The sequence below is a fragment of the Callospermophilus lateralis genome, chromosome 7, assembly GCF_048772815.1.
Source record: "Callospermophilus lateralis isolate mCalLat2 chromosome 7, mCalLat2.hap1, whole genome shotgun sequence".
NCBI lineage: Eukaryota > Metazoa > Chordata > Mammalia > Rodentia > Sciuridae > Callospermophilus > Callospermophilus lateralis.
In genome coordinates, this window is record NC_135311.1 from 5231306 (window position 1) to 5299697 (window position 68392).

Below are 68392 nucleotides of genomic sequence, written 5' to 3' on the forward strand. Positions count from 1 at the left end.
TGAGACTCTGTCTTAAAATAAAAGATACAAAGGTCTTGCATGAGCTCAGCAGCAGCGTGTCAATGGGTTCAAGTCTCAGTGCTGCAAAGGAAGGGGAAAGGAAGGAAGGAACCCTGTTGGCTTGACGTGACCTTCCTGTTGCCTTGGCACATGGCCTCCTAGTCGAGGATGCCACCAAAGGGGACTGAGAACATGAGACCAAGTTTTCTGCCAAGCACCAATAGCTCCCCGTTCACCCCAGTAACCCCCAGGCCTCCCACACTCCCACCGCCCTCTAGACCACCTTCCTCCAGGAGACATGGAGCTCCATTCAAAGTAAATAACAATCAGAAAGGAAACAACTCAGGAGCTTTGCTTTTAAATGCTCTTTTTTTAAAGTGAGAGAAATGGAGGAAAAAAAAATGGAACAAGGACTTGGACTCTCGACTTTTGCCTGCTCTTGTTCCATGGGTGGCTAACGCATCTCTGCCTTCCCTCCACACCCCTTCCCTTTGCTCTGGTCACCTTGGGTTCCAAGGTGACAGGTCAGCTCCGTACACATCCGTACACATCTATTATTTTGAGACAGGGTCTTGAAAGTGAGTCCACTTTCTCACCCCAGACAAGGCTCCACTTGACAATGCCGAGATGATGATGGTCAGACCTCACGTGATCAAGATGCCCAGCTTTGGCAGCTTGCAAAGTCTCCAGCTGTGCAAACCCCCAACCCCTGCCCTCATTCCCCTTCTATAAAAGCTCCAAGTCATTGTTGGCCCCTCAAAGAATGTAGGTCCCCTTGTCTTTCCAGTGTGGTTAACAATGATTAAAGTTCCTTTCAGGCTTTCCACCATTACCTTTCCTGTTTGTTTGTGGGGGGTTAGTGGCCCTGAGATAGGGATGTAGGATAAGAGAGAGAAATATGGAATCTTAAGGTAAACACCCTCAAGCCCCTGAGATGCAGAAAACACAGTTGTAAATCCTGGCCCATGCCCTTGTAAAATGAGGGAAATACGCAAGCCCAGGAAAACTGGTGCAAAACTGGTGCAGTTCCACCCTGGATTATGCACATCCAGTCTGGCCCCTGATATGACCTCTCCATAAATATTGGCCCCCAACCCAAGTCAGGGCTGCTTTCCCCTCCCTAGACAGCCCGCATTCTTGAATGGGTAGCTTCCTTCCCAAATAAACCTCTATGCCTTTGTCTGGCTTGTGCTGAAATTCTTTTCCATCCCATATGCCAAGAACCCTGCTGGACCAGGTGAGATGGTGCACACCTGTAATCCCAGCAGCTCGGGAGGCCGAGACTGGAGGATTGTGAGTTCAAAGCCAGCCTCAGCAATAGTGAGTCCCTAAGCAACTCAGTGAGACTCTGTCTCTAAATAAAATACAAAATAGGGGCTGGGGATGTGGCTCAGTTGGCTGAGTGCCCCTGGGTTCAACCCCTGGTACCCCACCCCCCCAAAAAAAATGGAAGAAAGAAAGTGAAGGGAAAGCGAGGAACAAGAGACAGGAAAGAGAGAAATGAAAGACAGAGACCAGGCAGAGAGTTTATTGTCAGAGCTGAAAAATTAAGGCCATCTCTCTATAACAGAGAGGCGAAACAGGCTTGGGTTCTGGGGTTTTTCAGGCTCAATCATCAGAGCTGGGCAGGTCTTAATACAGGTGGTTAAGGGTGGGGTTGGTGTGAGGGAGTGGGTGAGCCTTTCTCAGATAGGCCCTTGGGCTGGAGAGGGAAACTTTTTCCTTAAAATGGCGGCTGTCACTTAAGATGGCCGTCCAGATGCTAAGCAGCAATGCTATAGAGAGAAAAGTGAAAAAAATCATATAACATGGCCTTCCCCTTACCCCCAGTCTCCTCACTATGTTGCCCAGGCTGGCCTCAAACTCCCGGGCTCAGGTGAGCTGGGCACACCACCACAACAATGTCATGGTCTATTTTTCTTGAAATAAATTTTTATTTGGGGAGGAGGGTGCCAGAGATTAAACCTACGGGCCCTTAACTACTGAACCATACAACCAGACTTTTTTATTGTTATTATTTTGAGACAGGGTCTTGCTAAGTTGCTGAGGTTGACTTTGAACTTGCAATCCTCCAGCCTCAGCCTCCAAAGCTGCTGGGATTACAGGTGTGTGTCCCTACACAAAATAATTTTTTTTTTAAAGTTGAAAAAAAAAAAAAAAGAATGCAGAGTTTAGCTGGGCGTTGTCATGCCCACTGTAATGCCAGCTACTTGGGAAGCTGGGGCTGTTGTAGGGACAAAGGAGGCAAGGCACCGAAGATATTTTTATTTGGCTGCAGCCAGGTTCAGAGGGCACAGCTTCTGCTGTAATCAATCAATCCCCTGAACCCCGAGTTCAGGGTGTTTCAGAGTTTTATACCCAGCATGTAAGGGGAGGGGCTCAGAAGTTCACAGTCTGCAGAAGTTCACATAAAAGCAGCTTTTTCTTTCACTGTTCTGGGCAAGTTAACCCTTCAAGGACAACACCTGAGAAGGGGAGAGCTTCTTCTCCCCTTTCTTTCCTCCCTTGCCAGATGTTACCATGGAGCCCAGTTGTAACTTATCTTAAAAATATAGACATCTCTGTGAAGCCCAGCTCAAGGCCAGAGGCCTTGTTTGCACATTTTTCAAAGTACTATACTGGATACGTTTGTGAAAAACTAGTAAGGGGTGTCCAGCACCTGGAGAGCTGGTATCTTCTCAGCCAGTGGTCAAGTAAAACAGGACGACTCAAAAATAGGAAGTTTATCTACAATGGACTTTTTCTCAGAGACTCTTTGGCTGACAGTCCTAAAATCAGCCGTGGTGAAGAGGGATTTTCTGTGGAGAAAGGGGGTGCTACTTCAGAGGCAGGAGGATCACAAGTTGAAGACCAGCCTGGGACACTTAGGAAGACCTATCTCAAAATAAAATATACAAAGATCTGGGAATGCAGCTCACTGGTAGAGCACCCATGGGTTCAATCCCAGTACCACCGAGAGAGAAAGAGTGGTAAAGTTTCAAAGAAAAAATATCTAGCGAAAAATGTGAAAAAAAAGAACAGATTTTCAGAAAAGAAATAAAAAGTAAATTAAAACATGACAAAACCGAATGTCATATTCTAAAATGGAATAAAAAGAATAATAGCAGATAAACTTTAAAAAAAAAAAAAACATAAAAATGAAATTTAAAAAAAAAATGTGCTGGAGACACAGCTCAGGGGCAGTACTTGCCCTCCATGTGCAGAGCCCTGGGTTGGAAAGCACATGGCCCACAAGTGACAGAGGCAGGAAGCAAACCTCGGCTCAGCAAGAAATCCTTCATTCTGCAGCAAAGTCCATCCATCAAGCACTGGAGGGCTCATTTTCGGGGTATAGGAAATGGCCCCTGAGTTACGGAAGGAGTCTGGCTTTTCTAGTTTACAATGAGGGTGAGTTGACCACTGGAGGCTGCGGACGTGCCGTTTGGACAGTCAGGGACCTGGTTATGCAGGTTGAAATTTCAACTCAGGAAGGCAGTTGTAAAAAGTTTGAAACTCTTGTCCCTGGGAGAAGCCCACAACTTATCTTCCTTCCTCCGGGACCCATTGTTACCCAGAGCTCCACCGTTTGCTTTTGTCCTCCCAGGACTCATCTGCAATGGGAAAAGGGAGACGTCCATTGGCCCCTTCCTTCAGGACCCATTGTGGTCGGGAAGGGGTGAGTGTTTGCTTTTGGTGGAGATGCTGGGGATGAACCGGGAAGGGATGAAAGTTGGCTTTTCCCTCGGGGCCCATTACCACTGGGAAAGGATGTATTGATGTCTGACTAATTTCCCTCCACTGTCCCTCTCTCCTTCTTGGGGAACTGTCTTGTAGGAATATTATCTTCCATAACCCTTCCCTGGGTTTGCTCCCGAAGTAAACACATAAATGGAAAAGAAAAAGAAGCACAACAATAAAAATATTATGAAAAGAATAAGAAATGTGGAAAACAGAACAAAAAAAAATTCAAATATATAATTGGTAGACCTAAAGAAGAGAACAAGAGGCTGGGGCTGGGGCTCAGGGGTAGAGCGCTCACCTAGCCTGGGCAAGGCCCTGGGTTCGATCCTCAGCACCACATAAAGATAAATAAATAAAATAAAGCTATTATATCCAACTACAACTAAAAAATAAATAGTTTTTTTTAAAAAAAGAAGAGAATAAAGCATTAAAATAATAAAATAATCTAAAATAAATACTTCATTCTTCAAGAGAAATAGAAAGTTTGGTGGTCCATTTTCAAAATATAGTAATTTGCCTTAATCAGGATGTAAGATCCAATTATAGCCTTTTCCTTTGCCCACCCTAGTCTTAAAATCAGCCAGTTTTGTAGATCTTAATCTGAGCTTCTCCCATCACAGCAAGGGGCAGCGCTACCCTGGGGATAAAAGCAGACAGACTGCCAGGATCTTCTTTGGTAGCCCCCATTTTGTAGAAGTAAAAGGTTTCCCTGGTCAAGTTTCTTTTTTTGCACGTGTTGATTTCTGGCAGCACCCCTATATTTCTAACAAAGTCTAATGGCCACATCATATTCCAAGAGAAGAACTTTAATACAACCCAGGCATATCCCGAGAAAGTTATTGTGTTAAGGAAAAGGAATTAAACTTCCATTCCCATCTGGTTAAAACATGACAGTGGTACTTCTTAAAATAAACTGCGAAGCTCACATGAAAGTAAAGGAAATTTTCAAAAGCCCAAGCAAAGTAGGAATTAAAAACCCCATGAGCATGAGTTGACACTGCAGCTCTCCTGGGGAAGGACCGGCTCCTGGCGTCAGGAAACAAAGAGCTTCCAGTTTCAAGGACCGTTTGAGTAGAGATGAGTCCTTACATCAGCAAGTAGTTGGAAACTGGAAAGTCCCTACATGAGGCAAGAATCCTGCAAGAACTACTCCCCAGAGAAAGAACGTCCAAGGAAAAGTCTCCACCAGCAAAAGAGAGAGCGCGAGGAGCTTGTTCTGTAAGGGCCTGGGCTCCAGTTAGGGAAGAGTGGTTTCCCCAGAGAAATTGTCCACATGGGCTGCCTTCATGCGGATCTGAGATTTTGGTTTCCATAACTGGTGTGATTCAGAAAGGCCAAACCAGCCAGTGCGGTGGCACAGCCTGTGATCCCAGGGATTCTGGAGGTGGAGGCCAGAGGATCACAAGTTCAAAGCCAGCCTCAGCAACTTAGTAAGACCTTGTCTCAAAATAAAAAGGGCTGGGGATGGGGATGGGGGGAGAAGGACAGGGCTGGGAGGAGGAGAAGGAGGAGTGGGGAGGAGGAGAAAGGGAAGGAGTTAACAAATTGGTAATGGCCTTGGGGCACTTGGGAAAAAAAAAAAGAAAGAAGAAGAAAAAATTGCTTTGAAGACCCATACTCTTAAACCCGAATAACCAGGTTACCCCTAAATAAATTTGGATTTTTTTATTATTTTTTATTTTATTTTATTTTTTGAACCAGGGATTGAACCCAGGAGCACTTTACCATATCTCTCAGCCATTTGGGGTCTCACTAAATTGTTTAGGGGCCTTGCTAAATTGCTGAGACTGGCTTTGAATTTGCGATCCTCCTGCCTCAGCCCCCCAAGCTGCTGGGATTACAGGCGTGAGCCACCACATGTGGCCCCTTTTAATTTTGAGACAAGGTCTTGCTAAACTGCTGAGGCTGGACTTGAACTTTCAATTCTCCTGCTTCAGCGTAGAAACTCTGGGATTATAGGCATATACCACTGCACCCAGCAAGATTGAAAAATTTTTAGCTGCACAATATAGGCATCTTTTCAGGGGAACCATACACACACACACATGCACATACTGACCACACTGTGTAAGAAAGAAAATCTGAAGATCTATAACCATCAAAGAAATTGATTAGGGGGTTGGGTTGTGACTTGGTGGTAGAGCACTTGCCTAGCACATATGAGGCACTAGGTTCTATCCTCAGCAACACATAAAAATAAATAAATAAAATAAAGTTATGGTGTGCATATATAACTCAAAAATTTTAAAAAAGAGGAAATGCTGTCCATCTTACTTTATGTGGCAAGCAGAAAATAACCTTTGTGGTAGAGACAGCTAATGCCCCATTACCTCTTCTCACCTTCTTTCTCACAACTAAAAAATTCGTAAGCAGCAGAATACAGGATTTGAAGACAAGTGAGTCACTTGGACACATAAACTATGGGTGGTTGAGAAGAACCACCAACCAGCCCTAACCACCAACTTCCAGATAGTTCAGGAGACAGAAGCAAAATTCTCCCTCGTTGAAGTCACTGTTATTTTTGGTAACTGTTACAGCCTTTTGTATTTTGTATTTGGTAACTGTGTTACCAAATAGCCCACCACAGTACCAACACCAAAAATGAACCATATGATAAAGGAGAATTTGGGAAGTCAATCTGTTATGATTGTAAATGCAAAATTCTAAATTAACCATTAGCAAATGGCAAATGGAATCTAGTATTATACTTGAATGCTGGGATACAGCTCAGTGGTAGAAAACTTGCTTAGCATGCACGAGGCTCTGGGTTTGACACGGGCACCTTAAACAAAACATACAGTTTTAGTGTGTGATATAGATAGATAGATAAACAGACAGACAGACAGACAAAGGGTTTATACCATGAATGCAGAGATGGTTTTAATATTAGAAAGTGTATTAATATATATCACCACACTGACAGACTAAATTTTCAAACCATATGATGATCTTAGTGGGTGGAAGAATTAATTCAGTACCCATTTGTAATAACCCTTAGTAAGCTAAAACTAGGAAGATATATCTTGACCAATGAAGGACATCTAGCAAAAATCTATGGAAAATTTTTTTTATATTCTTTTTTATTTATTTTTTGGCACCAGGGATTGAACTCAAGGGCTCTTAACCACTGAGCCACATTCCCAGTCCTTTGTTGTTTCTTTATTTTGAGACAGGGTCTCGCTAAGTTGCTTAGGGCCACACTAGGTTGCTGAGGCTTGAAATCTTCCTGCCTCAGCCCCCCGAGGAGCTGGGATTACAGGCTGCGCCACCCCATCTGGCATGGGAAATAATTTTAACATTTGACAAAAGAGAGTACAAGATAAGAAATATAAGTGACAAACAGGAACATGATACAAGAAAATATAAACACCATGAACATAAAAGAACCTACTAATATAACTTCAAAACAGACAAGACAGCAACTGACAAAGCTTCTTGGAGAAATAGTTGATCACTTAGGGTTAGAAAATTAACACAGCCTTTTCAGAAACTAATTAGTAAAGGAGAAAAAAATAAGCAAAGGTATAATGAAGGTGTACAGCTCCCACTCTCCTTTATGGAAGCACCCAGGATCTTTGCAAAATTCCACTCTTCTGGGCACAGTCACAGGGCACGTCCCATGCTGTGCAGGTAGAAACTGAAGGGGCGCTCTTTGCACGGCCGCTCCTGCCAGCAGGGCCCCTGGGAGGACAGCTGAACCCAAGGCAGCACCAGCAGCTCTGCCGCCAGCAACAGCCCCCCCCATCTGGGCTGCGCTCACCTGCTGCTGCTCCCTGGCAGCGGCACCTGCAGCTGGCGCAGCTGTGGGCTCTCTGTCACACTGGCCATGCTGCAGCTGGGAGCTTTGGTGAGAGGAAGGAATGCTCTGCCCCCAAGGTCTGACGTCACTCACCAGAAGCCTCAGGGAACCCAGCCAGTAAGGCAGCAGCCGCAGGTTGGTGACTTGTGCCTCCATGAGATGAATCAATTTTTAAAATGTGCCCAGAACCAAGATGCCATTGGGCTCTGTGAGGGTTTCAATGAGGAGCTGAGACAGTGCAAGCTCACTAATAGATTCCTCTAATCATGAAATTCAAGTTGAAGAAGGAGAAAATGGGCTGGCATCACGAAATTATCTTAGCATAAAAATGTAATTGGTAGTGAAAGCATGAAGTGTGAAACCTTCAGCAAACCCTCCCTCTCCTCGTGATGCGTAGCATCCTGGGTTTGTTTGGGTTTTTGTTTTGTTTTGTTTTGTGCCAGGGATTGAACCCAAGGGTGCTTAACCCTTGAGCCACCTCCCCAACCCTTTTTTTATATTTTATTTAGAGATGGCATCTCGCCATCTTGCTGAGTTGCCTAGGGACCTGCTGAATTGCAGGCTTTGAAATCACAATCCTCCTGCCTCAGCCTCCCAAGCCACCATACCCAGTGCATCCTGGCTTATGACTGGCAAGAGAAGAGGATGTTCTCACGGTTCATTGAGATGGCATAGAAATGGTGACTGGGCAAATATATCTGTGGCCTCCTTGGACCAGCTGTTGCGCTGTTATTGTTTGTGAGTTATTTAAAATAAAACGATTTTCTTTTTCTTTCATTATTTGTGGTACTGACATTAAATCTACGTGCTCTACCACTGGGCCACATCCCCAGCCTTTCTCATTCTTAAGTCTCCCTAAGTTACTTAGGGCCCCCATAAGTTGCTGAGGCAGGACTCAGATTTGTGATCTCCTGTCTCAACTTACCAAGTTCCTGAGATTACAATCTCATTTTAAATGAGAGAGGTTGCATAAGAACCTATATATTAAGATACGATTTATGTAAAGTTTAAAAGGCAGTGCTAAATAATATGTTGCTTAGGAATATGTGATTAAAAAAATGTTTCATGTGTGTGCACTGGAAATTGAACTCAGGGACATCTACCACTGAGCTACATCCCTTGCCCTTTTCATTTTTATTTTGAAATAGGATCTCACTAAGTTCCCAGGCTGGCCTTGAATTTACTTGCAATCCCCCTGCCTCAGCTTCCAGAGTTCCTGGGATTACAGGCATGTGCCACTGCACTGGGCCAAAAAAGAAATTTTTATTCTAGGGACTCATAAACACGTAATTCAGGATAATAGCTACAGCTGTGCAAAGGGTGCGTGCAAGGTGGGATTGCACACAGAGGCTTTTAACTGGATCCATTATTTTTGTTTATTTTGAAGGAATTTGAAACAAATGTAGAAAAATGTTCAAATTCAAAAAAGCTTGTGCCTGGATATTGTTTTCTGTACACTGGAAATATTTCATCATTAAAACAGTGGGGGAAGAAAAAGATTTAAGAAAAAAACAAGAGCATCCACAAAGAAAAAGGAATTGCACATGAGATTTTGCAGGAAGATCTGGTTAGCCTGAGAAAATCAGTGGCCCTTCCAGTTAGCACAGGAAAGGGGAGCCAACAGTGGAGCGGTGTCTCCAGGGCTTGGAGAGAAAAAATGAGTGACCCAAGAATTTCATCCCCTGCCAAGCACCCACAGGCTCCAGCTGAAAGAACTCAGGAGCTACACTGAGCCAAAAGCCCTTTGAAATCCAACCAACTAAATAATGAATCAAATAAAGGATGCAAGAATGAAGAAGTCAAGCTAAAAGGTCTGTTATTGAACGCGGAATTCAGAGAGTAAAAGGCTCCCCACCCATGGAGGTCATGGTTGCAAAACAGAATGTAAATAGCACATACATCAGCACCTGAAAAGGAATTCACATAACTATCAACAATGGATAGACTGGGGCAGGGAAAATGATTGTAATTATAAGCATACTATTTTCTTTAACCTTAGATAACTACCTAAGATGAATGCATGCGGTTAAGAGTTGTTTTTCATCTGTAGGATTCTGTAGGAATTACTGTTTTCTTTTCGGTGGGGCTGGGTACTGCACCCAAGGCCTTGCACAGATAAAGTGTAGCTCTACCCCTGAGCCACATCCCCAACCCCAGGAATTAATATTTCCCATAATGAAAAAAACAGCTGGAATTCAGTAATTTGTTCATTTGTCCTTTGGATAAATACAAGTCAAATTTAAATAGTGCTTAAAAATGAATGATAGTTATCATGATCCCACTGCGACAACTTGCTTTCCTGTAGATCCATCTCTGGGTTTTTCTTTGTAGATAGCCATCCTCTTAGTCCTCAGGGGAGTGGGCCCAGGATTCTTCAAGGAAACCAAAATCCATGGATGCTCAAGTCTTTACAGAAATGGCCTAATGTTTGCATATGACCTATGTCTATCTTCCTGGTTTTTTGTTTTGTTTTGTTTTGATCTAGGGATTGAACCCATGGGTGCTTTGCCACTGAATTACATCCCCAGCATTTTTTATTTATTTATTTATTTTATTTTTTTGGTACCAGGGAATTAACCCAGGGGCTCTTAACCACTGGGCTACATGAGACAGGTTCTCACTAAGTTGCTGAGGCTGGCCTCAAACTTACAATCCTCCTGCCTCAGCCTCTCCAGTCACTAGGATTACAGGAGTGCACTACCATGCCTGATCGTCATTGCAGGTGGCCTATGCATATCTTCCTGGTTTTTTGTTCTGTTTTGTTTTGTCCGTCACCTTTTTACAACTCCAACCAGCCCAATCCCACAAAGACAGTCCCATGTGAAGGCTAAGTCAGGTTTACATTGTTAAAAATTTCTGAGTATGATTCTTCAAAAGTTATCTCAAGCTGGGAGCAGAGGTGCACACCTGTAATCCCAGCAACTCAGGAGGCTGAGGCAGGAGGATCAAAAGTTCAAGGACAGTCTCAGCAACTCAGCAAGACTCTGTCTCAAAATAAAACATAAAAAGGTCTGGGATTGTAACTCAGTGGTAGAGTGCTCCTGGGTTCAATTCCTAGCACCAAAAAAAAAAAAAAATCATCTCAGTTGATAACGATTCACTTATTTATGCGATGGTGTGGCTATTTGTAAGCTTCAGAACACCAGGAAACACCTCGTCTCACTCTTTTCGTTACAGCCTTTGACACACACATACATTACCTTGTAACCCAGATGCTCTATACTAAGCTCCATCCTCAGCCCATTTTATTGTATTTTGAGACCAGGTCTCTCTCAGTTTCCCAGGCTGGCCTTGAACTTGTGATCCTCCTGTCTCAGCCTCCCGAGTAGCTGGGATTACAGGAGTGTGCCACAGCGCCTGGTTCAAGGTACTTTATTCTTTTTTGTTTATTTGTAGCTTGTCTTATTGTATTTCATTGTCATTGTGGTTTTTATTGGTGCATTATAGCTGTACATAATCATAATAATGGGTTCATCTTGACATGATCATACATGCGAGGGATATCATTTGCTCCCTTACACTCCCTAGTATTCTATTTCCTCCTCTTTCTCCCTCCTCCTCCTCCTCCTTCCCTTCCTCTATTCTACTGGTCTTCCTTCCATTCATTTTTTTTTTATTGTTGCTTTATAGATATACACAAAGGTGAAGTTCACCGTGGTATATTTATATTCGTACATGGCATATTTTGGTCGATTTCAAATTACTACATCCTGAATGAATAAGAATGCCTGAGAAGCCACACAGCCACCATACAGGGCCTGTAGGGGACACTCTTGGCCCTCCACTGTGTTGAGGCCAAGACATGGGCAGATGTCCCTGCCCTCATGGGTGGCAGTCCACACAGTTGGTGAAACAAGGGAGCTGCATCTTGCCTCCTCCTGGCCACAGGCAGTGTGTCCTTAGGTAAGTCACACCAGGTCTCTGAGCCTCAATATCTTCCTCTGTGAGATGTGGACACTGATTCCTGTCCCACAGGGTCATCAATAAGCCTTGGATACAGAAGTATTTTTTTTTCACAAGTATTTTTTAAGACTTTTGACATGGGCAGGTGAGGTGGCGCACATCTGTGATCCCAGCAGCTCAGGAGGCTGAGGCAGGAGGATCGAGAGTTCAAAGCCAGCCTCAGCAACAGCAAGGCACTAAGCAACTCAGTAAGACCCTGTCTATAAATAAAATACAAAATAGGGCTGGGGATGTGGCTCAGTTGGCTGAGTGCCCCTGAGTTGGATCCCTGGTACCAAAAAAAAAAAAAAAAAAATCAAAAAAACTTTTAACATGAGACAATAGAAAGAATTGTTTTGTTTCTTGAAATAAACCTTATTAGGAATTTAAATGGAAAACAAAGCCAAATGTATAGAAAGTGCAAAATCTAGCACAGGTGGTTTATGTTCTTTAGCTTCATGGGACACAGCAAATCAGGTTGTCACCCTGTAGAATAACAAGTTCAGCAGCATGTGGTGCTGCACACCTGTAATCTCAGCTGCTTGGGAGGCTGAGGCTGGAGGATCACAAGTTCGAGGTCAGCTTCAGCAATTTAGCAAGACCCTATTTCAAAGTAAAAAATTAAAAGGGCTGAGGTGTGGCTCAGTGGTAGAGGATCTCTGGTTAATCCCCAGTACTTTAAAAAAGAATGACAAGTCTAGCTACAGATAGATTTGACAGGCACAACTTGCTGGGCACCCACCACGAGGGTCCTAAGGGGTGAGACAGAGGAGGCTGAGAAGACCACGCACAGAGACTATTTCTCGCCCTCTATCCCCTGCTCCGCTCAACCAGTCGTCCCGCCCTCTCTCACCCAGCCCTCCCCACGGAGACCTCGGGTTGAGCGGCTTGGCCCTGCAGGGGCTGCCTCTGCCCCTCTGGGACCCCTCTGGGACCCCTCTGGCTCCAGGCCTGAAACCAAAGCTCTGACGGCCGTTCAGGTTCTCTGACCTCCCCTGAAGTCCAGCTTCCTCCACAGAGTTCTGGGCTAAAGCCTAGCCCTCTGTTATGGTTTGAATCTGGAACGTACCCCCCAGAAGCTCATGTTTTAGGGGGTACAACTTCTGGTAGGTCATGAGGACTATAGGCACATCAGTGGATTAATCCACTTGATGGATTAATAACTGGAACGGACTACCGGGTGGCGACCATAGGCAGGTGGGGCATGGCTGCAGGAACTAGGTTCCCGGAGGTGTGGTCGGGCTGCATCTCTCTGGGGCCCTTTGTGTGTATATGTGGTTGTGTGTATATGTGGTTGTGGGTCTGCTCCCCGGCTGCTGTGAGCTACTCATCTGTCTGCCATCTTTTCTGCCTCATCTCAGGCCCAGAGCAATGGAGTTGGCTAAACACAGACTGAGACCTCTGAAACCATCAGCCCCAAAAGAAACTTTTCCTCTACTAAATTGTTTTTTGTTGTTGTTGTTGTTGTTGTTTTGGTTCTGGGGATTGAACCCAGGGGTGCCTAACCACTGAGCCATATCCCCAACCTTTTTATTTATTTATTTATTTATTTTTATTTATTGTTTAGTTTTAGGTGGACACAATATCTTTATTTTACATTTATGTGGGGCTGAGGATTGAACCTAGTGCCTCATGCACGCTAGGGGAGCACTCTACCACTGAGCCACAACCCCAGCACCCCCCAACCCTTTTTATATTTTGTCTAGAGACAGGCTGTCACTAAATTGCTTAAGGTTGGCTTTGAAATAGCGATCCTCCTGCCTCAGCCTCCCAAGCTGTTGGGATTACAGGTGTGAACCACCACGCCCAGCTCACTAAATTGTATTTATCAGATATTTTAATCACACTGACAGAAAGCTAACACAACACCCTAGCAACAGGCTTCTAACTGGGTTCTCTTTGTCTCTGTCTCTCTGTCTCTGCCTCTCTCTCTCTCTCTCTCTCTCTGTCTCTGTCTCTCTCTGTCTCTCTCTGCCTCTCTCTCTGTCTCTGTCTCTGTCTCTCTCTGCCTCTCTCTCTCTCTTTGTCTCTCTGTTTCTCTGAGTCTGTCTCTGTCTCTCTCTCTCTCTCTCTCTCTCTGTCTCTCTCTCTCTCTCTCACACACACACACACACACACACACACACTCATTTCCTGCCAGCTGTTCTAAAATCTTGGTGAGGTACCGGGGGCAGTGAGGCACAGCAGACGCCCTCTCACGGAGGCAGGAGAGGCTCTGGGGAAAAGCACGGGGTCTCTCCGGCCCCCTGACCCTCTCCCCTGCCTCCTAAGAGAACCTCCGTCTCTAATGCAGGGGTGACATTTCTTCCTCTTCAGTCTCCCTCTTCCTCTGAAAGGAAAGAGGGAGTGCTGGGTGGGGTGCTGGGGGCTAGGCAACGAGTGAGGCGCGGTCATGCACGGGAGGGACAGAAGGGCCACTCCATTCCGAGCTGCCTCTGGGATCTCCCAGGAGATCTCCCCAACCTTGGGTTTGAGTGTTGCCACAGTTTGACTCTGAAATGCTCCCCAGAAGCCCATGTTCCCCGTGTGGGGCCAGCAGTGGAGACTTTAGAACTTAGGGCCTAGTAGGAGGTCTCAGGCCACTGAGGCTCCCACAAAAGGAGGGTGGGACACCGTCCCTTTCCTCTTTCTCCCTTCTGCATTTCAGTCATGAATTGAACAGCTCTGCTCGTCCATGTGCTCCCTCCCTACCCACGACACACTGTCTCACACAGGCCCAAAAGCAACTGGGGGGCCAACCAACCATGAACTGAAGCCTCCACAACTTGTGAGGTTCATTTTGTTAAACCTTTCCTCTTTGCAAGTTGATGATCTCAGGTGTTTTATTACAGTAATAGAAAGCTAACAAAAACAAGGAGCCACCTCCTCTCCTCCCCAGAGCCCTGGTACCAACTGTCACCCTTGCTAGATCCTCCAAGAAGCTCTTTGCTCCGTTTCCTCCCTTTTGTGCTCACCAGACCTCCTCTTCCCTGATTTTTGTTCCATCTCAGCCCATCCTTCCCCCGGGCATAACACCCACCATACGTTTCACAGGGTTCACTTCTGCACTCCCTACAAGAATTTTTTTTTAACTATGTGCGGACTTGCACACATTTTTTCATCATGCTTAAATCATTGTTAAAAGTGTACATTCTGAAGTATTTTTAGATAACTGGAGCATTTTTAAATAAAACTATTTAGACACTGTTTTAAATGTGTGTTTGAGGAAATCTAAACATTTGAAATATGTAGGTCTGAGAAAACAACCAGACAGAAGGTCAATAAGTAAATGGAGGACTTAAAGAACACCATTCATCTTTGAGTCTGGGGATGTGGATCAGCAGGAGAGCCCTTGCCTACCCTGTGCAAGGCCCTGGGTTCAATCCCCAGTACCAGAAGGAAAAAAAAAAAAATGTGACTGTAATGAAATGCCTACAGCAGCTAGCTTTATAAAGAGGAAAAGTTTATTCAGCTCACAGTTTGGGTGGTCCAAAGTCCAGGATGGGGCAGGGAGGCTCCATCTGTGTGACATCAGATGAGAGCAGCAGATGGTAGTGCCTAACGGCAAGAGCTCATACAGCAGCAAGCAGTCATATCCCAACAAGAATGAAGAGAAAAAAGAGTGTGGGCAGAAGCAGGCTTGCTCCTTTATAACAATCCTCTCCTCTCCCACGGGGAGACCCACAGGACCACAACAGCCAGGCAGAGTGATGCACGCCTATAACTCCAACTACTTAGGAAGCTAAAGTAGATCATAAGTTCAAAGTCAGCCTCATCAATTTACGGAGACCCTATCTCAACCCAAAGCTAAAGAAGACTGGGAGTGTAGCTCAGTGATAGAGCACTCCTGGGTTCAATCCCAGGACCATAAATCAATAAATAAACCAATTGAATAACCACAAGAAATTTGATAAGTTACTATAAGCATACAATCAGCCAAGACTGAATCATGAAGAAATAGAAAATCTGAAAAGAATTATTACTAGTAAGGAGACTGAATCTAATAAAAAAAAAAAAAAAAAACCTCCCAACACAGGAAAACCCAGGATCAAATGGCATCACTGGACAATTCTACCTGATACTTAAAGAAGAATCAATACTAATTCTTCTCAAACTCTTCCAAAAAATTAAAGAAAATGGAACACTTCTGAATTCATTTTATGAGTTCAGCATTATTCTGCCACCAAAGCCAGACAAAGATCCTACGGACTAAAATATCTGATGAATAGTAATGCAAAAATCATCCAAAAAATACTAGCAAATTAAGTTCAACAGCACAGCAAGAGCATTATCAATCATCATCAAGTAGGATTTACCCCTGGAATGCAAGGATGGTTTCACAGATGGAAATGAATAAATGTAATGTAATGTGCCACATTAACAAAATAAAGGACAAAAATCACATGATCATCTTAAATGATGCAGAAAAAGCATTTGATAAGATTCACCACTCTTTCATTATTTAAAAAAAAATGCAAAAACCTAGGAATAGCAGAAAATTACTTCCAGGCACAGCGTCACATGCCTGAAATCCCAGCTACTCAGGAGGCTGAGATAGGAGGATCAGGAGAATCAAGGTCAGCTTGGGAGACACTGTCTAAAAATAAAAAGAAAAAATAAAATAAAAAGGGCTGGAGACATAGCTCAGTGGTAAAGCACCCCTGGGTTCAATCCCCAGTACCTTAAAAAAAAAAAGAAAAATTAAAAAGTTACCTCCTCCACATAATGAAGGTCACATATGAGAAATCCACAATTAACATCAACTAAACACTGAAAAACTGAATTTTTTTTCTTCTAAAATCAGGAAAAAGACAAGAATGCCTATTCTCACCACTTCTACTCAACATAGTACTAAAGTCTTGTTCAGAGCAATTAGGTAAGAAAAAGAAATAAAATGCATCCTAATTGGGGGTGGGGGGAGAAGTAAAATAATCTCTTTGCAGATGACATGGTTTTATATGTAGAAAACTCTAAAGAATTTATTTGTTAAAAGCCCATCCGAACTAACAAATAAATACAGCAAAGTTGCAAGATAAAAAAAAATTAATGTTCAGAAATTAGTTGCATTTCTATACACTAATAATGAACAATCTGAAAAAAGAATTTATAATAGCTTCAAGAAGGATAAAAATACCTAAAGAACTAAAGGACTTAAAATTGAAAACCACAAAACATTGCAGAAAGGAACTAAAGAAGACACAAATAAATCCCATGTTTGCAGATCAGAAGATTTAATATCATTAAAATGTCCATACTAACTAAGCAGTCTACGTATTCAGTGCAATCCCTATAAAGGTCCCAAAGCATGCTCTTCTGTATTTTGTTTGGGGTGGGGAACACTGGGGATTGAACCAGGGGTGCATCACCACTAAGCTACACCTCTGGCCTTTTGCATTTTTCATTTTGAGACAAGGTCTTGCTACGTTGCGAAGGGTCTTACTAAATTGATGAAGCTGGCTCCACTTGTGATCCTCCTGTCTCATCCTTCCCCTTGGCTGGGATTACAGGCGTGCACCACTATGCCGAGCCCAGAGGCAATTTTTACAGAAATAGAAAAAGGCCTCAAATTCACAGTGAACTTCAAAGGACCCAAAATAGCCAAATGATCTTGAAAAAGAAGAACAGAACTGAAAGCCTACACTTCCCAATTTCAAAATATATTACAAAGCTCTGGTAACCAAAACAGATTGGTAGGGGCATAAAGACAGAAATACAGAGGAGTGGATCAGAAAAGAAAGTCCAGAAATGGTCCTCACTTAGCGAATGAAAGGCTGTTTAGCAAGGTGCCAATATTACACAACAGGGAAAGGACAATCTCTTCAACAGATAGCTGTGGGGAAACCGGATACCCACATGCAGAAGGATCAAGGCACGAAGACACACACCTGTAATCCCAGCAACCCAGGAGGCTGAGGCAGGAGGATCACCAGTTCAAAGCCAGCCTCAGCAATAGCAAGGCACTAAGCAACTCAGTGAGACCCTGTCTCTAAATAAAATACAAAATAGGGCTGGGGATGTGGCTCAGTGGCCAAGGGCCCCTGAGTTCAATCCCTGGTACCAAAAAAATAAAAAATATACAGGTAGATAGGAAAATTAAGATCTAACGTTCCACAGCACAGTACGGTGGGTATAATTAACAGTAATTTATTGGTGGCTATATCAACAATAATTTATTCTATATTTCAAAATATCTAGAAGACCGGATCTTGAATGTTCCTAACACAAAGAAATGACAAATGTTTGTGGTGACAGATATGCTAATTACCCTGAGTTGATCTTTGCACATTTGACTATGTGTCAAAATACCATGTAATACCCCATGAATATGTAGAATTATCATGTGTCAATTAAAAAAAGTAAGCCACAAAGAGATATTACCTTCCACACAGTCGGATAGCTACTATCAAAAACACAGCCTGACACGGTGACTCACGTGTGTGATCCCAGACACCCAGGAGGCTGAGGTAAAAGGACGGCAGATGCAAACCAGCCTGGGCAATATAGAAAGACCATGTCTCAAAATTTTAAAAAATAATAATAATAAAAAGGGATGGGACTGTAGCTCAGTGATAGAGAGCCCCCGGGTTTAATCCCCAAACCTGTAAAGAAAAAGAAAGACCAACACATCTGTGCTTGGTGGCACATGCCTGGAACCCAGCTACTCAGTAGACTTGCACGTGCAAGGCCAGTCTCAGCAACTCAGTGAGAACCTGGCTCAAAATAGAAAAGTCCTGGGATGTAGCTCAGTGGTAAAGCACCCCTGGGTTCGATCCCAGTACAAAAAGAAGACAAAGAAAAAACAGTGTGCATAGAGTTAATAATACTGCAATATACACTGAAAAGTACAGCATGTTTATGTTGGGTGTTTGGTTTTTTTGCCATAATAAATAGATAGACAGATAGATATACAGACAGACAGAAGACCCACACTAAGAAAAAAAAATGTGAACAGGTTCTTCACCACTTTGACAGCATAGTAATACTTGGCACAGATAAAAGGCATGTGTTTCATTTTTAATTCGGGAAGAGTCATTGCTTTTCTGTTTGTTTGCAGTACTGAAGATTGAACCCAGCAGCACTTTACCACGGAGCTACATCACCAATCCTTTTTAGTTTTTGAAACAGGGTTTTTACTAAGTTGCTGAGCCTGGCCTCCAACTTGTGATCCTCCTGCCTCAGCCTCCCAAGGAGCTGGGATTACAGGCTTGTGCCACCACACCTGGTGGTAAACGGTTACAGTGATGAGGAGGTGACAAAGGAGGGTCAGTCTGTTCCGAGGCCAACCAATTTTAGAAGGCTTAAGATCTGGAAGTAGATTCTAATAAAACTCCCTGTGCCTGTTTCTTTGGGGAAATCTTAAACCTTGGAGTACATGCTCCCATTTCCAAACGCCTGATCCCAAGTTCTACAGGCTGGGGTTCCTGCCGTGTTCTCCCTGGGGGGGTCCCTTGGTGCAAGAGAGGGAGAGAAATGGAGAAGGCGTGTTGTTTCTTAGCAGCTGAGGCTTCCTCTCCTCCCCGTGGCCCCCTGCACCCTACTTTTCATCCCACAACTTCCGCTTCTTGGAATAGCACGTTGGTGAGGATTCTAGGCTCCACACCCCGCGGGGCTCAGCACGGGAGGTCGCGGCCCCCTGTGGAATCGCAGTAAAGATGAAATGAGACCTCCTCTGTACCTGGAAATCGAACAGAGGTCTGAGTCTGGATCACGAAAGTCTGGAGACAGGGACACTTGGCCTCCGGCCCGGTGGAGCAGGAGGGAGGGTGGCAGCAGGTGCCGGGATCCAGGAGTCCTCATTTCCTTTCTTGCTCTGCCTGTGAGGTTCCCCCTCGGGTCAGAGTGGGGGGCAAAGACCACCCAGGCATGAGAGGATCTCAAGGAGACTGAAGGGTTTGACCAGGTAAGAGGGATACAAACTCCAAATCCAGCCTTTATTACCATCATTTGAGTGGCTACACCGAGGGCGAGGGCTCAGCTCTGCTTAACTCATCCCAGACACAGAGGCAGCTGGGGTGGGGGGGTCCCTAGACATGCTTCTCGGCCCAGCTGAGGGCTACGGAGGAGGGAGAGGTCTCTGCACTGCTGGCACCAGGAGCAGGGAGACCGCAGCAGCAAGCCGACCTCTGGAGATCAGGAACCAGAATCAGGCAGGAGTCAGACACAAACATCAGACATCGGAGGGGTAGACAGACGGAACAGGTGAGGAAACTCTTGGGGTCCCCAAACAGCATTGAGATCTCATAGGGGGGCGCCCCTAGGGCCTGCTGGCTCCAGGGACTGAGACCCTCATGGTAGCACCCCCACACTGAGATATTCACAAAGGGGCCCTGGCATCTCCCCTTCCCCTGTGGAGCGAGGGTAAGGAGAGGGTCTGAGGGAGAAGCTAGGAGGGGCTGGGAGGGCAGAGGGGTCAAGGAGGGAGCCTGGGAAGAGAACAGGGCTGGGCTCGGGGGTCCTGGAGGGCGGTGGCAGGGGCTTTAGCTGCTACTCTGCTGCTCCTGCTGCCGGATCAGGTTGGCGATGGGGCCGGTGATGCCACCTATCAAGGTCCAGTACTCGTCGAAGCTGATGCGTCCATCGTGGTTGGCGTCCAGGTTCTGGATGAGCTTGTCGGCAGCCTTTCGGTTCCCCGTGTCCTGCAGAGGAACCGGGGATGGGGTGGGGGGTGGCTTTGAAGGTCGGGAGGGTGGCAACCCCAGAGAGCCTGGGCAGCTGTTGCCCTTGGAAAATACAAACAGAGCCCTGGGGGGGGGGGGCGAGGCCTGGGCACCCTGGGAAGACCCGGGCCTCAGGGCTGCAGGGGTGACTCAAAGGACAGAGGACTCCCGTGGGGAAGGAGGCCCCGGCACAGCAGGAAGGGGAGAGGCAGGTCCCACGGCAGGGACCTTACCGTCAGCATGTGGTTGAGCTCCTTCTGAAGCATCTTGCGGAAGCTGCTCTTGCTGATCTTGTTCTTGACCAGGCTGTGCTTAGACACGTATTTGTAGAAGTTCTCCACCAGTACAACCACCGCCTTCTCTAGGTCCGTGTAGCAGTCGGCCATTGCGCTGCCTCAGCTCCTCCGGGGCCTGGGCACCGAGGCAGGGAGATGAGACATCCCACAGGCCAAACCTCCTCCCTTACTCGCACCCTGCGCCCTGGCGCCCCCAGGGATGACTGGTCCTCAGGAAAAAGGGGGGGGGGACCATGGGGTGCTGGGGTGCGGGGGCGGGCCCTGGAATGAGAGCTCTGCGGCTCCTCTAACCCAGGTGCTCCCCAGCTCAACCGCCTGGACAGGTTCTCCAGCCCTTCCCCAGCCCGGGGCACTGGGCTGCCCGCCGCTTGTCAGCCCTGGTAAGAGCAAGAGGCTCCCTTTCGGAGGAGGACGGCAACTGCCCAGGCCTCCCACCCTGCTCCACACCCAGCACCGAGGGCCCCTGCCCGGGGCAATGCAGCTAAGAACTGCTAGGATGCGAACCCAAGCCCACCCCAAGCCCTTCTCCAGGCGCCAAGGCAGTGAATCCAGAGGCTCAGGCCCCAGCCGCCCATCTCCAGGAGAGGACCAGATGCTGACCCATCACGTCAGATTTTGGGCAGCCTCCCAACCAACCTGCCACGCCCAGCAAGCCTCTCTGCCCTCCTGCCCACCCCTAAAACATACAGCAGAATCCAAGGAAGCCCCCTTACCCCATTACCTAAGGAGGAGCCAGGCTGTTCTGCCCAGCTGGAGCCGGACCCTGGACACAACAGCTGCCTGCCAGAGGCCACTTGCGTCACCCCCTCACCCAAGGACAAAAGGCACTCACATTCCAGGCGGATACAGCCTTCTGAATAACAGGATATGAGGGGAGCAGGCGGATCTACTCTGTGAGTCGCCGCCCATGCCCAGAGCCCCCCCAAGTCAACCCAAGCAAATCAGACACCCCTCCCACCCTCAAGGCCAAGAATGAGCTCCAGCCGCCTTCAGCTGGTTCTGGCAAGGGGAGATGGACCCAGCCACAGAGCAGGCTGACGGGAAATGGGGGTCTCCTTCTCTAGGCCCCACATCGCAGCCTCCTGCCCCTGCCACCTGCTTTCCCCTACCCTCGTGGCCATTCCTACTCCCATGCCCATGGCCATGCCTCCTCCACTCAGCTGAGCCTCCCCATCACTCTGGCCTTGCCCAAACCACGCCCCCCTTGGAGGCCCGCCTTGACCCCTGCCCTCGGCACGTTCCTCCCCGACTCCCACGTCTGTCTTCACTGTCCCAGGCCTGTCTGGGGCCACTAACTGGTGTGGCCACTGTCTCTACAGCTCTGGTCTCAGTCCTTGGGGCAAGCATAGTGTTTCTGAAATGCAGCAGCCTTATTCCCTGAGCCAAACAACAGGATGCATAGACCCGAGGACAATGATTTTTCCTCAGGGTACACAACAGCCCTTCTTCTGGTCTCCCTGTCTCCCCTGACCCCCATTGTTCGGCTCCAGCCTTGCTCAAGGGACATAATTCTATGAATATCATACCTCCTTTCAGCCCGGATAGTAGGGGTCCAGGACCCCCAGCTAACTTTCCAAGTCTTTTTCTCTGATGGAGCTTTTCCTCAAGGAAGGGTGAGACCCGGAGGAAGTAGCCCAGGAAGGAAGAAGGAAGGAGAGCTGAGAGGGAGAAGCTCAGTGGCATCTCCAGCAGGCAATCCTGCCCTCTCTCCCTGCCCTCGCCCACCTGACCACTCTGGTCTGTGGCTGGACGGATGACATAAAATGCCAGCACGGCAGGAAACCCTACTCTTTATTTAAGTGTGCGGTTCAATAAGACGTTCAGACAAATCCTCTGACATCCACAAATACAGAGGAAGAAAAAATTTCAACCACGATCTGTCTGCTCCGCTACTCTTGGGTGGGAGGTGCCCAAGCTCATGACCAGAGCTCCTGGGGTTTCTGGAAATGGTACCCATTCCCGGAAGGATTATGCCGCACCCACTCCCAACCAGCCTGAGGAGTAGGGAGAGCATTTGGAGACCCCTCCCACAATTAACCCCCTCCGACCTGTTCCTACCCTGGGAATCCCGTGGGGAGCCGTCAGGGAGAGGGAAGGGAAAGGCATGGGCGTTTGGGGTGGTGAACCTCTGCTCCTCCCCAGGAGACCCACCTCTCCCTCCACCTGCCTTTTGAAGTCTCATTTCTCCAGCCACAGGCAGCTCCTCCTACTCTTCCTCAACACCGTGCCCAACCCTACCGGCGGCAGGGGCCAAGTAGGCAAGACACAGGTGAGCACCCAAAAGAAGACTCAGCCTCTGGCTCTCAGGTGGGCTGGGCCAGCCAGAGAGATGCCTTCCCAGGGCTTCCACTCCCAGGTCCTCCTCCCCGGAATCTGCCCCCGCCGCCCTGCTACTTGTAAAATGGACAACACTGAGATAACCATCTAGACAAACACTTTTCTGAAGCTCTTTCCGATGGCAGGTTATCAGAGTGGGACAGTCACAATCACGTGTCATTATTCTCCGCCTCCCACCCTCCCCTGGGGGCCAGGAGACAGGCTCTGCCACCCCACCCAGCCCATAGCCACCTGCTCCTCCAGATGCCCATCCTCTCACCTAAGGACCTATTTCCAGGTATGGGGGAAGGGCAGCTGTGCTGTCCCAGGCCCCTCTCTAGGGTGGGTGGCCAGGAAGTGGTTCCTGCAGTAACATTGTCTCAAGAGATCTTGGCCCAGAATGGTGGGCAGGCGGGGAGTCAGGGTGATAGTGCACATTGGAGCCTTTCAAGAAAGTGGGCTCTTTGTCCTCCAAAGAGCCCCTCCCTGGCCCCCACGTTCTCCCTGTCTTCTCCTTGGCTGATTCATCATTGAGCAACCAGCAGGCTCCCACCTCCCACCCCCGCCCACCTGAGCCCAGCTTGCTGACTTCTCCAAAAGCCCAAATTGCCCTGACACCATGCCCCTGGATCTCAGCCACTCCAGCCCCGCCCTCCCACCCCCAGGTTCTGGCCCGGCCCCCTCGAGTGCCTGCTGACACCCCCCCCTACCAGTCCCCTTCATTCTGGAACCCTGAACCTCCACCACGGCCTCAACGTGCACCTCTTGCCACCCTGCACACACTTCCTGACTCTTACATTGTTCCCAAGCGTTGGGATGTGTCCCCAGATTCCTAGTCCCCTCGTCTCTGGGATTCTCCAGAGTCTATCCATTCTCAAGCTCAAGTTTGGCATTTTGAGTTCCTTCCATCTGCATCCCATCTACCACTCACTCACTTAATCACGCTTCCTGCATGCTCTCTGCTCATGTGTTCATTCAGTCACTCTTTCTCTTTGCAGGAGAGAGGGACTTGGTGCTGGGGATGGAACCCAGGGCTCTGTGCTGGCTAGGCCCCCTCCCACTGAGCCATAATCCCAGCCGCAGGCATTCCCTTCCTGACTCACTCATTCGGTCCCACGTGCCCTGGGTACACTGGGAAGGCCTGTTGAAGAACTGGGAATCTGAACAGGGCTGGGAAGGCGATCTGTATTTGCAATAAGTATTTCAAAAGAATTTCTCCAGCCTCAATCAACAGGTCCATTCTCTGCTGTGTCCTCAGTGGCCTGAGGTTCATGGTTCACACAGGTGACCTGCCTCAGCCCTTCCCACCCTCACAGGGTTCATTCACACCAGCACACACAGAAGCAAGGGGCCCGGCCTTTACAGATCCCCTTTGCTTGGGCACCTCATTTACCTTCTGCCCTCTTGTGCTTTCAGACCACTACACTGTGGACTTCTTTGAAATTTCTTATAGATGAGTGAAGCTGGAGGCATGTGCAGGCACGTGTGCAAACCCAGACACACACACACACACACACACACACACACACACGCACACGCACACACACGCTGCACCTGGCCTCACCACTCAGGGAGCTTCCCTACTTGCTGGGGAAGGGCTGCACCCTCCTCACCTCCACCCTGCCCTCACCCCCACCTCGGCTGGGCTAGGCAGGCCAAGGCTCCTATAGTACCAGTGGCTCTGCCAAGCCAAGGCAGTCAAGCCAGGACCTGCCTGGGTCCCAAGGTGGAGAAGCTTCGGGTTCAAGGCTTGGCTTCTTTCCCTCTCCCTTTTCCAGGGAGCTCCCAGGCTTCCCCAGGGCCTCACCCAGGCCCCTCCCAAGGAACAACTCCCAGAGCACAACGGGGCCTGCACCCGGGACCTGCCCAGGGTCTTCAGGTGAAGAAGCCACCTCAGCCCCTGCCTCCTTCCCTGGCCTCTGAGGCTCTCTGGACCCTCCTGGGTCCTATTAAGTCTCCCAGGACACAACTCCCAGATCCCAGAGAGGCCCGTGTCCCACATCTGACCACCCCACCGTCCCCACCAACACACACTTGTCCCTTCTGTTCAGGGAGGGCCGAGCAGCTGTGGGCAAGGCTCCCCGTGTTCTGCCCAGTGTCCCAGCCCCTGGAGAAGAGCCCAGGCAGCTGCTGGGCCACGGAGGGTCTTACCACCCTGCCCACCCCTCTGGAGGCCCCCTGGAGCCCCCAGCCACAGCAGGACTCCCCATTCTCAAACTGGCCTTTGGGAAAAGTTAATGATTAACAAAACCTCTTCCTGCCCTGCCTCTGGAAGTCCCCTGTCCCCAGGCCCCCTTCACTGCCCCTTCTCCTGGCCTCCCAAGCCTGCAGGGTCCCTTGGGCAGCCCCAGACCTCCCAGACCGGATCTGGGGTGCTCACCTGCCTTCTGGATCCACCTCCACTCCTGCAGGGTTCTGGGGCCTGGGCTCTGGCACTGCCAAGCAGCTCCCCCGTTCAGCCCAGCCAGGACTCCTCCCCGCTGCACTCCCAGAATCTGTCCCACTCCCTCCCGGCCTGCCTGGCTGAGCTGGCTCAGTGGGGAGGTAGTGGCTGAGCTCCTTCTTAACTTGGCCCTGGGGTTGGGCCCTGGTTAAAGGGATACACACCTTTTTTCACACCCCTCTACTGCCACCCCAGAGGGAGTGGTGGAACCTGGCGCTCCCCCAACTCCACCCTGCTAACCCCACAGGGCCTGAGCAGAACCTGACAAAGTGGAGAAAGGACAGGCAGGACGGTCACCTGCCCTTCTTACCTGGGTCACTGGGAGCCCAGTTTCAGGGGCCCTCAACAGACGAGTTCAGTTAGCATTCCGGTCCAGCCTAGCTGGCCACAAAAGCTTCCTCCATGTTTGGATGTCAGGAACAACACCTGACTTCTGTTGACACTGGGGACCAGAGGTTGGCTGTGGTCTGCCCTCTCCAGGTCAGCGCATCCTCACCTCTGCTGAGACCCATCCCCAAAACCCTTCATGCACAGTAGAGGATTCCTCTGCAAATCGCCCCCCCCCCCCGCCACCTTTCCCCCAGGTCCCCAAGGACACTGGCCAGCTCTACCTCCCTGTGGTGGGGACTCTCTCCCACTCCCAGTGACCTCCACTCCCTGGGCACACATCTGTGTGTTGGGCTCTCTGATAAGTGCTGCACGTGATCTTCCCAACACTCCTATAAGTGAAGTCCTGTGCCTATCCCCTTTTTTACAGGTAACAGACACACTCGAAAAGCGTGTCCAGAGTTTCACAGATGTACGTGGCAGAGATGGGATTTCAACCCAGGCGGGGCAGCCTGTACCTCAGCCCTACATTTTCTTTGCCGTTGGTCAGCGGGGTCCCAAACACTTGGGTTCACGTCCTTTTCCCCAGTGTGCACACCTGGGCCCTCATCTCCTGCTGGAGGATCAGCTCCTTGACAAGGGAGAGCCTATGCCTCAGAGAGGACCAGGTCTCCGGCTAGTTGGGCTTGTTTCCACCCTCACCCAAATCCATGGGGAGAAGTCAACACCCAGTCAATCCCACTGCAACCGCTCTCGTTCCCCGGGTCTGTCCCACTGATGTCTCTACCACCTGCCCCCAAGGATCCCTCACCCATGGACCCCAGGGCAAGTGTCCAATCAAGACAACATCTCTTAACTTTTTTTCCATTTTTTTTTTTTATTAATCAAATGATACAAAACAACCATCATTCTGTAAATGCCCACGCACCCGGCTGCTCCTCTCCCCACAGTCACACCCTCCCCGCCTCTTCCTCAACGCTCTCCCTCCTCCCCTGCCCTAGCCCAGGGACAGAGTCTTGGGAGGAGGGTGGGGCAGAGCTGGAGGCCGGGAGGGATAGCCTGGGACAGACAGCTACAATTTAGTTTGGAGATGGAGAGGGGTAGGTTCTCAGAGATCCTTTTTGGTACAATACCCAGCCGTATCCCCAGCTCCATTCTTCAAATCATTTCCCATAGCCCAGCTTCTCTGCCCTTTCCCCACGATCAAATCACTCGGCCCTGACACCACTGTTACCCCTCCATATCCTCCCTGGTCCCAGCCTGCTCCCTGAGCTTCCCTCCGGCGGGTCTCTGGGTCCCGTCATCTCCACAGAGCACGGGAAGGAGGTATTCAGAGACCCTGGAGAGGGCTGTTATGAGCCTGAACTTGGCAGAGATGAGGAAAGGTACAGGCTGGGGAACAGGGGGGTGGTGATGGAGAGAAGTTTTATTTCCAGGCCCACAGTCTTTAAGGTCCCCTTTCCCCCATATCCCCCTCAGAGATTCCAGGGAGAAGTCCTCAGCTCCTCGGGACAGGGCTCTCCAGCTTCACGCTCTTGGCCGCTTCTCCAATCAGCTCCCAGAAGCTCCCGAACTCCAGTTTAGAGTCGTTACAGTTGCCCAGGTTGGCAATTTTCTCTTCCAGCCCACAGTGGCTCTGAGCAGAGGGAAGAAGCCACAGCTCAGCAAGACAGTGCCTGAGATCTTCCCACCCCGCCCTGCCCAGGGGCAGACAGCAGGACCTGAGCCTGCCTGGCACTGGCCAGGGGGAATCTAGGGGTTGCCCATGCCCGGGTGGGTGGGGTCTTGAGGCACTTGCTTGGGAAGTCAGGGGACTGACTAGGGTGGGGTCCATCCCCTCGGTACCGGCATGAGGTGTGGCAGCTGCTGGGTGACCAGGTCCCGCAGCTCGGAGGAGGTCAGTGTCTCCTTCCCGCCCTCCACCGAGTACTGGTGGAAGTTCTTGATGAGGGTCTCAATGGCCCTCTCCACATCACTGAATTCCTGGGCGTCCTGAGGGCAGCAGACATTACGCACATCAGGGAGGCTCCGGATGCCTGGGAGCTTGGGTAAAGCCACCAGGGCAGAAGACAGCGGGAGTGGCCCTGCCCGCCCCAGAGCCCAGGACCCAGTCCCTCTCCCGCACCCGCACCCCAGCCCCCAGCAGCTTCTGCCCTGACCCACGGGTTGGGCAAGACTCTCCTCCCTGCCACCCCCATCCCCAGGCAGGACAGGTCCCAGCACGTGTGCAGACGTCCTCTGCCCAGGAGGAGTCCATCCGAGCACCTTGTGTGGGGTTCAGGGAGGGACCTCAGGCCTCACTGACGAGGTCTGGGTGTGGGGCGAGGCCAAGGTGGGGGGCAGAAGTCAGTGGGGAACACAGGCCAAGAGCGATGGTCCCACCTCGGCATTGGCTGACCGGCACTGTCCCATGGTGCCTGGAGCACTTGGTCCTTCGGTGAGTCTTGTCGTCCTATAGCCTGACCCAGCAGAACCGATGGATCATGATCTGCCAGGAGAAAGGGGACCTGAGGTGAGGTCTTTCTGTCTCAATGACCCCTTTTGGCTCCACCCAAGATCTTCTGCCTCACCCCAGGGATCAGAGGCAACCCCACACAGACCCAGTCCCTGTCCAGGGCCCAGAAGAGAAGGCCACAGAGCCCAGGCCGACCCATTTAGAGGGTCTCACCTCAGTCTCACACCTCCAGCCACCCACCTATGCTCAAAACGCATGAGCTCCCGGACCCAGTCCCCAGCTCTCCCTTGGGAGATTCAGGCGAGAGAGGCTCCGGGTGCTCCCCGTACAGGAGAAAAGCCCTGGGTTTCCTTACCTGCTGGCAGCTGCTGAGACTGGACTGGAGGAGCCAGCTCACCTCAGCTGGGCTCTTATACCTGGGGGAAGGGAGGGGAGGCAGGGGGCTGGGCCTCATAGCCACCCCAGCTCTTGCAGCAGCCTGGGCTGGGAGCCAGCTGCGTGGGCCCCACCCTCCATTGGCCAGAGCTCCAGAGCCAGTCCCCACCCCTGCCACGAGGAGGGAGCCATGGAGGGCTGGGGCTGGGACACCCCTGGCCCCAGGTCAGCAGGCAGAGTCACAGGGAGAGAGGGAAGGAAGATTGGGGAGGAAGGGAAGGGGGCTGAGAGAGCCACACCAGGGAGGTGGGATGACCTGGGGGAACTGCGAGGATCAGAGGGGGTCTCCATTAGTAGAAAGTAGAAAGGTCTCCATTAGGGAAGAAAGAGAAGCAGGGGCTGATTTAAGGTTTGTAGAATGAAGGTCTGCAGGGGACCTCCCTGTACTTTTTTTTTTTAATATTTATTTTTTAGTTGTAGTTGGACATGTACCCTCATTTCACTCATTTATTTTTATGTGGTGCTGAGGATGGAACCCAGGGTCTCACATGTGTGGGGTGAGCACTGTGCTGAGCCACAACCCCAGCCCCCTCCCTGTACTCTTGAGATACCTCTCTCTCTCAGCCCGACTTCCCAACCAAAGCTAATAGGGATAGTGACCCTCAAGCCTACTCAGACCCCAGAGCCCAGCCACTCCCAATCCTGATGGCTGAGACAGAAATGGAGAGGTCAGGAGGAAGGACCAAAGAAGATCGGCAGCCTAGGACGGGTGTGATGCACACACCTGTAATCCCAGCAGCTCCCGAGGCTGAGGCAGGAGGATTTTGAGTTCAAAGGCAGCCTCAGCAGTTTAGCAAGACCCTAAACAACTTAGGGAGACCCTATCTCTAAATAAAGTATTAAAAAGGACTGGAGATGCCAGGTGCTGTGGGGCAGGCCTGTAATCCCAGCAGCTCTGGAGCCTGAGAGAGGAGAATCCCCAGTTCAAAGCCAGCCTCAGCAAAAGTGAGGCACTAAGCAACTCAATGAGACCCTGCCTCTAAATAAATACAAAATCCCTGTCACCAAAAAAAAATAAATAAATAAATAAAGGAGGAAGAGGAGGAGGAGGAGGAGGAGGAGGAGGAGGGGCAGAGCCTAGTAGAGAGCCACAGTGAGCATTGACTGACTTCCTGTCAGCTCCCTCAGCAGCCCAGACTGCAAATATGCAGGGCCCAGATGGCAGCTCACAACCTCTCCAAACGACTTGGGCTGCAGGTTCGTCCCTCCCTCAGAATCCCACGCCCTCCTAGCCCACCAGCTCCATAGCAACCCATGCCCTCTAACCCAGTACCCAGGATGTCACCCCAGCGAGCCTTCACTGTACTTCTGGGAACCGAGCCCAACCCAGATGTCCCCTCCTTACCTCCCCAGGCTCAGGGGCCTGGGACCTAAAGTCATGGGGAGGGAGTTCAAGAAAGGCAGTGGGTTCCGTGTGGATCAGGGCAGAGACGGAGTGGGACTCAGAGCCAAAGTGCCTGGGCCCTTTCCCAACCTCCTTGTGTCAACTTCTCCTGAACTTTCAGTCTTGAATTAGGGCCCTCTGTAACTCGAGGCCCTTCCACAGGGGTCTCCAAAGGACTTTGATTCAGGGACCCCCTTCAAGGGTCTCTCCACCTGAGCGCTTCCCTGAGGAGTCCATGTGAGGTCCCTCACAGAGCGTCTTTGCCAGTGGCCCCTCCAGCCAGGAAGTCTCTGAGGTCTCCGTCTGGAGCTCCTAGATGTGACGTCTTCATCGGGGACCCTCTTTTGGGGGTGTATGATCAGGAGCTTGACTCAGCCTAGATGTTTTTCTGGGCTACTAGCTGCCCCACATGGACACCTGCAGGTACAGCAGTGGCAGCCCTAAGAGGCAGTCCTGCTGACTGGCCCGCCTCTGCTCTCTCTGGTGGCCGGTAAAGCAAACCGCATGCCCCTCAAGCCAGTGCGAACCGGGAAGGCAGCAGCACTGTCGGAGAGTTCTGCTTCCTTCGGTACCAAGGCACCCCATGACCTACCTCACTAGTCCCTCCTCTGGGTCCCCGCTGCTGTGGAGGGAGGCTGGGATCTGAGGTCTAGCGTTCCTGGTGCCTATCCACGGAGGACGCTAGTAAACCAGGGGCTCTGGAATTTCAACCCAGTTCTGCTTGTCCTTGTCTTTGGGATTTAACCTCTCTAAAAATCCATCACCTTTTTTTGGGTACTGGGACCCTTTACTACTGAGGTACAGTCCCAGTCCTTTCTTTCTTTTTCTTTTTCTTTTTTTTTTTTTTTTTTTTTGAGAGAAAGAGAGAATTTTTAATATTTATTTATTTAGTTTTCAGGGGACACAACATCTTTATTATATTTTTATATGGTGCTGAGGATCGAACCCAGCACCCTGTGCATGCCAGGCAAGCGCACTACCGCTTGAGCCACATCCCCAGCCTCCTTTTCTTCTTTTTGTTTTTTTGTGGTTTTTTTTTTTTTTTTTTTTTGGAGACAGGATTTCACTAAGTTGCTGAGGCTGGCCTCCAACTTGGGATCCTCCTGCCTCAGTCTCTCGAGTCTCTGGACCCAAGCTCATATCCTCATCTTGAATATAAGACTTAAAAATACTACCTACCACGTGGGGTATAGTAGTACACACTTAAAGTCCCAGCTACTCAGAAGGCTGAAGTAGAAAGATCACAGGTTTGAAGCCAGCCTAGGCAACTTAGCGAGACCATGTCTCTCTCAATCCCTAGTACTGCAAAAGGAAGGAAGGAAGGAAGGGAGGGAGGGAGGGAGGGAGGAAGGAAGGAAGGAAGGAAGGAAGGAAGGAAGTTGTGAAAATTAGCTGGACATGGTGACTCCCTCCTGTGATCCCAGCAGCTGGGGAGGCTGAGGCAGGAGGATGGTGAGTTCAAAGCCACCCTCAGTACCTTAGTGATGCCCTAAGCAACTCAGTGAGATCCTGTCTCTAAATAAAAATACAAAAAAGGGCTGGGATGTGGCTCAGTGGTTGAGTGCCCCTGGGTTCACTCCCCAGTACCAAAAAAAAAAAAAAAAAGTTGTGAAAATTAACTAAAATAATATAGGTAACATGTTCAGCCTATGCCTGACATATCGTAAGCCAGTGACACCTGCTCGCTGCTGTCATTATCATCCTGGGACAAACTCTAGGGATAGGATAGGGAAAACTGGGGTTATAACTATGCAACTGAGCCCCAGGAGACACCTGGTAGGATAGAAACCAGATCTCTGCATCTTTCACATATTTATTCATCAACCACTGATCTACTTACCTATTTTTTTACTTCTTAGGTTTTTATTTTTATTTTGGACTGGGGATTGAATTCAGATGTGCTGTACCCCTGAGCTACATCCCCAGTCCCTCTTATTTTTTGAGACAGGGCCTCACCAGGCTGGCCTTGAACCTGGAATCCTCCTGCCTGAGCCTCCCAAATCCAAGTGCACCACAATACCCAATCTAGCCATTTATTCACTGAGCCCCTCACCAGCACAAGACCTCATGTTAGACGCTGTGGATATCCGAAGATGAATTCGCGGTCCCTGTATTCAAGGACCTCATAATTTCCAGACTCGTCCTCAGGTCAGGGCAGTTTTCCCACCCGCTGATCTCAAGAGGAGAAATCAGCACGGGGTGTGAATAAGAAACACGTGCCAGGGGCTGGGGCTGGGGCTCAGAGGTAGAGCGCTGGCCTAGCAGGTGTGAGGCACTGGGTTCGAACCTCAGCACCACATCTAAATAAATAAAAAATCAAGGTCCATCCACAAATAAAAAATATTTTGAAAAAAGAAAGAAACCTGTGTGTTTCGAGGGAGAAGGTTTATTTGGGGAGTGATGGGTTCCCCTGGCCCTGCCAGGCCTACTCTCCCCACCGCCATCCCGGCCAGCAGCTCTACTTCTTCCGGATCTCCTGCGCCTTCTCCTTCCTGATTTCCTTGGCCAACTCCCCAATCAGCCTCCAGTACTCATTGAACTTGAGCTCCGAGTCCTGATTCACATCCAAGCTCTGCATCTTCTCATCTAGGGAGCCCACATCCTAAAAGGGAAGGGCAGGTTAGATGGAGGGACCTTGAGACAGGAAGAGGGAGATTTTCTGGCTTACCGTCCTCTGACAGCCCTCCCCTCAGAGAGCACCAACCCCGCCCCTTACCTCAAGGAAAAGGCTGCAGGCCTGGACTGGGCTGCCCTGGGTCCCAACTTCAAGGACACCAGCAGAGAGGTGGAAGGGCCTGCTCTGAGTGTTTGCTCTGACATAAATACTCCCATGGCGGCATAGCCTGCACTACAAATATGACGTCACTGAGCACAGAGCTGGAGAGAGACGCACACGATCTGCTCTCAGCGGCAGGTGGAGCTGGCGCTGGCACACCACGGCACCAGTCCAGGTTGACCCAATAATACTCAGGGAGCCTCTGTAGGGACAGACCCAACCTGACTCCCCGGAGGCCTTCTCAGCCACCCTCCTCCCTCACAGTAGTAGCTGCTCATTTGCATCACCCTCTGTGTTCTCCTGTATCCAGCTGGGCCAGTACCCAGGTAGATCAGGGAATGGCAAAGACACAGGGTATCTTGTTTTCGAGGGGCCCTTGATAAAGTCTGTGAAACCCAGGGATACTATAAGCCAGACTTTCGTGATAAAAGGATTTGTTACCAGACAATCACAATGGAAAACTTGATTGTAGGGCTGGGGACATAGCTCAGTGGTAGAGGGCCTGCCTCAAATGCACAAGGCCCTGGGTTCAATCTCAGCACCACAAAAAAAGAAAAAAGAAAGAAAAAAAGAAAACTTAATTGTTGAGTAAAGGATCGATATTAAAGCAAAGAAGGTGCCTCTGTTGAGCTTGATTCTTAACATTTAAATCAACATCTGAACGAAGGCAGAGAAGATCTGCCAAATCTCTAAAGCAAATTTATAGGAGAGCTACTCAAGTCCTCCCCCTCCCCCCCCCCCCCATTTTTGTGGTACTGGGAATTGAAGCCACAGGTGCTCTACCACTGAGCTGTGTCTCAGTCCTTTTTATTTTTTTAATCTTTATTTTTATTTTATTTTATTTTTGGAACCAGGGGCACTTAATGACTGATCCACAACACTTTTTTACTGTTTTTGGTACCAGGGATTGAACTCAACCCTAGCCCAATTTTATTTAGAGACAGGGTCTCACTGAGTTGCTTTGCTGAGGCTAGCTGTGAACTCACCATCCTCCTGTCTCAGCATCCTGAGCCACTGGGATTACAGGTGTGTGCTACCACACCCAGTCTATCATTTCTTTAATGGGAAAATATCCTATATGTACTGTTATATTTTTAAAAAAAGCTATTTGTAGAACAATATATAAAAGATGTATTTATTCAAGTAGGATGCAGTGGCATACACCTGTAATCCCAGCAGCTCAGGAGGCTGAGATAGGAGGATCGCAAATTCAAAGCCAGCCTCAGCAACAGTGAAGCGCTAAGCAACTCAGTGAGACCCTGCCTCTAAATAAAATACAAAGAAGGGCCAGGGACAGGGCTCAGTGGCTGAGTGGCTCTGAGTTCAACCCCTAGTACCAAAAAAAAAAAAAAATGTATTCATTCACTCACTGGAAATTTTTTTTATTTTTAATTTTTTTTCAATTATATTCACCCATTCTTGTGGACTGAATTTTAGTGTTTTTTTTTTGTTTTGTTTTGTTTTGTTTTTGTTTTGTACTGGGAAGTGAGCCCAGTCGTTCTTTATCAGTGAGCATCCCCAGCCCCTGCTTTTGGGGAGGGTGCTGGTGGGGATTGAACCCAGGACCTCATGCATACTAGGCAAGCACTCTGCTGCTGAGCTATACCCGCAGCCCCCTCAGTACTTTTTTGGTTGGGTTTTTGTTTGTTTGTTTCTTATTTTTTTATTTTTTAGAACTGGAGATCAAACCCAGGCCTTTGCACATACGAGAGAAGTACTTTGCCACTGAGCTACATCCCAGTCCCTCATGGACTGAATTTTGTGTCCTTGCCAAACCCACGTTGAGATCTCTCTGTCAGTCAGCTTTTCATTGTGTGTTCACCTGACTCAAATAACTTGGGGTGGGGACCAGTTATTTGGGCTCGTGGTTTCAGAGCTTTCAGTCCATAGTCAGCTGGTGCCACTGCTTCAGGCCACAGGTCAAGTGCAACATCGGGGCGCAAGGCCCAGAGGTATTAAAGCTGTCAGCTCACGGCAGCCAGAAAGCGGGGTGGGAGGCAAGAGAGAGATGCACCCTCCCGGGCCCGCCCCAGGGACCTACTTCCTCCAACCAGGTCCCACCTCCCAGTAGTCCATCCTGTCTTCAGTAGGTTAACTGAATGCCGGGGCAGAGCCTTCACGATCCAGTCACTTCCCAAAAGCCCCCACTGTGACTACATGAGACTTTGGGGGGCATTTCCGATCCAATCCATAACAAAATCCCAAACCCCAATGTGACGGTATTAGGTGTAGCCTTGGGTCATGAAGGTGGACCCCTCATGATTTAGATTAGTGCCCTTGCTTAAAGAGACCCCAGGGTGGGCAATCCCAGTGACTCCAGAGCCTGAGGCAGGAGGATCGCAAGTTACAGGTCAGCCTCAGCAATTTAGCAAGACCCTGTCTCAAAAATGAAAAGGACCGGGGATGTAGCTCATTGGTTATGTGCCCCTGTGCTAAATCCCCAGTACCAAAAAATAAAAACAAAAACAAGACCCCACAGAGCTCTTGAGCTTTTTGCCCAGGTAAGGACAAAACTGGAAGATGTCAACCCATAAGAGGCCCTCGCCTGAACCCAACTACTCTGGCGCCCTGATTTGGGCTCCCAGCCTCCACAACTACGAGAAATGAATTTTGTTGTTTGTCAACCACTCAGATTATAGTACTCTGTTATAGTAGCCAAAACTCACTAAGACTGTCACTTAATATTTTTATACCTTTATTTTATTTACTTATTCTTATGTTATGCTGAGGATCAAACCCAGTGCCTCACATGTGCCAGGCAACTGCTCTACCACTGAGCTGCAGCCCCAGCCCCGTCACTTAATATTTTATTGAACACCCAATAGAGAAGTCAGATACTGTTTAACTGCTGAGATTAAATGGTAAGCAAATGCCTTTCCTTCTTGAGCCTTTCACACTTAAAAACATGCAAGTGTATAGTGGAGGTCAGATTGGTTGTGTTCTGCAGGGTAAAGGAGGTGACTTTTGTGTTCAGTGGTGAAGGGAGACTGTGCTGAGGGTTTGCCAGCTAAGCAGAAACCTGAATTAAATGAGGAATAAGCCTAGTAAGTACCTGGGAGACGAGCACTGTGAACAGGAGAGGAAAGTGGAGATGGTAAGTATGAGTCATTCTCATTGCTTTTGAGGAGTTCTGTGATAGAGTACAGCAGAAATAGACGGCATAACTAAATGCTGCTACAAGGTCAAGGGAGGTGTTCTTTATTATTATAATTTTTTTTCTTTTCCCAAGATGGAAGACATTACAGCATATCTGTAAAGAGACTGTGGCGGTACACATCTGTAATCCCAGGTATTCGGGAGGCTAACACAGGACATCACAAGTTGGAGGCCAGCCTGAGCAACTTAGTGAGACTCTACTGCAAAATAAATGTTAAAAAGGGATGATGGGGCTGGGGTGGTGGCTCAGCGGTGGAGCACTTGCCTACCGTGGGCGAGGCCCTAGGTTCGACCCTCAGCGCCACATAGAAATAAATTAATTAATTAAAGATATGGTATCCAACTACAACTAAAAAATAAATATTTAAAAAATAAAAAGGGCTGGGAAGGGCTGGGGCTGAGGCTCAGTGGTAGCACATGTGAGGCACTGGGTTTGATCCTCAGTACCACATAAAAATAAATACATAAAATAAAGGTATTATGTCCAACTACAACTAAAAAAAAAAATTTTTGTTTTTTTAAAGAGGGGCTGGGAAGCCAGGCGTGGTGGTGCATGCCTGTAATCCCAGCACTCAGGAGACTAAGGCAAGAGGACTGCAAGTTCAAAGTCAGCCTCAGCAATTTATTGAGGCCCTAAGCAATTTAGCCAGACTTTGTCTCAAAATAAAAAAATTAAAAGGGGCTGGGGGATGTGGCCCAGTGGTTGAGTGCCCCTGGGTTCAATCCCTGGTACAAAAAAAAAAAAAAAGCATGCATCATGCACTGTTCAATCCCCAGGAAAAAAAAAAAAAAATTAAACAAGCAACAAAACCCCTGATACAAAAGACCCAGTAGAGAAGGAAATTTTTTTTTTTTTAAGAGAGTGAGAGAGGGGGAGAGAGAGAGAGAGAGAGAATTTTTAATATTTATTTTTTAGTTCTCGGTGGACACAACATCTTTATTTGTATGTGGTGCTGAGGATCGAACCCGGGCCGCACGCACGCCAGGCAAGCGCGCTACCGCTTGAGCCACATCCCCAGCCCAGAGAAGGAAATTTTAATGATATTTTAATGATGCAAGAAAGAGAAGGGAACACTGCAAGAATTGCAAAAGGAAAGTCTTTAAAGTAGGTGAGAGGGGATAGGATCCAGAGCACCAGTTAAGAGCTAAAACTGATCATTTATGTGACCAGGAAGGAAGCAGATTTTGTGCTGATTGAGCAGTAGATTTGGGGATGAGGGTAGCACATAGAAGTTTCCTGATGACTTATTTTCTTAGTGAGGGAATTTCTCAGTGAGAGGGAGGATGTGGAAAGAGGCACTGGAGTTTGAGAAGGGAGGGAAAGTTATGAAATAATCATCTGAAAGAGCTGATACACAGTCATTCAGGGAAACACAGCAGAGTTGCCAGCATTGCTAAGGGTCCCTCAGAGTCTGTGGTTGCTGATTTAAAGTGAGACAAGTCAACTAGGCCGTGCATTTTCCTCCAGCCAGATTCAGCTATCCAAGTGTAGGCAGGGATGGTGATTTAACCAGCAAGTTAATGTAGGGGAAATGTTGGATTTCATCAGGGTTGGGATTCTGCCAGACAACTGGGACAGAGAGAGAATCAAGTGGGTTGAGGGTATGATCCTAATAACCTCTTGAACATGAGCTAAGGAAGACGAGAAATGAAGAGATGAGAGATGATGATGGAAAATGAAAAAGTGGCAGGTCAAGAGACTGAAGGTCCTGCTGGTCATGGTGGCACAAGCTTGTAAGCTCAGGAGGCTGAGACAGGAGGATCAAGGGCTCAAAGCCAGCCTCCACCACTTAGCAAGGCCCTAAGCAACTCAGTGAGAGACTCTGTCTCTAAATAAATTTTTTTTTTTTTTTAAAAGCTGGGAATGTGGCTCTGTGGTTAAGTGTCCCTGGGTTCAGTCCCAGGTACCCATCATCATCATCATCATCATCATCATCATCATTATCATCATCACAACAACAACAGATGCAGTGCTGAGAAGAATAACAGTGAGCCAAAGCTAAAAAGATATAAGTAGTACAGTAAGGAGGGCAGAAGGCAGGCACGGTGTGCAGATCTGTAATCCCAGCTATTCAGAAGGCTGAGGCAGGAGGATCACAAGTTCAAGGCCAGCCTGGGCAATTTAGTAACATCCTGTCTCAAAGTAAAAAATAAAGGGCTGGGGATGTGGCTCAAGTGGTAGCGCGTTCGCCTGGCATGCGTGCGGCCCCTTAGCACCACATACAAACAAAGATGTTGTGTCCACCGAAAAACTAAAAAATAAATTTAAAAAAAGTAAAAAATAAAAAGGGCCACACGCCTATAATCCCAGCAACTCAGGAGGCTGAGACAGGAGGAGCGTAAGTTCAAAACCATCTTCAGCAATGGTGAGGCGCTAAGCAACTCAGTGAGTCCCTGTCTCTAAATAAAATACAGAACAGGGCTGGGGATGTGGCTCAGAAACTGAGTGCCCCTGAATTCAATCCCTGGCACCCCCTCCCAAAGAAAAGGGCCCAATCCTCAGTACCATGAGAAGAAACAAAGAAGGAAGAGGAAGGCAGCTCAGCTTCCAAGGAGCTGGGGGTCTACAGAAGAAGGAACTAAGGTCCAGAAAAACAGATGAAAAACAAAGAGGCCACTTCTTGCTTTCCCAGGCCCAGAGGACGCCAGAGGGAAAATCAGTTACTGCTCAACCAGACTCCAGGGAATGCTACACCTGCATCGGAGAAACTGACATTTCCAACAAAAAGGCGAAAGGAAAAGTCTGAGAAGTGAGAGGATACAGGGGATTTTGCAGATGAGAGACTTAAGTTTCAGAGGATGGCTTTGCTTTTTAAAAATCCATACTCAAACACTGCTAAGTACCTGTGAATTTTCAGAAAGGAGGAAAAAGAAACTGTTAGCCTGGAATGACGGGCAAACCCAGAGTGGATGAAATTTAAATCCCAACTCATTCCTTCCAGTAGACGAGGAGAATGGCCCTGTCAGGCGCTCTATTGAGGGGATCCCAGAGATGGTGGGAAATAGTCACAAATGTTCCTTATGGACCTCCTACACTGAGAGTCTAGGACTCCATGGATTTGGCTGTTTTCTTTATTTTCTTGTGTGCATGTGTGTGAGACAGAGAGAGAGAGAGACGGGGAGAAAGTTAATTACTGGGGGTTAAATCCAGGGGTACTCTACCATGGAGCTACACCCCCAGCCATTTTTTAAATTTTATTTTGAGACAGGATCTCACTAAGTTGCTGAGGCTGCCCTCAAACTTGAGATCCTCCTGATTCAGCCTCCCAAGTTGCTGAGTTTGTTTTCGCTTTTAATAATACCATTCCCACTGCTGGGCCTCAGTTTCCATATATGTGAAGTGAGGAGTCTGAACCACGTTTTTATGTTTTCTCTTGGCCTCCTTCAAGCTCTGAGGGTCTGTGAATGTCCTGGAAGCCAGCTCTGGGGCCAGTCCTGTACTGGGGAAATAAGACCAGAGAGGCCCACACAGACACAAGAACCCAACAGCATCTTTTAATGGGAGTACAGAACCCAGTTGCACAAACACAGTATCTTTGCTTACCTAGTCTGTCTGTCTGTCTATCTCTCTCTCTCTCTCTCTCTCTCTCTCACACACACACACACACACAAAGGACAGAAAACCCAGAACCATGTACACACGCAGTCATTCACATCCTTTTATTTTATTCGTCTAGTTGTTTGTTTGTTTATTTGTTTTTGAGGTCCTGGGGATTGATCCCGTGACCACTGACCTACATCCTCAACTCTTGTTATTTTTTAAGACAAAGTCTCACTGAGTTTCGTGGGCTGGCCTCCAATTGGAATCCACCCCCTCACGGAGACCCGGTGTGCACCCCCACGCCTGGCCTCCCACCCCTCCTGTGGATCACTGTCCACTCAGCAGTCTCCCCTCACACACTCAGGGTCCCACCAACACTGCCTCACAGAATCCCAGCCCAGAGACCTCCACCCACCTTGAGCAGGTGAGGCAACTGCTGCGTGGCTAGTTCCTTAAACTCATTGACGCTGAGGCTGCCCTTCCGGCCTTCCCGCCCTGCAAAGGCGAAGAAAGTGGTGACCACTGTCTCGATGGCCGCCTCCAGCTCCGTCAGTGGCTCAGCCGCCATGAGGCCCCTAGGGTTGGAGCTGATGTGCTCACACAGCTGACCTGCAGGACGTGGGGGAGCAGAGGGGGAAGAGTCAGGCAGTCTGGGATCCAAGGATGGCCAGTGTCCCTGCTCTGGTGCCCTCCGGAGTGGCATTATAAGAAAGAGGGAGAGTTCAGAGGTGGAGCTTGGGGTAGGGGACCAGGCAACAGTATCTCAATAAGTTTAGTCCCAGAAAACTTTCTTCTGTGGGTCACGATCTGAGGGTCCTTTATTTGGGGTGGGGCACTGGGGAGGGAATCCAGTGGTGCTCTATTACTGAGCTACGTTCCCCAGCCCTTGTTATTTTTTTTTTAATTATTTATTTTTTTTGTATTTTGAGGCATGGCAGGGTCTCACTGAATTGTCCAGGCTGGCCTCTAACTTGTCTTCTGGTTAGGCCCCCCCAGAAGCTGGGTTTGCAGTCGTGGGCCACCACACCTGGTTTCTGAAGGTCCTTTTTAAGAAGCCGTCTGTGCGGGTTCAGGTGCCAGTAATCCCAGCAGCTGGGGAGACTGAGGCAGGAGGATGATGGCAAGTTCAAAGCCTGCCTCAGCAATTTAGCGAGGCTGTCAGCAACCTAGCCAGACACTGGCTCGAAATTAAAAATAAAAAGGTCTGGGGGTACAGCTCAGTGGTGAAGCCCCCTGGGTTTCATCCCCCAAAAAAGAGAGAGACCCTCTGGTGATCCATCAAGTATGGTGATCCCTCTATCCTGGGAGAGATTTTCAGTTTGCAGTTCCTTCTTCAAAGTCCTGGAGTCTGGTGGCCCTCTGATGGGGTCTCTCCCAGTGTTAAAGGGTCAGGAGGTTGTTTGTCTCCAAAGTTTGTTTACAGTGGGACCTGCAGTCCGCCCACACGCTGCTCACTCTTTCCAGCAGAGAAACTTAGGGTTGGCACAAGCCCAGCTGTGGTCAGGGCTGGCTCAGTCTGGGCAGATCCCCTCCCCTACCTCTTCTTAGGGACAAGAACCCCTCATGCCCTTCCAACCCTGTCTCCAGATGACAGGGTCCCGGCGCGGAGGTCCTCTGATTCTCCGAGCCCACAGGGGCACCGTCCGGGCACTCACGTCCCCTGGGGGCACGACAGAAAGCTGGAGGAAAGGGACAAGCCCACGCATCCCTCTCCTTTCCGTCCACCCCCCCACACGCACAGGCTCCTGCGGGGACTGCTGCTTGCTCTCCCCAAGCCACTTCCTGAATCCCTGTCCCAGCGGCTCTGGGGAGGGACCGGGAGCAAATGTAGAAAAACGGATCCCCCGACAGCCCCTGGGTGGGGACGGGGTGCGACTCACCAGGGTAGGAGATGGGGTGCTGCCGCGGAGACGCGAGGCCGAGGTTTATAAGGCCTGCGGGGAGGAGGGCGCCACGCCCAGCCCGTGGTGTCCAGTTTCCTAGCTGATTCTCCAGAGGGGGGACCGCCCAGTCACGCCTCCCTCGCTGGCCTTGGGGCTGGGAAGCCTGGCTTCTCCAACCGCTCCCGCAGGTTCCCCAGCTTGGGGGGGCGTCCTGGACAGATCCCATTAAGCTGGGGTCCCAGAGTCCATCATTTCCTTTATGGGGGGCTGCTGCCCTACCACACCCCCAACAGCTAACTGGGAAGGGGGTAGGGATGACAACCACTAATTGAAAATCCAACTGGAGCTCAGCACTGAGAGGCCAATCTGCAAAACCCCAGAGACCCTGCAAGGGTCACTGCAGCCCACACTCCTTCCAAGGACTGCAAGCTCCAGCACCACAATGGGGGACCCAGGCCACGATGGCATAGCAGAATCCCAGATTGAGAGATCTCAGCAGTCCCAAGACTAAGTCACTCACTGAGCGAGACCCATGGCCAGCCCCAGGCTAAGACTCCCTCTGCAAACCCTCCCCTTCCCTGTCAGTGTCACAGCCAGCTCCAGGGGCTGTGCAGTGGAGCTGGGGGTGAGACTCTGTGTCCCCCCAGGACCCACCTCCCCCTCCCTTCTCCCTGCACTTCCCCCGCTGGTACCCAGCAGGGGGTGGGAGGGCAGGCAACCAAGGCCAGGGAGGAGACACAGGGCAGCCTGTTCCAGCCCAGGAGACAGAGGGCGCCTCTGTCCTCTCCTGGCCCCTTGCCCCACTGGGTGTCTGTGAAGGGGTGGAGCCGCTGGGGGGGCAGCGGGGGAAGGACTGCTAAAGACAGGTCTCTCACACAGCCCGGGAGCCACACTTGCAGCCTCGGCCATTTGTGCAGAACCTGCTCCCATCTCAGGCCCAGGCCAACTGTGAGTATCCCGCCCAACCTGGCCTAGGTCCTTGGCCTGGCCAGCTTGGGGGAAAGGGGACTTCAGAGGGGGTCCCAAGTGCGGGGGAGGGGTGACGATGGCATTCTGCATCGTGGTGCACTTAGGCCCTGGGAGGAATTAGGGTAGGGGCAGCTCAGAATCTGGGGGAGACGGTTTGGAAGGTGGTAAGGGGGGGTGAGTAAGGGTCAGAGTTAGAGCTGGGAGCTCAGTGAATGGGAGCCCATCACCCAGCTTCCAGGCCACCAGCCCCTCCCACACAGAGCCCACGAGTCCCCTGCCAAGTCTCCTCAGTCTCTCATTGTTGGGGAAGAGACACAGCCTTGCCTTGCCTCCCATGGAGTAACAATAACAGATGAGAACAGCTGTGCCTACCCACTTCCAGACTCAGTCTCTGCCACCCCTGCTAGCCTGGCCAAGAGCGGGGCCCAGGGAGGCCTGGGGGCAGCAGAGCAAGGGCCACATGATTATCAGGAAGAGAGGACCCTTGGTTCTGAGCCCTCTCCCAACTCTTCCTTCACAAGACCTCCCCTTTGTCTTCCTCTCTTTTCTCAGCCCATACCCCCTCCTCTTTCCCCAATTCCTTCCTCTGTAGTTTTCCTATTCCCCCAACCCAGGTCCTCCCAGAACTGCCCCAGGCTGCTGGAGAGCTTGGGTCAACCTCCAGCTGTCCCTCCTGATAGGGCTGGTAATTGAGCCACCAGCATCCCTCCCTTGAGCACCCCCTTATCCTCTCTATCAGCCCCGTCTTGGGTTCCATCGCCCCCATGTCTCTGTGACAATTGCTTCTCATGTCCGGAGTTCAGGTGACACTCACAAGGGCCTTATTGAAGAGCTGGGATGTCATCTGATCAGAGCCCATTGTCCACTCCGCCAGTCCTGGGGAAGGATGGGGATACCTGATCCCAGACACCTGAGCTGCCCCTTGGGGCTGCGGAGGGCCTGACTATCCCAGGGCCAAAGGACAGAGGCTCCCCAGCTTGGCAGACTCCTCTCCTCAACAGACCCCTCCATTCTTCTCCTGTTCTCACCCAGCCCCTTGAACTCAAAAGACTTCATGCACTCAGTTTTTATCTCCCAACACATACCAGCCCCATTCCCTGTTCCCACTGTACCCACATCAACCAGGCAATCAGGGACCAAGGTCTACAGATTCCCTCCCCCTCTCCAGGGCTCAGACATTCTTTTCTCCCTTCCTGCCACCCACCTGATGGAGGCGATAATTTTGCAGAGAGGAATTAAACTGAAGGCACTGGGAGGCACAGCCCAGAGAGGTCAAAGTGACATGTTGAAGAGAGGAGGGCTTGAAGGACCAAAAAAGACCCCTACAAATTGCTGGCAGGAAAATCAGAAACAGTCTCCGTTCCCCCCAAAAGCTCTGGGCCACCCACTCAGGCTACCACCCTCTGTCAGGCTCACCAAGGGAGCCAGACTCAGTCCTTGCTGCAGTGGGCCCCAGAGTCAAGGCTACAGGGACGCCAGCCCACCACCCCAACGGCAGAACTGGCAGAACTTGGTCGTGCTAGGCCTACAATGTCCAGGGTAAAAATAGAGCCGGCAGAAGCCATCCTAGTCCTGTGACCACCCCAGCCTGCCCCACCCTCGTCTCTGCCCAGGCAGTCAGGAGCCACTGCAGACGCCCACTGCAGGCCTCCGGAGCCAGGCCAGTTCCGGCTGCTTGCTCTCCATGCCCAACCCTGACTCCCTTTGGCTAGGGTTCAGACTGAGGGACACACAGGTCTGCAGTTAGTTGTGCTGGGCCTTCCCCCACGCTGTAAAATCTCAATGAAAGATAAGCAGCAGTAGGACTCCCACCTCAGGGTTATTTGGCTGTGGAACCAGGTCTAGGCCCGAGGAGTCCCCGGGCCTGGTCCCCAGCTCACCCCTGTGCTGTGTGGATGGAATAGGCGCACTACTGCGATGGGCTCTGAGCTGGAGACTGCGATGGAGACCCTCATCAACGTGTTCCACGCCCACTCAGGCAAGGAGGGGGACAAGTACAAGCTGAGCAAGAAGGAACTGAAGGAGCTGCTGCAAACTGAGCTCTCTGGCTTCCTGGATGTGAGCATGGAGTGGGAGGAGAGGGTGGGTGGGCAAGAGGTGGGGCACTGGGGGCTCCTCCCTGCCATTCCTCCCAGCCACCGCAGCTCGGTCCAGCCACCCCCTCCTCTTTCATCTGGGTCTTCCAGGCTCCCCTGTGTCAAATCCAAATGCCCTGGTTTACTGCCTACCTGTGAAGCACTAGGTTTTGTGCAGTTTCCTCAATGAGGTTCACAGTCAAGAAGGGAAACCCTGAACTCCAGGAAGTACACAGAGCCTTAACAAGGGTGCCAGAAAGGGTTAATGGGAGATTAGTGACCACACTGAAGTAAGACGGTTCCTTGAAGAGTGGCAGTTGAGCCAGGGGCTTCCACTGGAAGATGACTGGGGTCAATGAAGACATTTTAGGGGGTGTCTGCATGAACACAAGCATAGAAGACAACGTGGAGCACGCCCAGTAGTTCCATTTGACTGGAGAGTGCGGAGAAGTAGGCTGCAAACGTTAACAGGGGGCACACAGTGAAGAAGCCACTCAGATACGGCAGACCGGGCAGCTCTGCATTCAAATTTTGGTCCTACTACTTCCTTTTTCTTCCCCCGCGTCAGTATTGGGCATTGAACCCAAGGGTGCTTTATCACTGAGTTACACTCCCAGCCCTTTTTATTTTTTAGGACAGGGTCTCACTAAGCTGCTGAGGCTGGCCTCAAACTTGTGATCCTCCTGCCTCAGCCTCCTGAGTCACTGGGATTATGGGCGTGTGTCACTGAGACCAGCCCTGCCACCTTTTTTTTTTTTTTTTTCTTTTTGGTATTGAGGATTGAACTCAGGGGCATTCAACCACTGAGCTACATCCCCATCCCTTTTTACTTTTTGAGACAGGGTCTCACTAAGTTGTATAGGGGCCTTGTTAAATTGCTGAGGCTGGCCTCAAACTTGGGATCCTCAGTCTCCTGAGCTGCTGGGATGACAGGTGTGCATCACCACACCTAATGTCAGCCCTGCCGCTTTCTGTGTGACTTTGGGCACGTTTATTTAACAAAAATCATCCATGTTTCTTCTTCAGAATGGAATTAATAAAAAGAGCCCCATACTGCTTGTATTAGAATTAAACTAGACAGTGCCTGGAAGGCTCCTAGTGTAGTGCTTGTCACACTGTAGACAATTAGCTTATGGTGACTGATGCTATCATTAACTCTTCCAGTTAAGGCGTTTCTTCTGAAGGCAACAGGAGCCCATGAGCCTTCTTGGGTGGAAAGCAGAAGGTCCCATGATTAGAGGCTGTCTGACCTCTTGCTCACGTCTGCCTTGCTCTCCTCGACCACCTCCTGCCCCTGACTCAGTGATGCACACCTCCTCTCCCTCTTCTTCCTCCACAGGCCCAGAAGGATGCAGATGCTGTGGACAAGGTGATGAAGGAGCTCGATGAGAATGGAGATGGGGAGGTGGACTTCCAGGAGTACGTGGTGCTGGTGGCTGCTCTCACAGTGGCCTGTAACAACTTCTTCTGGGAGAACAGTTGAGCAGACAGCCCAGTGGGCAGCGCCCTTCCCCTCCCCCTGCCGGGCCCACCCCTTCGCCTGCTTTCACCTCACCCCACTTATCCCTGTCCACATTCTCACCATTGCCCACCTCCCTCAATACACACCAAGGGCGCAAGAGTAGCAGTCCAGGCCTGCAACTAATCTTTCATTAAAGGCTCCGCTCTCAGCAGCCATCAATGTCTGTCTCCTCTGGGGTCTGGAAGTGGGTGGAGAAATGAGAGTTGATTACTCCCAACTCCCCTGATTTTGGAAAGAGTTCCCTGTGCACATCATCTTCCTACCTGAAGAACGCTCAAGACTTACAAATGTAGGGGTCCAAGGTTCCAGCTGGAAGAGACATCAGCTTCTCAACTACAAAACCAGAAGGAAAAAAGCTCCTTTCAACCTTCAACCAACCTTTACTGAGGTCCTACCACGTGCTAAACATTGTGTGGGAACTGGGGACACACCAGTGAGCAAAATAAAACTCTCCTTACCTCATCAGAATAAAGTCTAGCAAGGGTGCAGGACCATTAAACACACCCACACAAACTAAGTGCCAGGAAAAACAAAGGGTCCCAAAGTTACGTGGGGCAGAAGAAAGTGCTGAAGATGTTCATTCACTCATCCCTGAAACATTTAAGCATTTTGTGTACTGAGCCTTAAGAAAAATCCCTTTACAGGTCTGCATCAAAATCCATACGGAAGGCTGGGGACATGGCTCTGGGGCCCTGTGCTTCCCTGGCATGCGGGAGGCTCTGGGTTACATTTTAAAATTCCACATGGGATGGTAGTTTGGGAGAAAGACATGGAAGGTTTACTCCAAAAGAAGGATCAGGCCAAGTTGGGAAGGGGAAGAAGTGGAGCAGAAATCAGGGAGGGCTACGGGCGCCGGTGTGCAGTTAGCTAGAGGAGGGCTCCCAGCACTAGCCTCCAGGGGCCTGGCTCAGGTCCATGCCACTCACAACCGGTGAGCTGTGAACTGGGAACGGGAGGAGGCAGGAGCCAAAGCCAGTCAGCTGGGCTCGACGGTCCAGAAGAGACCGAGGCGAGTCCCACACACAGGCCTTTAGACACGCTTTCTTGGGGGCAAGAGAAGGGCTTCAGGGAATTTGCGCGCTTTTCACCTGGACCAGAGCCCACCACCCCTCTAAGTGCAGTGCAGCCCAGCCGGAAAGCGAAGCTCCCACATGCCCCGCCCACTAGACCACACCCCCTACGGGCAGAGCACCATAGCCCCTCCTCCACCGCAGCGCTCCTCCGACTCCCGCGCAGGCGTAGTGCATCAGCCCCGCCCCTAGTTGCGTGCGCACCTAAACGCCTGACGTAAGTGCGCAGACGCCATTTTAGCCGGTCCTTCTCCGCACTCAGCGTGGCAGCCATTTTGTTTTGGACACCGAGCAGGAGTTGGCGGCGGCAGCTGTGGAGGCACAGACGAAAGGCAGAGAAGGGCAGGCCGGGCGACCAGGCGGATTGGCCGACTAGGTAGTCAACCTAAACGAACGAACCGCGCATTCTACCGCTTACTTATTTATCCAACCGCCCACCTAGTGCACCCGAGCCCCTCCGCCGTCAACCCAGGTTCGGCCGGTCCCCGGCCGCCCGCCGCAGCCGTGGTGGCAGCCCCGGGAGGAGCGCTGGCGTCCGTTTCCTTTGGTGCGTTTCGGTGGGAGGAGGGGACGGGTGGTGGGGGGGGAGGGTGGCGGACGGTCCAGCGGCTAGGGAGGCCGGCTGTGGGCGCCGAGGCAACGTTGGCGGGGAGGCCGGCTGTGGGCGCCAAGGCAGCGTTGGCGGGGAGGCCAACGGGAGGGGGCGGAGCCCGAGACGGGGCGGGGCCGCAGGTGGTGGCGAAGGCCCGGGGACCTGGTGAGTGGAGGCGGGCTGGGGACGGTGGGGTGCCAGGGATTGAACTCAGGGTGCTTAACCACTGAGCCACGTCCCTGCCCTGTTTTGCATTTATTTAGAGACAGGGTCTCCCTGAGTTGCTTAGCATCTCGATTTTGCTGAGGCTGGCTTTGAACTCGCGATCCTCCTGCCTCAGCCTCCCGAGCCGCTGGGATTACAGGCGTGCGCCACCGCGCCAGGCAGTGGTAGGGATTTAAACCAGGACTGTTGGACCTCGTGGCGGCTTTAGGGTTAAAGTCTGTAGAGGGCTCTGGAGAGCTGACTCCCATATGAATGCTCATTTAGGAAACCTCTCCCACTCAATCCCATAAATCCCTAATCTCCTGCCAAGTCCCCTGAAACTGGGCATGCCCGTGTGTCTTCCCTGGATCAGTGGGTCTCAATTTTGCCCATTAGGCTGCTTATTTCCCACTAATTGCTGATACCCGGCCTCTGCCCCTGCCACCAGAGATTGGTCTGGACCCCTGGCATCTGTATTTTTAAACGTTTCGTAGCCAAGTCTTTTGCAGCCAAGGTTGAAAAAGGTTCTCTGTATTAAAAGCCAGATTTTTTTTTTTTTTTTTTTTTTTGATTGAAGATTGAACCCAGGGGCACTTTACCACTGACCTGTGTCCCCAGCCTTTTGTTTTGAGACAGGGTCTGAGTTGCTTAATTTTTGTCATTCTCCTGCCTCCCGGCTCGGAGGTGGCTGGGATTATAGGCATGTACCACAGTGTCAGGCTAAGCCAGACTCTTAAACAATTTTGGCAGATGTTTGCTGTCCTTGGCCTTAAAACCTTTAATAATTTGAGACAACACTCATAAACTCCTATAATGAGTTTTGATTTTCGATAATCAGTGACATAGACCTTTTCACTCATTGTTTTGGACTTGTCCCTTTTAGAAATAAAGTGGCCATTATTCTGATTTCTTCATTCTGCATGTCATCCTTTGTAGATTCTCGGGATTTGAAGATGGCTGCACAATCAGCGCCGAAAGTTGTGCTAAAAAGCACCACCAAGATGTCTCTAAATGAGCGGTGAGGCAGCCAACAGCAACTTCAGCTCCTTCCTAAGAAAACATTACTTAAATGGCCCTGGGGTCCAATGCACAAAAACCGTTGTAAGCTAAATACCAACAGAAGGCTACAGACCTCTGTTCTTAGTTGCATCTTAATGTGGTACACAAAACAAATTGGGCGGTTGTTTCAAAACCCCATAACAGTAGATTTTTATGTTAAGCTGTCTGAAATATTTATCTGGTGGGATGTATTTTAAAAAGACTCCTCGCGCCCTCTCTTTTCTTCAATTTTTTTCTTTTTTCTTTTTTTTTTTTGCATTGATACAGGGGTGGTGCAGCACGGTAGCATGATATACCCTGGCTGCAAAAGGCTTGCTGCCCAGTCCAAGGCCAGCAGTGTTGTGTCTGGCCTGTAAGAGGCAGGTAGCAAGCCATGAATATGTCCAAAGGCCCTCGAATGCCATTCCTGGGCCTTGTAAGAGGCACTTGCTTTGCTCCATTTCACTTTCTTTCCATTCTGCTTTTTAGTTTGTTTTTGTTTTGGATTCTTTTAACAGTTAAGTGTTCTTCTGTCTCATTCCATTAAGCTTAACCATGTCAGATATAATAGAGAAATATTTTCACAGGCTCTTAAATGATTAAACTAATATTTCTCAAAAGTACTCACTTGGAATTGAAAAAAATGATCCTTTGAAACTGAGAAAAATTAAGGTATTTAAAGGCAGTTTCTATCTGAGAGCTTTGTTCATTCAGTATATTTGGCCAGTAATCTTTATCAAGTTGATGTTAAAATGTCTATTTTTGCTTCTTCTGAAGCATATATACTTCTCTCCTTATCTCTGAGGATGTAGAACATTAATTACTTATATTCACATGTTCCTAAGCAACATGTATTTATAAATTGATACACTCCTAAAATTTATGTGGATGTATTATTTCCCTGGCTTAGAAGATGCTCTAGGCCTTCCTCGTATTTGTCCTTAAACTGAACCCTTGAGTTCCCAAAGTTTAGGCTTTCTTTGTCTGTCTTTGAAACTACATCTTCTGTCTCTTGTCATCATATCTGCTTATTGCGTGTTTTTCATACTTTCCACCTCTCTTAAGAGCTGTTACCTGAGCCCTTGTTATCACTTTTGATTGTACTGCACTTAGCTGCATTTCTAAGTTTCTGATTCTTGCAAGTTTTGTGGAAACAGAGGAGTCTTTAACCCACATCAGCCTTGATCTAAACGTACCACTTTACTTAAAAGTTCGTGGGATCTGGAGCTCCTGGTCTAGCAAGCCATGAAAATGCCAATAAATGTTTTGTAATAAAGCTTTTATTTAAACATCCATTTTGTTCGACCTTGAAGCTTTACTAATATGCTGAAGAACAAACAGCCGATGCCAGTGAATATTCGAGCTTCGATGCAGCAACAACAGCAGCTAGCCAGTGCCAGAAACAGAAGACTGGCCCAGCAGATGGAGAATAGACCCTCTGTCCAGGCAGCATTAAAACTTAAGCAGGTGAGAGAATGCGTCTTAATGCTCTGAAGCAGCTGGTGGTCTGTGTCAGTCAGTCTACTGAGGCTGTCTGGATGCCATGGATGATGACACAGAGGCTCAGGGCCAAACCTGAAGCTTCTATGAAAGGGAAGTTCAGAGAATTCAATTTTGGCAGGTACTGATAAATAATGTTTTATTATTTCTGTTTTAGGGAGTTTGCCATCTGTGTGGCCTGTTTGTGTTATCAGTGACTATTAATCTCTTACGTTTGGTCCTTTACCCTAAAAGTAGATTTGATGGATTTTTTTAATACAAAGAACCTTTGTTTCAGGTTGGGGTATAGCTCAAAAGAAGAGCACTTGCCTATCATGTGCAAGGCCACGGATTTGATCCCCAGCACTGCCCAAAAAAAGAGAAGGAAAGAAACTATTTGTGTTTAGATGATCTTCAAAATATCCTTTACTTCCTGTTAAATGATCTATGTCCTAGGGGAATAATTTTATTCTTCCCTATACAGGGAATTTAGCGTTAGTAAAAAGTTTTCAGTGCTAAAATATACAAAAAGTATAGTGACTTTTTTTTCCACAGCACCTGAAGTTTTATCAGTACATTAGAGCAAGAGTTCTGAGTAGCTAACTTAAGAATTAGTGAGGTTCTCTTTCAAATTTCCAGTAAGAGATAAATCTATTCAGACCTGAAATAAAACCTGCTCTTTATTATTCATAGACTTTATATGCAAGTCCGGACATTGGCTGTGGAAGGATATGTCCAAGCTGTGGCTGGGCGTCCGGAGGGCGATGCCATGCAACTGTAAGGACTTTAACTGGTAGCACTGCATGGCTGTGCATAAATTCAGCAGTTAAATATAACACCCTCCCACCCTTATTCTGAACCACTGGCTCACTGACCAAAAATAAACAAGGCTTTCTGCTTCAACTACCTTAAGCCTTGTATGACTGGATCCATCTCTGACTCGGGAAAGCCAGAAGCAAAAGGCACCAACAAAGGACCTTTCAGCATGAAGCTTTCAATATAGGCTGTGCAAGAAGTAACCTCCAGAGCAACACTGTCAGTCGCTTCTGTGATGATGAAAATGCTCTGCACTGTCCAGTACAGTAACCACTAGCCACATATGGCTATTCAGAACTTTAAATGTAACTAGTGCTGTGGAGGAGCTTCAATAGCCACATACGTCCAGTGGCTGTCTCAAATAGCAGCTTTAAAGTGGAAACCAGTGGTATAGTGGACATCTTTAAGTGTCCTATCAATGTTAGAGGCCAAGACTGGTAGCAGCTAGGGATGGGGATAGGAGGAGAACTCTAGGCACTGTGTAGTTCTTCATTGAAGCATAGAACTCTGGAGAATCGATATGTTCAGGAAAACTGAACATGAGGTACTTACAGAATATAGTCTTGACCTCATGATTGTATGCTGGGGCTCTGAGTGTAGCTCAGTGGTAGAGCATGCGTAAGGGTATGGATTTGACCCCTAACACTCCAAAAACAAAATAATTGTGTGCTAATTAGAAGAGTGAGGACAGTCCCTTAAAGTTGGTTGCACCTCCTGTGCTAGATGTCTTTCTCTACTGATCAGAAGTGGCTTGTTATTTTTATCTTGTGCTAGGAAGTTATGCCTCATAGCACAAGAGGGCTACTATTGGCCAGAGGGGGACACACACATCTTTGGTAGTTATTTGTGGGTTGAACCTGAGCGTGCATACACTTTATTTACATTCATGTTGTAGAAAAATAGGCCTTGGTTGTGTGTTCAAAGCTACATTGATGAAATTTCCTTTGAAGAATTTTTTAAGATGTGATCCTCAAGGATTTATTTTTTTGAGAACAGATTATTGAAAATCTATCTCTGTAGTATGTCCTTGTCCTCATATGTGCCCCTTTGTGGTCAAAGTTCACCTGTGTTAATTCTAACAGTTTGGCTGGCTCTCTGGAGATATATTTTTGTTTATTTTGAATTAAAAGTTATAATATTGGCTTAAGGGAGCTGTTTGCAAGTGTAGATATGGAATTATGGATTTCTAAGAAATGTAAGGAAAGGAAGTTTGACTCTTTTGTGTTTATTTGCATCTTAAGGTAAAAAGTGGACCGTCTGGAGATAGATACTCAAAGGAAAAATGGAGCACACTGGCCTCTTTGACTGAAAAATCAATCTTGTTCTTAAGTCAAAAGAATTCAAATGAACTTGTAATTTAAATTGTGCCCAGAGTGTGGTGAACTTCCTGTGGTGTTTGAGTAAGCCTTTGAAGACAGTGGTAGTTCCTGGGCAGGTATGAATTAAGTCATGTCATTGTCAACCTGGGGTTCAGAAACAGCAAGTGTTCTTATTAAAACCTAAGTTCCAGCTGGTGGTATATGACTTCTATAGCCAAATCAGTGAGGTGATTTGTGGTGATGCCAATTTCATGGGATCATACTGAAACTTCTTAAGAGTTTATTCTCTGGAATTCTTTTATAGCATGTTCTGAGAACAAAGGTTTCTGGTTTGGGATCCTTAATGATACCCACAGCAGGTTATTTCCCGCCATCTCACTTGCTTCCTTTTCTCTGCACTTAGAATTGCCACCTCTCAATGAATTGCTTTTTTGATCTCAATCCTCCAACACCTTTTCTTCCAGAAGAGCTTAAAGCAGCGCCTGGGTAAGAGTAACATCCAGGCACGGTTAGGCCGACCCATAGGGGCCCTGGCCAGGGGAGCAATTGGAGGACGAGGTCTGCCCATAATCCAGAGAGGCTTATCCAGAGGAGGACTACGTGGGGGACGTGCCACCAGAACCCTGCTTAGGGGCGGGATGTCGCTCCGAGGTCAGTGCTTTGTGTACCTGATAACTGTTGGGCCCTGTCCCCTTTCCTTTTCTCTTGGGCTGCTTATGGACACATTTGTTTAACATCTTTAATACTAAATTTGTATTAATATAATTAATAACTTTTGAAATCACATTTTTAGTAGTGCTGCATGCCTTTTATTGATACCATTCCTTTTCTGGTAATGTGCAATGGTGAGAGGCTATGACCTGCATAACAGGTAATTCATGTCATCTCCATTTCATTTTAAAGCACCCTGCTGCTGCTTGAATCAAAGCACATTCAAGTTGTAGAAATAAGTCAAGTTTAAGAAATGTATGTTAGCATATATATGAGGCCATGGGTTCAATCTCCAGCACCAAAAAAAATTAAGAAATGTATGGGTCTTCGGCCTATATCAAAACTAAACATCTCTGTTCCTGGTGCTAGCGCAACACTGTTAATCACCTGAAAGAAAGAGAGGAAAAGTTGACCAATAGTACTTAACCTATATCTTGTAATTTGGGCACTGTTATTCTATTCCCTGTATAGTTTTTAAATTTATTAAAAGTATGTACTTAATTAACTCCCAACTTCCCAAGATGGATTTGTGGTCAGAAACGTTGAACTGATACAAATAATGAGCAACTTAATCTGGTCACACTCTGGGTAGGGCAAGTGTGCAGCTTGCCCTACCCAGCCTACAAACTAACTGAATTACTTTAATCTAACCCTCACCGCCTTCCTTTGGTTAGAATCTACTTTTGTTTCTCTTGGATTTACCTGCATATACATTGTATGCCTCCTCTCCAAGGTCAAAACCTGCTCCGAGGTGGACGAGCCGTAGCTCCCCGAATGGGCTTAAGAAGAGGTGGTGTTCGAGGTCGTGGAGGTCCTGGGAGAGGGGGCCTAGGGCGTGGAGCTATGGGTCGTGGCGGAATCGGTGGTAGAGGTTAGTCAGCTACCAACTTCAGAGAGTAGCTCCCCCTATTTCCTTCCTTTAAAAACTCAGAGCCACCTTTCTGCACAGCTTCAAGTCACAGGCAGGCTTGTTTGTCTTGTTTTGTTTTGTTTTTTGAAACTGGCTTATTTCCTAAATTCACATGCTGGTAGATTGAAAGTCTGTCATAATTTTTCTAAGAGCCAGTCAGGTACATATTACAGAACCAGATATTACGCAGTGTTCCCCTAGTTTCTTACAGATTTAAATTTTTTAAATTTTAAATAACAAAGTGGTTAGTTTGGAATTTTGTCTTTTACTATCTCTGCCCCATCACTACCACATGTCCATCTTCTAACTTAAAACCTCACTTTAACTCAGATAAGAATAGAGGAGGCGGCCTAGGGGTATGGCCCCTGGCTTCAATCCCTACTACCCTACACAAACAAAGACAAAAAATGTGAACAGAAAGAAGGTAGTAAGAGGCTGGGAATATAGGTCAGTGGTAGAGCTCATGCTTAGCACCATGAGGCCCTGGGTTCCATCCCCAGCATGGGGAGTGAAAGTCGAAGAGGGTGAGACTTGGCGCTGAGCAGTGGCTCTGAAATAAGTGAAGTTTCTACTTATGGGGAACCAGAGAGGTTTTTCTGATAAAGGTAGGAAATTAAATGATATTACTGTCAGTTAACTAACTGGCTTTTGCTGATAATCTTACCTTTGAGGTCTTGATATTTGTCTTTTGATCTCATAACCCAGATTGCGGGGGGAAATTGGTGGTGGTGTTACTGCCAAATCTCATGGGGGCTTTCTGACTTAGAATTTAGTGAGAAACTCCCACCACTGTCTGTTCAAGTGGAACAGCCCCTGTGTGTATTTGCTTCATTCCTTTAAAGTGTGTTGTGGGTCTTCACAATTTATAACCCGGACATTGCCCAAAGAAGATATTAACTGGGAAAAGGCATTAGATAGCCAAGGGCTATTTTTTTCTTTCATTATATACTATGTGGGTTTTTTTTTTTTTTTTTTTTTTTTTTTTTTAGTGAAATGCAAGGTAGTTTGGTTTCAGGATGAAATAGGTTGTTTTCAAATTATCCCAACTTGATTTTTGAGAGATCACATGGGTAGGGAAGATTAAAATGACTCTTCAGAAAGCTGGATGTATTTTATTAAGTGAATTGAAACTACCTCTCAGATAACCACCTTGTGAGGTGCCTAGAATCAGAGATAAAGAGGCTGGTACTCAACATGTTTTTCTAATCACATTGTCTGTGTTAAAGAGAAACCCTCAATAACCTGACACATGGAGTCAGTTCATTAGCCTTAATAAAATTAAGGAGAGAACTTTCCAGAGGGTATCAATTAAAGCTTAATTTGAATGTCTGCCTTCACATCCCTGATTCTCTGTGCCCTTTTTACTACCTCCCTGTTACTAAATTCAATGATCTATAATGTATTTTAATTATGAATTTAGAGGGGGGTCTCAAACATTAGGGAATTTCTTTCTTAGAAGAGATTATCTGTTTATTAGCCAATTATTTTCCATTTGTTGATAGATTTTAAAAATTAGTATTTAGAGAGGAGCATGTAATAAGGGATTCATTATATGTGCTTTCCATGTGTTGCTTTCTATCCAGTGTGTTTCTTGTTTTTCCAGATTTCTCCTCCTCTCTGCCCTGCCCTTCAGCTTTCTCAGCTAGGCCCCGCTGCTCTAAGGGGCATTTATGTAGCTCCCATTAAACCTACTTGTAACTGTCTTTTTTTCTTCCCCTCCTTGGGCCAGGTCGGGGCATGATAGGTCGGGGAAGAGGGGGCTTTGGAGGCCGAGGCCGAGGCCGTGGAAGGGGAAGAGGTGCCCTCACTCGCCCTGTATTGACCAAGGAGCAGCTGGACAACCAGTTGGATGCGTACATGTCGAAAACTAAAGGACACCTGGATGCGGAGTTGGATGCCTACATGGCACAGACAGATCCAGAAACCAACGATTGAAGCCTGCCTGCCTGTCCTTCTGTGAGAGACTCTTGTTAAGTCACCACATCTGTAAATAACCTTGAGATAACAGATGAGAAGAAACCTGATTGATGCTGGAAGGACCTATCTCAATAGGCTATGGACTCACCTGTCACCAGTTTGTGCATTTAGTGTGTTCCTTTTACTTTTTGATACCGTGTTGTATGAAACTCTTTTTCCTTTGATTTAGTTGGGTTTTTGTTTGTTTGTTTGTTTGTTTGTTTTGTTTTGTTTTCTTCTTCCCTTCACCCAGACTTTAAAGATGAATGTGTTGGCCTTGTGGGTAGAACACTTTGCCTACCTCTGCCTCCCTTCACCTATATCATACACTGACATTTTTTGTGCCCCCACAAAAAGTTCCAGAAAGAGCCAGTTTTCCTCCTTGATGCCTTGGTTTCTGAGATAGAATTCTGTTGTACATCCTGTTTAATAGCCTCTTAGAAGTGTTAAGAAAATCTGGAGCTGAAAAATAACGTTTTGCTGCATTGTTAACGATGTAGTAAATTGGGAACATTGACATTGCTATAGAGACACATAACAGGTTACCATGGTATCTGCTTTGACTGAAGTTGCTACCAGGTGCATGGATACCACATCATTGATAACCAGCATGCTAGATTGGATACGTGTATTTTCTACCCTCAGATAAGATTTTTGAGCTTGCCTCTTGGTGGCTTTGTATCATATCCAGAGGGATGGGCTGCCTTACACCTGCAATCGAGAGGAAGAAGCCCTTTGGTTTGACTCACACAGCACAGGGAGAGGAGTGGGGCAGTAGGGAGACCACCACTGGAAAGGATCAGGAGCTGCCCATGCCAGAATGCAGTTATCATGTTTGTCCCAGGCCACTGTTGGGCTTCTCCATTGTTGGCTTTATTTGATCTTCTTTCTCTTGAAGGTTTAAGTTCAACCATATTCTGTCAACTGTTCCCAATTTCAGTGGAATCTTGTATTTCTGGTTCATTATAACAAATTGTTCTCTCAAATCCAACCAGGACTCTCTCTTTATTTGTTGGGCTCCTGAGGTGCTGTAGCTGTTTTAATGTTATCTTAATGTACCCCTTGTGTAGTTGAGAGTCATTCCTGGTTGTATTAAAATTCTTGGTTGGGGGGGAGGTGAGGGTGACTTTGAGGCAGAGGGTGAAAGTTTTTGCCCTCCTTTGATCCACTCTATAAAAGTAAGGAACTGGCTATGGGAACCTAAATGGAGATAGTCCTTGGACCCTAACATAATTTGCCTTGCTGTTTGGCCACCCACAATAAGCCCCTTGCCATTGATTGAGCTGCTGTGTGGCATCCTACACATGATCCTGGAGGGACATTTTGGTCATGACAACCTGAACTTGGATTCTTACCTGTTTGAGATGGGACATCCCAGGAACCCAGAGAAATTGAATAGTGACTAGGCAAAGCTAAATCCCCTAGCTTGGCTCCTTCATCTTTTCTAGTGCAGAAGCACAAGAAGCAAGAAGCGCTGGATGTTGGGGTCCCCCTCCCCCTAGAGGAGGCTGATGCTTAATTGAAGGCCTTAGCAAAGAGGTAGCCACTGTAGCCCAGGTCCCATTTTTCTGGGCCTCTTAACTCGCAAAGGAATTCCTCCCCCACGGAGAGGCACTGGAAGCTCTGCCCTAGGAGCTTTGGGCTCTCCAGCCTCACCAGCTGTTCATTGCAGTTATCTAATGGTCCTGCGGCCTGTCCCCACTGCCACCTCAGTCCAAGGTAAGTGCCCCAGGAAGAGTAGGATGGGTATGCCTGGCTGCTTTCACCCACTCTGCCATCTGTTGAAGGCTTTGAGACCAGCAAGGCATTGTTTCATAGAAGAGCATTGGGAACAGTAGAGTGTACTTTGATGTTCTGCATACACGGAGTATAACTTACCATTCTTGGGGTTGTGGGGTTACACTTTTCGGGTGTTTTGTACATGAACTAGGGGGAGGAGCAGTGGGTGTTCAGGGTAGGAGAGGTCTCAACGTGCGGTTGTCCTGGAGCCTTATTACTGAAGAGCTTGGCCTTTATAATTTGGGTGGTTTTAATAAGCAGAGCACACAGGATGATTCCTAGAACTCTGGTGAGATGACAGAGGGGCAAGGTCCCAGCTACCCACTTGACACTGCCTAAAGTCTTAATGGCAGTGTCTCAGGCTTCCTATGGCCTTTTTAGGCCCCCCAGGAATGCAGCCCACAGAGCCTCTGCAAGTGGGGCAGGCCTTGGAGGGAAGCAAGGGGTCCAAAGAGACCAGAACCTGAAGGGGGCCTGGCCTGGTGCTACCCCTGGTACCACTGCAGGCCCACCCCTCGTTGATTGTCCAATGAGCATGGGAAGGGCAAAAGGGCCCGAGCGCCATTTTCCTGGGGTCCTCTAGGGACTCACCTCTTGCTCTCCTCTTTCCCAAATCTCATTGACAGACACTTAACCTTTGATTTCTCGACCTTTCCCCCAAACCACCCTTTAACCTCTTACCAGGGATCTCTACGGTCCAGACTTATTTATCAAGGTTTTAGCTGGAAATGCCATTGAGAGAATGGTTCAGGTGCCACCTGACTGCACCCTGTTCACTACGGGTGGCAGTGTGGACCCAGCTGAGAAAGGGGTGGAGGCTTCCACTCCTTCCTGGGTGGGCTTTCGGACCTCTTCCACACCCAGGCTGCAGACCCCACCAGGCCTCCTGGGGGCCCTGACGTGTGGCTCAGGAGCAAGAGGGAAAAGATGAGAGGAAATCTGTAGCAGGTAAGAATGACACCCAGAGGTGGAGAGAGGTCTGAGATGGCTCTGGGACCCACGAGGGCAGCAGCCCCATTGTGAGCCTGTCTTGGGTCAGGGCCCGGGACTGACAGCTGAGGCCTGCAGGAGACCCCCTAGTGTCTTTACACATAGGTTGGACATATTACATTAATCTATGTACCCTCGCTGTAAGGCTATTATCAAGAAAAAACACCCATGGGCAAGAGGGGACACAGCAAAAATTCTATCAGGAAGAGTCTTGGGTGAAAGGGGTTCCCCCAAATGTCCTGAATCTCTCCTTTGGGTTTTTGTTTTTGTTTTCCTGTACTGGGAATTGAACCCAGGGTACTTGACCATTGGACTGTATCCCCACCCCTATTTTTGTCTTTATTTATTTTTTTAGTTGAAGATGTCTATTTTTCTCTTTAGATATGATACATGACAGTAAAGTATACTTTGACATTCTACATACATGGAGTATAACTTACCATTCTTGTCATTGTGGAGTTGTGGATTTACACTGGTCGTGTGTTCGTACATGAACACAGGAATGTTATGTCAGATTCTTTTTTACTCTTTTCTATTCCCATCTTTTCTCCCTTCCCTTTATTCTCCTTTGTTTAATATGATGAACTTCTGTTATCCCCCCACCTTATTGCATGTTAGCATCCACATATTAGAACATTCTGCCTTTGGTTTGGGGGATTGGCTTATTTCACTTAGCATGATAGTCTTCAGTTCCATCCATTTACCAGCAAATGCCATAATTTCATTCTTTATGGCTGGGTAATATTCTATTGTGTATCTATACACCACATATTCTCCATTCATCTGTTGAGGGCCCCTGGGTTGGTTCCATAGCTTAGCTACTGTGAATTGATGTAGCTGTGTTACTATAGTATGTTGATTTAAAGTCCATTTGATACCCAGACTTTTTTTTTTCAAAATTTTAAGAGACAGGGTCTCACTAAGTTGCCAAGGCTGGTCTTGAACTTGGGGTCTCCTGCCTCAGCCTCCTGAGTCCCTAGGGTGACAGTCATGTGCTGCAGTGCCTGGCTCTCCTTTGGATTTTTTTTTTTTTTTTTTTTAGTTGTAGGTGAACGCCCTACCTTTTTATTTTTATGTGGTGCTGAGGCTCGAGCCCAGGGCCTCACACATGCTAGGCGAGCACTCTACCTCTGGGCCCCAGCCCCAGCCCTCCTTTGGATTTTAACTGAAAGCACATCCTTCCAAAATTTCAGGGGAAGAGCCAGGCATAGAACAGAGAAGACAATGATGATGAGAAAGACAAAAGTGGACCAAAGGCCCTCAGTGACCTCAGCACTCAAGGCCAGGACCACATCCTTAGTCTCTCCTTTGTGATGAGCAGGAGCCCTGGAGTCTGACCTGAGAATTCACCTGGGGGGACATGGGGGGTGGTAGCCCTCCGGAAGCACCAGCTGACAAGCTGGAAACCAGGCTTCCTGCTGCACACCCTGACCCTCCCCTGCCCCCTGCCACATTGCTCCTTCAGTTCCTCTGTTGGAACACTCTAGGGCTCCCCAGAGTTCTGGCCTACCAGAAAGCAAGCTGGATCAGGAATATCTCAAACCTGTCCTTTGGATCTGACAGAGGCCCAAGAAGCCAGACTCAGGTGATCCTTCCCAGTTGAAGCATTACCAAGTCACCATTCTGTGGCCCCCCTCTCCCAAAAGAACCTCAGCTACAGGGTGCAATGCTACATACCTGTAATCCCAGCTGCTTAGGAGGCTAAGGCAGGAGGATCACAAGTTTAAAGTCAGCCTCAGCAATTTAGCAAAGCCCTAGGTAACTTAGGGAGACTGTCTTAAAATAAAAAGTAGCCAGGTATGGGGTGGTGAACACCTGTAATCATAGCAACTCGGGAGGCTAAGGCAGGAGGGTCGAGAGTACAAACCCAGCCTCAGCAACCTAGCAAGACCCTTTATCTAATAAAATATTTTAAAGGGCTGGGGATGTGGCTCAGTGATTAAGCACTCCTGGGTTCAATCCATGGTACAAAAAACAAAACAAAACAAAAAAACCCTCTGCCAATCCTGACTTCCCTCCCCAGTCTCCTCAATAGGTATAGGTACAGGTGACCTCCAGGCAGAGGGCACTATGTGACGCACCGCCTGAACAAAGACAAGTATGTCCCTGCAGAGCTTCCTCGGGGACCTACCCCAGGACCCACCTGAAGGCAGTCAGCAAGAAAAAGATAGTTCAACCAGAGCACCGTCCAGAGGATGGGAGAATGAAGTCAGGACAGGGAGCTTCAGAAGTAGAGCAGAGCTCAAGTTTCCAGGAGCTGATGGAGGACCCTGAAATCTAGAATAGGAAGGTTTACGGCACCTCAAGAAAACCGGCTGCGGGAGGATTCTGCTGGGTTGAGGATTGGCAATGTGAGCACCTCTGAGTTGGCAGGACGCCCTGACCTCCAGCCTCCTGCCAAGGGTTTACCTGCTCCAGTTGGCCTGCAGCAGACACAGCTACATTTCTTTCTGCCACCTATGACCGACAAAGGCTGCTGGCACTGTGATGGGCAGGATTTATACAACCACTTTAGAAATCTGTGAATGGCTGGCAGCCAGATTGACCACACCACTTCATTGGCCAAATGGAGATGCGGCTACACCAGGCGCCGCTGCTGTGGGACTAGGGAGTGCACTTTATGCTAGAACTCAGCCTGATCCCCAGCTCTAGCTGCCCAGGCTTTGGGGCGCATGTCCGAGTGCCCACTGGGCATCAGTCTGCTGGCTATAAGCACCAAAGAGATTTCAGAAGTGAAAAATGCTCTGAATCTGGGGCTGGGGATGTGGCTCAAGTGGTAGTGTGCTCGCCTGGCATGCATGCGGCCCAGGTTCGATCCCCAGCACCACAAAAAACAAGTGTGTCTGCCGAAAACTAAAAAATAAATATTAAAAACAAATTTTAAAAAATACTTTTTAAAAAATGCTGTGAATCTCCTCTGCTACCCTGTGGAGAAAACAAGAGACCAAAGACAGGCCTTCCGAGTTTGTCAGCAGAAAGTAGACTTGGCTGCACGCCTGTAATCCCAGCAATTTGGGAGGCTGAAGCAGGAGGATCACAAGTTGGAGGTCAGACTCAGCAATTTAGTGAGACTCTGTCTCAAAATGAAAAGGGCTGGGGACATAACTCAGTGGTAAATGCCTCTAGGTGGAAGGAAAGAAGGAAGCAAGAAAGCAAACTTGGCTTTCAGAGAGTCACAAGGAGGCTGTTGGGATATGGGAGGATCATGGTCTCTGAATTTTTCTGTAAAACTTCTAATTCTTCTTTTCCTATCCTCTCCTTCTTCCCCTCCATTGGCCTCAGGTACCTCGACCCTTTTTTGTTCATACATTTCCATTTTGATACAATCCCACCTAAGAAATTCCACTTGGAACCAAAAATGGGGAGGTTAGAAAACAAGAATTGTTTGGATCAGGCCTGTGAGTTGGAGGCACCAGTATTATCCTGTGACTAGAACCCAGGTGAATAAAATGGTCCTTTAGACCTAGAGCTTTCTGCAGGAGCAGACTAGTGGATTCCCGGCTGTCAGAGAACCAGGAATAAAGCCACACGGGTCTGAATTCATCCGTTTTGCCTGCTCTCTGAAAATGGTTCTAGACCCTTTAGATGGTTCCTTTGTCAGCAGTGGTAGAGGACATTGGAGACACGCCTCAGGAGGAACCATGCTGTCTCGTTCTGGTAGGCACCCTAGAGCTTGGCTCTCCAGGTGTCCATCCTGCGGCACAGCGTAGCCAGCAGGACCCAGTGGCCAGCTGGGATCGATCCTCAGCACCACATAAAAATAAATAAAATAAGATAAAGGTCTTGTGTCCAACTACAACTAAAAAACATTAAAAATAAAATCAGATGGACTTGGGATGCAGCTCAGTGGCAGATCACCTTTCAATCCCTAGTATGGGGAAAAGGGTCCTGGTGTGGCTCACTGAACGGTACAGAAGTGGTAGTGCCATGTATCCTCGGGCTGTTGATAGCAGAATTCCTCAGGTGAGCCATCTCTATAAAGAGCCTTTCCAGAAACTCTAGAGGAGAGAATGCCTGCAAGTTCTGGAAGGCAGATTTCCAGCACATTCCACCCACATGGCACTACCACTTAATTTTATTTTTGGTTGTTTTGAGACACGGTCTCCCTATATTGCCCAGAATAACTTCAACCCTGCAATCCTTAGTCTGAGACTGTTTCCCAAGTCGTGGGAAAGTGAGCGCACCAGAGCTGGCTCACAAGTGTCTGGATATCAGACGGGGGCGGGGAGGGGGGTCTCTTCCTTGCAGCCTCTATCTCTAGGGGCAATAGCTGCTCTTTCCCAAGTGATTTAGAGCTCTCTTGACTTGTCAGTCAATCCCTCATGATTACAATTTTGTCATATTTAATAATTATTTATACAAAACTCTTCCTGTGATATCATCATGTCATTTCTCTCTAGTGACAGGAACCCTGACTGATACAAGCAGCATGATGGTGGTGCATGTCGTACCTGGGTGAGAGGAGAGGTTCTTAGGAACTGCATCCCCTTCAGTCTCTGGAGAAGCCAGTGCTCTGTGATACAAGTGTTATAGTTAAAGTTTCATCCCAGGGTTTCATAAACTGACTTCCAGACCACTCACGTATAATCGAATCAAGCCTTTATTGAAGCACACTGGTGGCGGCTGACCAGAACATAAAGCTGTTCTCCTGATCAGCCCTGAACAATTGCAAGGGCGCTCCTTATAAGCCTGAAAACCGCAAAGGGGATGTTCGGGGGGCAGGGTGGGGGTCTAGCCAATGCAAGCCAGCCAGGTTACAGAAGCAGGAGAGTGCAGTCAAGTGGTGGTAAGCCTAACCAATCACAGTTAGTTCAGTCACCCCAGTTACAGAAACAGAGCCCCCGTTACCCTAGTTATGAAAACAATGTCCCATTAGGTAGTTCCATGTTCTTAAAGGTTTCTATAGCAAAAGGAAAAGAGCATCTTGCCCCAGTCATGGTCCTTCTATTTGGCATGGTGGTTTTACAGGATGAAGTCAAAAAACAACATGGAGTCACATTTGCTTCTGTCACATTCTCCACTGGTTTTAGTAGGTTTGATGTCAGTCTTTCACATCATTAGGCCTCAGGCTTTTTTCCATCCTTTTGTGTCTAAGGATACTGGGCTTGCAAGACCATAAGTCTGACCTCACCTACATTCTTGTGTACATGGTTTAGGAGGGTTTCTAAGAGGCAGGGTCCTACAGTAATCCCAATCAGGAGAAGGGACTAGGGCCTAACTGTGGCTGAAATGATGGTAGTCAATCAAGGGGACCATGAGAAAAGGCTTTGGAACCAATTGCCTGAAGTTTAAATTTATATCTATTTGACAGCTGAGGGACTTAAAATTTTTAGAGCCTGTGATAAGAGTTGTAGTTTCCAAAGCAGTAGATCCAGCTATTTCCATACCAGCCAGGAGGGGAACTAAAATGGGGGCCGCCAGCCTATGTTGATAAATCAGTGGGCCCTGGCCTTTTTTTTTTTTTTTTTCAAAATTTTAATATTTATTTTTTAGTTTTCGGTGGACACAACATCTTTGTTTGTATGTGGTGCTGAGGATCGAACCCAGCCCACACGCATGCCAGGCGAGCACGCTGCCGCTTGAGCCACATCCTCAGCCCTGGCCCTGGCCTTTTAATAAGTCCAGGTGTTCTTTTCCTTTTACTCCATCATAATAGTAGGTTACATAGTTCAGAGTTATTGACAGTTTGGAGATTTAGTCAAGGAGTTCAAAGTGGGATCCGGGAAGCACAATTTTTGGTGAATGGGGAGTTGTCCCACTTATAAGTTGGGTTGTGGAAGCAAGTGTCTCTTTCTGGGAGATCACCCAGCTAGACATATTGGTGAACATCTATACTGACCGTAATTTTTTCCTCTAATGTTAGGGACCTCCTACTGTTGTAAGGGAAAAGGGTGATGACCGTTCTTGCTACTTCGAACTGAGAGGAGGCAATGTGCAGTGGGCAAGCAGTTTGGAGTCCCTTTTTAGAAACTGAGTGGGTCAAGAAGTCCATGGTAAAAATCTGCTTCAGGAAGAACAAACAGGTTGTAAATTCACCTGGGGTGGGCACTTCTATGAGAGAAACAAAAAGACATGAGTGCTGAAGTAAGATTAATACAAAATAGCAGTTATAGCATCTGGAACCTGTCCATGAATACCATGAAGATGACAGAAATTAATAATTGTTTACCAGAAGGTGGAAGACTTGAGAAATTGTCCCCATAACAAGGCCTAACAAAGTTTAATAAGGCACCTTTTTTTTTTTTAGGGAACATAAATCTTTAACATTGTCAGAATTAGCAGGAATATAGACACAACATTTAGTTAAATTAGTTAATGTTGTCTGATTTTTGTAAAAATACCTTTTTGGCATGACCTCTGTGTTCAGTAAAGATCCCTTTGTTACTTAGGGTTAATTAGATTAATAAACATTGATTACATCTACCTGTGTAGGAGGTTAGAAAGATCTGTAGGCCTTAAACTGACTAAAAAAATTCTGGCAGTTTTTTTATTGATATTTATCAGGCATTTTTGCCTAAGAATTTCTCTTTTGTTGCCTCCACTCTTACTCATTTTGAGGGGTGTTAACACAAGTGTACATTTAAGTTAAATTAAAATAACTGCTTTTTTTTTAATGCCCAGGAATGGCTGTGTTTTGGGTTTTAACTGTTTTTGCTAGAAAACAAGCTAGTCAAACTGACCTTGTTCCTATCTATTGGTAAGAGTCAGCTGAGTTTCCTTGGAGGACACTCTTGGGGAACTTGTGAGCGGGATTTTAGCTCTGTTAGTGTCATCTGCATTAGGATGGGTCAAGGTCTTGCTGACCATGTGGCTTCCCTTGGAAGCATCAGGCATGTCTCCCTGTTTCAATGACCCTCCTCTTTTGCAGCATGGACACTCATTGGCTTTCTGTTCTCCAGGCCCGGAGTTGCAAAGCTTTTCCCCCTGTCCTGGGTTCAGGCTGACTCAGAGGGCAAGAGCCAAATATTGGTTTCTTTGGCTCCTTTATTTTAACCTTAATATGTAAGTTTGGCCTTAAACATCTAGCAAGTCAGATTTACCAGTTTTAAAGTAAGAATGCTGGGATTTAACTTTAATGTTTATAACTTTACAGTTAATTTTTTTTTGCATAACACAATATCCTTATTTTATTTATTAATTCATGTAATGCTGAACATTGAACCCAGTGCCTCACATATGTAAGGCAAGCACTCTACTGCTGAGCCATAACTTTAGCCCCTTTACAGTTAATTTAATCTCTTTTAATTATTATCTGTCTACAGAGGATGGCTTAATATCTCGAATTAATTTAGGTTGTGTGTTCATGAAGTATTAACTCTGTAAAGCAGTAACAGGCATCAGTTATTGTTAGTTGCAGAGCAGGCTGAACAAACGTTAGTTTCGCCTGTTTGCCTGAAGTCTGAACACTCAACCTCACTCAAGACTGAACATTCAACTCTACTTAAAGTTGAATACTTGACTTTTACCTGTCTGGTGTCACGGAAACCCACATCTGACCCCTGCCTGGTCTGCCTGAAGGCAAAGGTGACACCCTTAGCAATTACTGTCTGATCCAATCACTGCACGCCAACAAGACAGCTTGCAGACCCAGAGACCCCATTAGATTTGGGCTATAAGAACTTTCTCTTGTCAGGTTCTCCTCTCTTGCTCTCTCTTTCTTCTCTCACTTTCCCTCTCTCTCATTCTTCCTCTCACTCTTCTCTCTTTCCCTCTCTCTTACCCTTTGTTTTCTCTCTCTCTCTCTCTTGCACTTTCCTTTCTCTCTCTCTCTCTCTCTCTCTCTCTCTCTCTCTCTTTCTCTGTGTTAATCAGACATTGCCACAATAAAGGTCTCTTGGTTTCTCTGAGTCTCATGGTCACCTTTTTTTAGTTATAATGAAATACAAAGTGAAATTAACAATAGTAAACACATATTTAGCTTGTATATAATTTTGAACCTTGACTGAGTTATACATCATATTTCCTATTTGAGATCAGAGTAATTTTTTAAATAAAATTAATCTTTGAATATAACTTTAAATCAACTGAAATCTGGCCTACTTTGAAGTTATTCTGACATGCTGTAAGGTGGGAGGCAGAGCCTTCTCTCAGGTAAGGCAGGGCTCTTGACAAATCCTAGGTAAAGTGTTTTAGTTCTAAAGCTGATCTTTATCTCTCTTTTTAGATATCATTTTATAAAGTTTATATATATTGTTTTCTGACTCTGTATGAATGTTAGTAGCACATTATGACATACATTTGAAACATTAATTAAGGAAAGGCTGAGAGCCCTTAACATGTTTTTTTCATGTGGAAAAGTGGCAAAATGTTTTATAATATTAATCTTTAAATAGATTAGGCTCTCATTACTTTTTAAAATATCTTCAAATTTTTAGTGTAAAAGGTAACATAAGGTTTGGTTACAAAACATTAAATAATATAAATAAATCAAATAAAATCTATTTTCCTTATAAGTTTAAAATTACCATTACAGACAACTTTAGTTTGGCGAGTACCAGCTTGATAAATTGTTTCTTTAAATATTTTACCTTAAAGACTTGTAAACCTGAAAGATATGAACACATTTAATCTGTAAAGAAGAGTAATGTACCACATTTTTATTGATTTTTTTTATATTAACCAAGGTTAGCTTTTAAAGAAAAATCTAGACTCTGTAATGTAGGACAATACTCTAAAATAACAGTTGCTGTTTAACCACAAATGTACAAACCTTGATTTTTTAAGATTACTTATTCTAGGGGATAAAACTTAATAGACACAATGTAATTAATATTTTTAGAAGTTTTGTCATTTTAACATATAAATATATCAGTACATTATGATTTGTCCTTAAGGAACAACCCTGAATAGTTTTAACTATTTGTGTTACATACATAACCAACTTAGTTACATATAAAACTTTTAATATTTGTCTTTTATTTATAGACCTTTATATTACTTAATTAGACCCTTTTGTTGTTTACTTAGATGTATTATAATTATACATACTTTACCACATAAAGACTTTTTACTTGGAAACGTTTTTTATTGAATATATTTTTAATATAATTTTTATAGTTTTTATATTTAAAACTTTTTAATAATTTTTAATCTATTGATCTTTTTTGTGTGTACCTTGAAATAACCCTTATAAATTTCTGAATTTAGATAAATTAATCTATTTTAATAAGATGAAATATTTGTTATTTACTGTACTTTAATTGAAATACAGTTGAAACCTCTTGACTCCTTGTATGTAGAATTATACCTGTTGGGACTTTGTAATTTATAGTAACTTTGTTTTTATAATAACAAAACAATTTTAAATTTCCTTTTTAGTTTACCAATTTATGAAAATGCCAACATTGTTTAAATATTTTACCTTATGGAACTTAAGGAGTTAAGAGTACTTGATATTATATTTAACAGCCAGCATTTTAACTTTGTACCAATTAGATGTCTCTAACAAATACATCCATGATTAATTTTATATACATTTAGACGTAATTTATGTATCTTTTTTTTTTAAGAGAGAGTGAGAGAGGGGAAGGAGAGAGAGAGAGAGAGAGAGAGAGAGAGAATTTTTTTTTTTAATATTTATTTTTTAGTTATCGGTGGGTACAACATCTTTGTTTGTATGTGGTGCTGAGGATCGAACCCGGGCCACACGCATGCCAGGCGAGCGTGCTACCGCTTGAGCCACATCCCCAGCCCTAATTTATGTATCTTAAAAAAAAAAAAAAAAAAAAACAAGTATCAGACAAGTGCATTTAATAGTATTAGTTATCTTTTTTCCTGTTGAAGAAAAATCCTAGAGACAATGGATGTCAGATACTTTATAACATTTTAACAGTTGTTTAACCATCTAGAAACA

The 68392-nt window shown here is 47.6% G+C and overlaps 5 protein-coding genes and 1 long non-coding RNA gene across 13 annotated transcripts; 2 read left to right on the forward strand and 4 right to left on the reverse strand.

Annotated features, from left to right (window-relative positions):
* Positions 1–19350: 19350 nt before the first annotated feature.
* Positions 19351–25231, reverse strand: S100a16 (S100 calcium binding protein A16). 2 transcript variants are annotated; one of them, XM_076861345.1, is made up of 3 exons: positions 25090–25231; positions 20331–20508; positions 19351–20076 (listed from the first exon to the last, which is right to left on the reverse strand). In XM_076861345.1, the coding sequence occupies exons 2-3, from the start codon at positions 20481–20483 to the stop codon at positions 19918–19920; spliced, it is 312 nt and encodes a 103-aa protein (XP_076717460.1). In that variant the 5' UTR covers positions 20484–20508; positions 25090–25231; the 3' UTR covers positions 19351–19917. The 2 variants fall into 2 exon arrangements, with proteins under 2 accessions (XP_076717460.1, XP_076717461.1); XM_076861346.2 differs by lacking the exon at positions 25090–25231 and adding an exon at positions 21115–21222.
* A 1729-nt stretch (positions 25232–26960) lies between these two features.
* S100a14 (S100 calcium binding protein A14) lies at positions 26961–27965 on the reverse strand. Of its 2 annotated transcripts, XM_076863264.1 has the most exons (3): positions 27862–27965; positions 27325–27471; positions 26961–27115 (listed from the first exon to the last, which is right to left on the reverse strand). In XM_076863264.1, exons 1-3 carry the CDS (start codon positions 27889–27891, stop codon positions 26978–26980), a joined length of 315 nt encoding a protein of 104 aa, XP_076719379.1. In that variant the 5' UTR covers positions 27892–27965; the 3' UTR covers positions 26961–26977. The 2 variants fall into 2 exon arrangements, with proteins under 2 accessions (XP_076719379.1, XP_076719381.1); XM_076863266.1 differs by lacking the exon at positions 27325–27471.
* A 4158-nt stretch (positions 27966–32123) lies between these two features.
* On the reverse strand, positions 32124–41268 carry S100a13 (S100 calcium binding protein A13). The gene is made up of 3 exons (XM_076861943.1): positions 41107–41268; positions 39642–39835; positions 32124–32355 (listed from the first exon to the last, which is right to left on the reverse strand). Exons 2-3 carry the CDS (start codon positions 39792–39794, stop codon positions 32212–32214), a joined length of 297 nt encoding a protein of 98 aa, XP_076718058.1. The 5' UTR covers positions 39795–39835; positions 41107–41268; the 3' UTR covers positions 32124–32211.
* A 720-nt stretch (positions 41269–41988) lies between these two features.
* On the forward strand, positions 41989–45816 carry S100a1 (S100 calcium binding protein A1). The gene is made up of 3 exons (XM_076861944.1): positions 41989–42057; positions 43983–44136; positions 45493–45816. Exons 2-3 carry the CDS (start codon positions 43996–43998, stop codon positions 45634–45636), a joined length of 285 nt encoding a protein of 94 aa, XP_076718059.1. The 5' UTR covers positions 41989–42057; positions 43983–43995; the 3' UTR covers positions 45637–45816.
* Positions 43101–47407, reverse strand: LOC143403767 (uncharacterized). Its single transcript, XR_013091893.1, has 3 exons — positions 46950–47407; positions 45961–46008; positions 43101–45853 (listed from the first exon to the last, which is right to left on the reverse strand). It is a non-coding gene; the product is annotated as an uncharacterized LOC143403767 (long non-coding RNA).
* Chtop (chromatin target of PRMT1) lies at positions 46978–56761 on the forward strand. 6 transcript variants are annotated; one of them, XM_076861937.1, is made up of 7 exons: positions 46984–47292; positions 48478–48559; positions 49893–50046; positions 50752–50835; positions 52658–52844; positions 53638–53775; positions 55544–56761. In XM_076861937.1, the coding sequence occupies exons 2-7, from the start codon at positions 48495–48497 to the stop codon at positions 55747–55749; spliced, it is 834 nt and encodes a 277-aa protein (XP_076718052.1). In that variant the 5' UTR covers positions 46984–47292; positions 48478–48494; the 3' UTR covers positions 55750–56761. The 6 variants fall into 6 exon arrangements, with proteins under 6 accessions (XP_076718056.1, XP_076718057.1, XP_076718052.1 ...); XM_076861938.1 differs by having other exon boundaries at positions 52661–52844; XM_076861939.1 differs by lacking the exon at positions 50752–50835 and having other exon boundaries at positions 46986–47292.
* The last annotated feature ends 11631 nt before the right edge of the window (positions 56762–68392 follow it).

What these genes read in the sequence shown, in the direction of transcription:
- Chtop (XM_076861937.1), top strand. Translation starts at nt 48,495, where the DNA reads ATGGCTGCACAATCAGCGCCGAAAGTTGTGCTAAAAAGCACCACCAAG. An exon ending in GAGGGCGATGCCATGCAACT is followed by an intron (nt 50,836 to 52,657) that starts GTAAGGACTTTA and finishes CTTTTCTTCCAG; the next exon opens with AAGAGCTTAAAGCAGCGCCT. An exon ending in GGGCGGGATGTCGCTCCGAG is followed by an intron (nt 52,845 to 53,637) that starts GTCAGTGCTTTG and finishes CTCCTCTCCAAG; the next exon opens with GTCAAAACCTGCTCCGAGGT.
- S100a1 (XM_076861944.1), top strand. Translation starts at nt 43,996, where the DNA reads ATGGGCTCTGAGCTGGAGACTGCGATGGAGACCCTCATCAACGTGTTC. An exon ending in AGCTCTCTGGCTTCCTGGAT is followed by an intron (nt 44,137 to 45,492) that starts GTGAGCATGGAG and finishes CTTCCTCCACAG; the next exon opens with GCCCAGAAGGATGCAGATGC.
- S100a13 (XM_076861943.1), bottom strand. Translation starts at nt 39,794, where the DNA reads ATGGCGGCTGAGCCACTGACGGAGCTGGAGGCGGCCATCGAGACAGTG. An exon ending in AGTTGCCTCACCTGCTCAAG is followed by an intron (nt 32,356 to 39,641) that starts GTGGGTGGAGGT and finishes CTTCCCTTTTAG; the next exon opens with GATGTGGGCTCCCTAGATGA.
- S100a14 (XM_076863264.1), bottom strand. Translation starts at nt 27,891, where the DNA reads ATGGGACAGTGCCGGTCAGCCAATGCCGAG. An exon ending in GCCGGTCAGCCAATGCCGAG is followed by an intron (nt 27,472 to 27,861) that starts GTGGGACCATCG and finishes TGCTGCCCTCAG; the next exon opens with GACGCCCAGGAATTCAGTGA. An exon ending in AGCTGCCACACCTCATGCCG is followed by an intron (nt 27,116 to 27,324) that starts GTACCGAGGGGA and finishes CCCTCTGCTCAG; the next exon opens with AGCCACTGTGGGCTGGAAGA.
- S100a16 (XM_076861345.1), bottom strand. Translation starts at nt 20,483, where the DNA reads ATGGCCGACTGCTACACGGACCTAGAGAAGGCGGTGGTTGTACTGGTG. An exon ending in AGCTCAACCACATGCTGACG is followed by an intron (nt 20,077 to 20,330) that starts GTAAGGTCCCTG and finishes GTTCCTCTGCAG; the next exon opens with GACACGGGGAACCGAAAGGC.